The 62,344-nt window shown below is 44.5% G+C and overlaps 3 protein-coding genes and 4 pseudogenes across 7 annotated transcripts; 5 read left to right on the forward strand and 2 right to left on the reverse strand.

Moving 5' to 3' along the window:
* Positions 1 to 2,041: 2,041 nt before the first annotated feature.
* LOC124027027 lies at positions 2,042 to 8,426 on the forward strand (annotated as a pseudogene).
* A 368-nt stretch (positions 8,427 to 8,794) lies between these two features.
* Positions 8,795 to 11,216, reverse strand: LOC124027032 (annotated as a pseudogene).
* Positions 11,217 to 13,470: 2,254 nt separating this feature from the next.
* On the forward strand, positions 13,471 to 16,183 carry LOC124027025 (annotated as a pseudogene).
* A 3,913-nt stretch (positions 16,184 to 20,096) lies between these two features.
* Positions 20,097 to 22,839, forward strand: LOC124027028 (annotated as a pseudogene). The gene is made up of 4 exons (XR_006837329.1): positions 20,097 to 20,255; positions 20,948 to 21,056; positions 21,281 to 21,391; positions 21,495 to 22,839. The product of XR_006837329.1 is annotated as a tubulin beta-4B chain-like (transcript).
* Positions 22,840 to 23,809: 970 nt separating this feature from the next.
* LOC124027030 (protein crumbs homolog 3-like) lies at positions 23,810 to 28,231 on the reverse strand. 2 transcript variants are annotated; one of them, XM_046339589.1, is made up of 4 exons: positions 27,905 to 28,231; positions 26,823 to 27,048; positions 25,073 to 25,116; positions 23,810 to 24,958 (listed from the first exon to the last, which is right to left on the reverse strand). In XM_046339589.1, the coding sequence occupies exons 2-4, from the start codon at positions 26,920 to 26,922 to the stop codon at positions 24,749 to 24,751; spliced, it is 354 nt and encodes a 117-aa protein (XP_046195545.1). In that variant the 5' UTR covers positions 26,923 to 27,048; positions 27,905 to 28,231; the 3' UTR covers positions 23,810 to 24,748. The 2 variants fall into 2 exon arrangements, with proteins under 2 accessions (XP_046195545.1, XP_046195546.1); XM_046339590.1 differs by lacking the exon at positions 27,905 to 28,231 and adding an exon at positions 27,260 to 27,593.
* Positions 28,232 to 29,233: 1,002 nt separating this feature from the next.
* Positions 29,234 to 32,604, forward strand: LOC124027029 (histone chaperone asf1b-A-like). The gene is made up of 4 exons (XM_046339588.1): positions 29,234 to 29,805; positions 30,624 to 30,739; positions 31,166 to 31,342; positions 31,834 to 32,604. Exons 1-4 carry the CDS (start codon positions 29,697 to 29,699, stop codon positions 31,987 to 31,989), a joined length of 558 nt encoding a protein of 185 aa, XP_046195544.1. The 5' UTR covers positions 29,234 to 29,696; the 3' UTR covers positions 31,990 to 32,604.
* A 1,328-nt stretch (positions 32,605 to 33,932) lies between these two features.
* On the forward strand, positions 33,933 to 56,350 carry LOC124027026 (cAMP-dependent protein kinase catalytic subunit alpha). Of its 3 annotated transcripts, none has more exons than XM_046339587.1 (10): positions 33,933 to 34,591; positions 47,723 to 47,784; positions 48,493 to 48,621; positions 48,837 to 48,935; positions 51,303 to 51,385; positions 51,549 to 51,675; positions 53,238 to 53,333; positions 53,592 to 53,714; positions 55,581 to 55,745; positions 56,091 to 56,350. In XM_046339587.1, the coding sequence occupies exons 1-10, from the start codon at positions 34,546 to 34,548 to the stop codon at positions 56,214 to 56,216; spliced, it is 1,056 nt and encodes a 351-aa protein (XP_046195543.1). In that variant the 5' UTR covers positions 33,933 to 34,545; the 3' UTR covers positions 56,217 to 56,350. The 3 variants fall into 3 exon arrangements, with proteins under 3 accessions (XP_046195543.1, XP_046195542.1, XP_046195541.1); XM_046339586.1 differs by lacking the exon at positions 33,933 to 34,591 and adding an exon at positions 41,272 to 41,417; XM_046339585.1 differs by lacking the exon at positions 33,933 to 34,591 and adding an exon at positions 43,568 to 43,789.
* The last annotated feature ends 5,994 nt before the right edge of the window (positions 56,351 to 62,344 follow it).

Here is a 62,344-nt window from a genome sequence, read left to right on the forward strand (position 1 = left end):
GTCTGCTTATATACCCCTTTATTTATCCTACAGTTCTGACTTGGTGTACAGGGAGAATACTGTAAGAAAGGTCAATGTTCTGAATTCTGTTGCTGTACATTTCAAAAGTGCTGAGCACATAGTTATATTGTCTACGTCCATCCTACCTCGTTCATTAATGTCTTAATCAAATTAGAGATTGCCTCTTATTCGCTCGTCATCCACTTATGCCATAGTTTGTACATCTAAATGCCATAGTTTGTACATCTAAATACCATAGTTTGTACATCTCAATTGTCAGTAGAAACCACATTTGTTTAAGCAAGTCAGCCATATCAGCTATGTTGTTTTTAAAAGGCAGTAAATTAGGCTGAATTAACTGTTTCGCTGCCAGACAAGGCTCCGCTGATAGCCAGGTGTAGCAGTGGTAAGGTGTTGGGACTGCTGTTGGCACAGCTTTATGTAGGCCCTAACAATTTGTGGGCACCATTTGTAACTGTTTTAGTGCAATTAATGTATTGTTACATGCTAAAATCGCCATTGCACTGGACACAAACTGGTTGAACACTGTTGATTCAAAGTCAACACATTTCATTTTTTGTTGTTGAAATTATTCAACCAGTTTGTGCCTAATGGGCAAAAAAATTTCAATGACCGAAATATAATCCTCTGTGTACAGGTATGTCTGAGTGGATGTGTTGGGCTTTGAGTGGATGAGTAGTGTTGAGATATAGCGACTGAGAGTATTGAGTAGATATCTGGTAAATCAGTGGGAATAAATGTGCCTAAAGCCAATGCGTAGAATTCTAGATCTTTTTTTTTTATCTAGGCAAGTCAGTTAAGAACAAATTCTTATTTACAATGATGACCTACACCAGCCAAACCTGGATGACGCTGGGCCAATTGTGCACCAATCATTGTTAATGCTGCTTCTGCTCAGCCAGCATCTGGTTCGGTCTAATGCCCCAACTTGGTCTCAGTGCATTTCGTAATATTCTGTATGTAAATCCACACTCCATTTAGTATGATATATTTAATATGGTATGTATTCATTTGTGGATGTCCATGTTATGTTATATGTTTATTTGTTATGAATTTTCAAAACACACTATATGTTACGAATTTGCAAAACACAGTATATGTTACAAATTCTAGCTAGGTGGCTAACCTTATGGTTATTGAAGGGTTCGCTAAAATAGTTACGGTTAGGGTTAGGGAAGGGTTAGCTAACATGCTAAGCAGTTGCATAGCTAAAAAGTAGTAAGTCGTTGAACATTTGCTAATTAGCTAAAATGCTCAAGTTATCCCTGATGAGATTTGAACTTACAACCTTTGGGTTGGTAGACGTTTGCGTTATATGCCTACCCATCCACCCCAACCAACACCCTCATTTCATAACCATAATAATAACCATCTGTCTTATGTAACCATACCAAATAAAACATATAACTATACTTTGATCGTTACTAATTACGTTTACTATGTTATGTCTGGTCTATGAGACCAGGCTACAATGCCCAGGTTGAACCCATGCGCCATGTGGGGAGCCTGCTGGATGAACTGCTGGAAGAGACACACACTCAGAGCAGGACAAGTACATCATGAATGTTCATGATTTCACCACGTCTTGAATTGAGGTAAGCGCTGTCAATTATTCACTACTGCTTGAAAAAACATTCCCTACAATTTTATGTAACATTTATTTAACTAGGCAAGTCAGTTAAGAACAAATTCTTATTTACAATGACGGCCTACCCCAGACTATGCTGGGTCAATTGTGCGCCGCCCTATGGGACTCCCAATCACGACCGGATGTGATTCAGCCTGGATTCGAACCAGGGACTGTAGTGACGCCTTAGACAGCTGCGCCACTCGGGAGCCCAAATGCCGTGTCCAATGTTCTAATCCCTCCCCATAAATTTAGAGTGCAATATTAGAGTCGGATTGATAACGCTCAATCCAGATAGGCCGCGATGGCAAATGTGACATGTTCTGACGGAACTGTTCAATCAAATATGCCTATTGCTCCGCCACGGTAGGTTGCAGTAATGCACCATAGAAGACCACGGCGCTAGTACAGAAAGAAGAATCTACCATTCATTTCCGTAAATAAAATCGGTCACCATTCTCTCTTCCTGTTGTGAAGTTAGCGGCATGGAGAAGGCACGTTTAATTTGATCTGGATCGAAACAGCATTTTGCGTTGCAAATAGAATTGTAGCTATCTGAACACTATTTCATTTGATTTGTAAGACTGAAGCCTTTCAAATACGTTTCTATAAACGCATTACCATCAAACTGATAGTAGCTAGCACATTTATAGCAAGCTGTGCTAACTGTATTGTGTTGTCATGCTTTATGTTTCACAATACTTGCTTACCACTTTGTAGCTCAGTCAATTTACTCGCGCGCTATTGTTGCCATCATTCCCTCCCCAGCGCGTGTGTGTAAAGCATGGAGATTGAGGGGAGAGATTTCATGAACAGTCCCCCCTTGAAGACGGTGCGGTTTGGGGGCAATGTTGTTGCCACGTTAGCGAAATTCAAACAGGTGAGATTTCAATCCAGTGACACCAGACTTGGATGCCTTAGACACTTATGTGATTCACTCTGGAATGTAGTTATAACCTGGTAAACATATGACAGTATTTGCTGCTGGTTGGTTGTTTTTCAAGGAGACACCAGTGACTATGAGTTGTTGAAACATCGACTGGCAGATCCGAATATCAAGGTAAATGAGCACGACTAGCAGTTCTGCTACATGTACAGTGTAACAAGGACGTTTCCAGAGATCTTAATGAGATAATGGTATCTTGCCCTTGCGACCCAGGATGCCCAGATCATCAACTGGCTGCAGGAGTTCCGGGTGTGTGACACAACTCAGCAAAGACCATGAGCAGCTGATCTATGTGGCTCTGGTGAGGATGGAACACTTGAATCAGAGATGGACAGTACTGCCCAGTCCAGGAACAGTTTTCTAATGCTGTATCTACCCCTTGTGTCTCTGTGAACCAGAGGCTGCCGTGGCTGGGCCGAAGCCCTGCACGTAGTGGAGGAGTATCTGGCCTTCCTCGGTAACCTGGTATCTGCCCAGGCACGGTCTACCTCCGGGCCTGCCTCCAAGATGGTGGTCTCCAACTTCAAACCCAGTGAGTTCCTGTCTGTCTGCGTGGACATTCTGATAAGTCAATATGGCTACTTTAAAGACCTGTTGTTTTTCCTTCCTTTCCAGAGAGTGAATATCTGTGAGGGAGGAGTGGACATCTCTGACTCGGATGATGACGATGTGGCAGGTGTTACTGTTTCATTACTGTTTGCGATGGGAAGGTTGTTCAACAGACAGTCCCTGAAATGTTTCATTGAAATACACACTGCAGTAAATTCATAGTGACCTGAGACTGCAGTTGGTAAAAGGCTGCTCCACTCGTCCTTTTAGGGGGAAACTAGGCACACCTCTAAAGCCCTTGAAGAGTGAGGATGATAAGAGGGAGGTGAGGTGTAGATAAGATAATGCATGGAGACTCTAGCACTGGGGACTTTCACTGCAGGAGTCCCACCCCTTATGGTTACTGATTTGTCAGGCTGACAGACTTCCTCATAAATCTTAGTTTTACTTCAATGTTACAATTTTTTTTTTACTTCAAACGTTACAATTTTGTTTTACTTCAAACGTTACAGAATCAACGTTCCATTCCAATATAAAGGGTATAATGACACCCAGTTCACAGATCCAACTTGTTCAACGTTGGATGTTCGTTCAAAACGGCAAATACTTCATTCATTTCTGCAGTGTTAACCCTTTCTCTTCTTTCTTGATTTGAAGACCTTCCAAGAAGTTTTGACCAGTGTCACCAGGCCTGCAGCTGATTGGCAGATATGTCCCATCGTAAGTAGCCATAAGACAATCCTACAACATGTTGCTGGATCATTTTCAGACCCAGGTCTGATCTTGGGAACTGTTGACCCCCAATGCAAACTGGTAATAAACATGTTTTTTTGTCCTTCTCATTTCAGCACCAGCTGTTTCCTGATGCCCATTCTGATTGACAACTTTCCTTTTGTGCAGAAATCTTCCAGAACCCTGGTAAGCAGTGGCTGCGGTAGGTAGCCTCATGTTTCGTTCTTTTATTGTCAGATTGTTGTACAGTATGGTTGTCTTTCACTCTCCCCAGGAGTGTTATGTCCATAACCTTCTGTCAGATTGTTGTACAGTATGGTTGTCTTTCACTCTCCCCAGGAGTGTTATGTCCATAACATTCTGTCAGGTTGTTGTACAGTATGGTTGTCTTTCACTCTCCCCAGGAGTGTTATGTCCATAACCTTCTGTCAGGTTGTTCCCAGTGTTATGTCCCATAACCTTCGTCAGATTGTTGTACAATGTGGTTTCTTTCACTCTCTCCCCAGGAGTGTTATGTCCATAACCTTCTGTCAGATTGTTGTACAGTATGGTTGTCTTTCACTCTCCCCAGGAGTGTTATGTCCATAACCTTCTGTCAGGTTTGTTGTACAGTATGGTTGTCTTTCACTCTCCCCAGGAGTGTTATGTCCATAACCTTCTGTCAGATTGTTGTACAGTATGGTTGTCTCCCCAGGAGTGTTATGTCACTCTCCCAGGGTTGTCTCCTCTCTCCCCAAGTGTTATGTCCATAACCTTCTGGTGGCAGTATGGTTGTCTTACATCTCCCCTCTCTTCTGGGGTGACGAGACGTCCTGAACTCATCATCAGTAGGATGCTCAAACTGGACGTAAGTGTGTGTTAGTTAAGGCACAGTTGCTCTCGTGTGTGTGTGTGTGTGTGTGTGTGTGTGTGTGTGTGTGTGTGTGTGTGTGTGTGTGTGTGTGTGTGTGTGTGTGTGTGTGTGTGTGTGTGTGTGTGTGTGTGTGTGTGTGTGTGTGTGTGTGTTTTTGGCTTTCCAGTTCTTCACTGAAAAAGGTATTTTTTGTGTGCTAACACGGTGTGTTGTGTTCCAGGTGAGTGCTCCCGGGAGATAGAGGAGGTGGAGGAGAATGCTGTGCAGCAAGAGTTGAAGGAGAGCAGGAGGAGGAGGGTCTCTTTGACATGGTGGCTGACTAGATCTGCTATGTTTTACATACAACAGTCACAGGTGTGATAGTTCTCCATTTTGCGACTGAAGTGGTGACGCTCCTTCTCTCTCTCTCACACAGGATGAGGATGTCTGTTCAGTGAAGTCCAGTCCAACAGGGACCAATGTGTGGTCCACCCTGTTGCTGAGAGACTGGACACTCTCATGGTTGTGCTGCTGGCCTTCATCAAGGACATGTGCCAAATCCAACAGTGAGCACAGGGTCTTCACACACACTCACTAGACATATGACAAGACAGTGCTTACTCTGCTTCCTTTCTCTCTCCCCTCCTCTCTCTCTCTGGCAGGTTGTCTGGATGTGGAGCGGACTAAGGATCTGTACAAGGACCTGGTGTGTGTGTTTGATAAACTTATCCTACCTACACCGCCTCCTGTCACGCCCAATACGCCCTCTTCTACCTCTGCAGCCTTCAGACTGGTCAGTACTCGCAACAGTGTGCATCCGTGCGGCTTTATAGTAGTGGCATTTTATAGAACAGTTGAGTGGGTAACTCGATTGATTGGCTGTGTGTTTGACCCCTCTCTCAGGCTCTGGCAGAGGCGTTTCTGGAACACCTGTGGAGGTTACTGCAGAGCCCGTCTCACCCGGCAGTACTGCGCCAATCTGCCGCTGGCTACATGGGTAGCTTCCTGGCCCGTGCCAACTTCCTGCCCGTCGCGTGAGTCACACCCTACTTTTGCTGATCAGAAAGGGCTCCTTAGAGCATGTTAGGGTGTGGTTGGTTCTATGCAGCATACTCTGTGGTCCCTCTAACTCCCTAACTAAGATTCTCTGACTGTTCTCCGTCCTGCAGTACGGTGCGTGCGTGTCTGGACCTGCTGGTCCCCTGGCTCCACCTATACATAGACAGCCAGGACTCTGGCTCCCGGGCCTACTGTGACATCACACTACACGGGCCTTCTATAACGCCTGCCAGGCTGTCTTCTACACATTCATCTTCAGACACAGGAGCATCCTGGAGGGCAACATGAAGAAAGGTAGGGGATTACACATGCGTGTAAAAACACACAGATACTTACAATTTTGTTTTTGTATCAGTTGATATATCTCACTGGCCTGGCAATCTCTATGGGAGGGCTCTCTACCAGTTTCCAGTATTATATAACTGTGTCTGTAAGGGGGGCTCTCTACCAGTTTCAGTATTATATAACTGTGTGTCTGTAAGGGGGCTCTCTACCAGTTTCCAGTATTATATAACTGTGTGTCTGTAAGGGGGGGGCTCTCTACCAGTTTCCAGTATTATATAACTGTGTGTCTGTAAGGGGGGCTCTCTACCAGTTTCAGTATTATATAACTGTGTGTCTGTAAAGGGGGGGCTCTCTACCAGTTTCCAGTATTATATAACTGTGTGTCTGTAAGGCGGGGCTCTCTACCAGTTTCCAGTATTATATAACTGTATGTCTATGAGAAGTCTCTCTACCAGTTTCCAGTATTATATAACTGTGTGTCTGTAAGGGGGGTCTCTCACCAGTTTCCAGTATTATATAACTGTATGTCTGTAAGGGGGTCTCTCTACCAGTTTCCAGTATTATATAACTGTGTGTCTGTAAGGGGGGTCTCTCTACCAGTTTCAGTATTATATAACTGTGTGTCTGTATGGGGGTCTCTCTACCAGTTTCAGTATTATATAACTGTGTGTCTGTAAGGCGGGGCTCTCTACCAGTTTCCAGTATTATATAACTGTAAGGGGTCTCTCTACCAGTTTCAGTATTATATAACTGTGTGTCTGTAAGGGGGTCTCTCTACCAGTTTCCAGTATTATATAATATAACTGTATGTCTGTAAGGGGGTCTCTCTACCAGTTTCCAGTATTATATAACTGTGTGTCTGTAAGGGGGTCTCTCTACCAGTTTCCAGTATTATATAACTGTATGTCTGTAAGGGGGTCTCTCTACCAGTTTCCAGTATTATATAACTGTGTGTCTGTAAGGGGTCTCTCTACCAGTTTCCAGTATTATATAACTGTGTGTCTGTTTCCCTCCCAGGGCTGGCGTACCTGCAGAGTCTGAACCTAGAGAGGATAGTGATGTGTCAGCTCAGCCCTCTGAAGGTCTGCCTGCCTGCCGTCACCAACGTGTTTGCTGCCATCACCAGGTACAGTGGTACACCGACCAACCACCCTTTAAGCCAGTCGCATCAATTACACTCTGCTACAGCACTGTGTTAGTTTCTGTCTGCTTCTAAAATGTGAAGTGGTTGTTTGACCCAGACGTGTATCCATCCATCCACAGAAAGTACCAGTTGGTGTTCTGCTACACCATCATCGAGAGGAACAACCGCCATATTCTCCCCGTGGTCCGCAGCTCCGTGGGCGACTGTGTGTCCACCAACACCAACCCCCTGGACAGTTTCTTCCCCTTTGACCCCTACGTGCTCAAGAGGTAACCCATGAACCCTTCTCAGGGACCACATATCAGTGGGCACAAAACAGGAGAAATTGGTTGGAAATGGCAGTAGTGCAACCTGAACTCTAAGAAGAGAGTTAATTTTCCATTTCTGATCATGTTTTCTTCTCTCCTCTCCAGGTCAAGTAAACTAATCGAGCCCCTCTACCAGGTGTGGGAGGAGCCAGCAGACACTGAGGTGGACACCGTCACCACCAAGAGAGTCAGACCGGTAAAACACAGACAGTCTTGTATTCTCTCAGGGACACACATGATTGGATGCTGTGTGTCTCCCTATTGGTTGTTTTTGTGGTTTGATTGGCTGTTTTTCTCTCTGTCTTAGTGCTCGGATGCAGATGAGGATGACTTCCTGCGAGGGGAGACGCCGGAGACAAAGGGGGTGATGGGTATGACCCCTGGCTCGTATGAGTCACACCTCCACAGCCCCAGCAGTGTGGGCTCGCCGCCCATCTCCTTCCTACAGAGACCCTATCATCACTGAAGAGAAGTATCAGTCGGAACCATCTACAATCACCACCCCATCAAGAACCTACTCCAGGACGCAAAAGATTATGAACACAAAGTGTACAATGCGTGGCTAGAGCTATTCATTTTATAATAATTGTTCTATGTTATAGCAGTTAACATGTTATAACTGGTTAATAGTGAATAAGTTAATTTAACTCTACTATGGAAAGAAAATGTATTTGTTTTATCTAGGATGGGAAAATCGAAAGATTTGTGTTCTCAGCGCAGGTAACTGTATTTACAAAAAGATAATTCTGACACTTTCAATGGTTCATTGATTATGGATGTCTCTGATCTACAATTCGTGTCAAGTTCTGAACAACACATTTTAATGATTTATATAATTTTACAGATTGTAAACATTGTTCCCTTATTGAAATTCTTCTTGACCAGAACAGATACTTGTAAGAAAGGTCACCTGCAGTAGATGAAAAGGAAACATATCTGTAAACTTGTGCTTGTATGTATGGAGTATCAAATATATAGTTGACATGCACTGCCCTGTAAATAAAAGTCACACTATTTGTGGGTTGACAGAAATGAATATATTGTAAAAATGATCAGTCGGGAACTGTACAGGGATGTCCTGTCCCACTCTGTTGCACTGTAACACACATCCTCTCAGGTAGGATTCTCAGAGGGTGTTTGCTTTGCGTATAGAAATACGGAAACACTTTCTCTGTGAACGTGTGTGAGAAAGAGTAAAGAGGTGTATCATCATCAGCAGGGTCAAAGAAAGACACTTGGCCCTTGTCCCAGTCCAGCTGCACTCTGACCCTCTTGAGTTTCTCTGTGACTGTCACAGCTGTTGGGGGTGAGTCATCGCTCTGTACTCCCTGTCTCGCAGACACATGGTCCAAAACCCGTTCTCGGGCCGGGCCTGGACCTCCACATTCCTGGTGACAGACGTACAGGCCACGCCCAGAATCCAGTCGTTGTTACATCCTGTATCCACTACCCACCAGTGGCTTCCTGAGCTAAGCCCGGTCATGCCCAGGACCTCTGCACTCATGTGGAAGCGTTCAGGGTTGTCAGGGAGACGGTGGGGCTGGCTGGTGTACTGAAGGGATGTGAGGTCATGTGACAGGAAGAGGCAGGGGTGTGCTGTGTTTGGGTCCAAGGTCACAGGAGCTGAAGAGGAGGAAATGGGCCAGAGACTGGGTTAGAGACAGGAAAAGGGTTTGTGTCACTCACCACTGTTTTTTAGCTCTCTCCGCCAGGTTAAAATGCTGTGGGAGTTAACCTTCTTATCTCATCTCTGTTAACCATTGAAATTGACTTACTGTATTCAACATGCAGAAGCATTTTCTTCCAGACTCTGTACTTGAGGTTACAGAGGTGCTTGGCCACATCAATCAGCGCCCCTGAAATCCTCTCTGGGCCCTGCCCTGTGCACTGGGCTCTGAAATCACAAAATAATACAATTGTCCTGTTCAATATTCCAAAGCAGAAAGAGGGAGGAAAAAATAGAATGATTGACAGAGGTGGGGGATTTCAACATACCTCTCTATAGTGGCTTTAAAATTCTGAAAAGCAAAAGAAAGTGTAATATTGTGGCTGAATAAAATAAATCCCATCCTCTCCTCAAAAACAATTATTCTGTCTTTTTTTAAATTGTGTGTAATGTGTCAATTGTGCCAGTACAAACCTGGAGCAATGTCATGTCTTCAGCATCAGTCATCTCCTGTGTTATGACTGTTATAGTCTCTTTGAGGTATAACATCCCTGCTGCAGCCTTTGTCACCATACTCTTCATCAGCCCTATCTTCTCCTCTTCCTCCTCCTTCAGAGCAGCTAGCCTCGCTGCCTCTTCCTCATACAGGAACTGGTGGAGTTCCACAAACAGATCCTTTATCTGCCTCTCTGTCTCCAGGGCCTGATTCTGAGGGGCAGTTAGAGCACAACTTGATGGATTTGAGTTCATTTGAATGAAAAGGAAACTGAGATGACATCTGTAGAGATTACCTTAATGGATTCGAGCATCTCTTCAGAGGTTCCCTTCAGTCTAATGAGGGAGTCCAGTGTATGCTGTAAGATTTTCAGTGCTACGTTGAGCTCATCCTAGAAGTCAGAGGGTATTCTAACATGAGGCTTCTTATGAAAGCAGCAAGCTGTAACTCGATTAAACGTCTAGATTTAATTATGTTAAATAAATTAACAATAGGTTCAATGCCAGGCGTGTCGCTTGACTAAAATAACCCTTTCAATACCTGAGATAATTTACTATGTTTAAAGATGTTTTACTCTGCATACACACTGTATGTCCATCAACACCACTCACTGACGTATAACTAGCAGATCAGCTTTTATCCCATAGGAATGCAGATATAATACTTTACACACTTTTACATTTCTCTGCTATATTTCTCTGCTAATACTGTACACTCACATATACTGTCAGGATAGACCTGATTAACAGCATTCTACTGCCAGGGGCCACAGGCTCCTGACATGAGACAATGGCAACGTTAACTATGACAGTTAAGTTATTTAATGCATATACATACTAGAGTCATTTCAATTATGATTTCAATTATTATTCAGTCTCTCACCTTGCAATCCTGTGCTGCCTTCTCTGTGGGTATGCAGTCATGGTTCTTGTGTATTTTCGAGGCTTGGCACACTACACAGACAGGCTGCTTGTCCACCAGACAGAAGAATCTGAGTCTCTCTCCATGTAGACTACAAAGTACACGGTTCCCCCCGATTGAGCTCTGAATCCTGCTCTTTTGCAAAGCTTCACAGAGGTTCTTCAGAGCCAGATTGGAGGGAGGGGTGCGCTTGGAAGCTTTTTCTCCTGCAGACAGGGCACTGTCTGAGGGCTGAGGTGTTCCAGTAGCATTGTAGGCAGGTCTTACAAAAGCTGTGGCTACATGGTAGGAGGACAGGGTCCCTGAAGATGTCACAGCACACAGGACAGGAGAGATCCTCCTCTGGGAGACACACACTGGATGACATGTATGTCTTCACCTGATCAGGTACCGGGAGTCTGTGAAGAAGATATCCTCTGGCTTAAACAATACTACATTCCCATGTCAAGCATATAAACGTGGAGATTATTTACGTTGTCTTTCAGAAATCACCTCCCTTTTGATTTTCAAAACAGATATTCAAAGTGCCTATTCTTCCATTGTTCTTGTTGTAATGCCAGACCTTAAAAGTGCAGGCTGTTTTCCTGTCTGTTGAGTTGTGTTTGTGTGTGACTCCAGAGACACACAGTACTGCGTGACAGACAGCAATGTGAAACAGGAAGTCGAGCCCTATTGGTCACATGTGGAATAGCTGCAAACTGGTTTAGCCTAGAACCTGTTACACGTTTTGAATAGCAACATTGTTAAAGGTTGTGGATAGAGACACACAATCAATAACTTTAAAAGCCTTTAAAAGACTGAAAAGTGAAAGATGACTGTCAAGATATATCTCATGAAGCAGGATGAAAATATGATCAACCAAAATTATTGGTAAAATCATCATAAATAAAAGTGGCCTCACATTACATTGTGTTCCTAAAACATATGTATTTACATGCTTATAACAAAGGCAGGTACAATGTAGGCCTAACGTAAATACGTAAATACCATACACATCATTACCTATTGTATACAACTGTTATACCTGTTTGTACCTTGCACTATATTCATTATTTGCAAATAAAACTTACAATGGGGATAACTGTGTAATCTAAAGCAATAATTATATGCCAGTGCTTTTGACACCAATGAATGCTCATATAGAGCAAAGCTTCAAAAGGTATTCTGTAGGCCTAATCTTCCCCTTACACAACCTCAATGGCAAACCAAGTTTCTTCCCCAAAAGCCAGTGCAGCTTCATTGCATTTACATTAGGAAAGGGGATGAAGAGGGGTTCACAGGGGGAGAAAGGGGTTTGGAGGGGCCAGCCTGTGTTTCCCTTGAAAACTCAAGGTTTCAGGATATTGGCTAAAACAATTCAACCATCTGCCTCCACCTCCAGTGTGGTATTTTAAATATTTGTTATTGTTGCTTGGTGTCAATATCAGAGGAAATCAAACTTGATTTGTCAGATGCACCGAATACAACTGTGAAATGCTTACTTACAAACTCTCCAACATTGCAGTTCAAGAAGAATTAAGAAAATATTTACCAAGTAGACTAAAATAAAAAGTAATAATAGAAAGTAACACAAGTGACTATGCATAGATAATAAACAGCGAGTAGCAGCAGTGTAGAAAAGTGAGGAGTCAATGTAAATTGTCCGGTGGCAATTTTATTAATTGTTCAGCAGTCTTATGGCTTGGAGGTAGAAGCTGTTGCGGAGCCTTTTGGTCCTAGACTTGGCACTCCGGGACCATTTGCTGTGCGGTATCAGAGAAAACAGTCTATAACTTGGGTGACTGGAGTCTCTGACAATTTTATGGGCTTTCCTCTGACACTGCCTATTATATAGGTCCTGGATGGCAGGAAGTTTGGCCCCATTAATGTACTGGGCCGTTCGCACTACCCTCTGTAGCGCCTTACGGTCAGATGCCGAGCAGTTGACATACTAGGCGGTGATGCAACCGGTTAGGATGCTCTTGATGGTGCAGCTGTAGAACCTTTTGAGGATATGGGGACACATGCCAAATCTTTTCAGTCTCCTGAGGGGAAAAGGTTTTGTTCACGACGTCTTGGTATGTTTGGACCATGATAGTTCGTTGGTGATGTGGACACCAAGGAAATTGAAACTCTCAACATCAGCCCACAGTGTGTGGATTGTAGCAATCACTACATGTGATTGTGACCACTTTATATTATTGGGGAAAATCTATGAACATTCATTAGTGGCTTGATGACGATGATAATTTCAGGCTACTCACAAGAGATGTTTTTGTAGGATGCATGCAGCTATCACTACACCACTCAATGACTATAGTCGTGTAACTACACATCTCTGGAACAATCTCTTCATTCAAAGACTCAATCATGGACACTCATACTGACAGTTGTGGCTGCTTTGTGTGATGTATTATTGTCTCTACCTTCATGCCCTTCGTGCTGTTGTCTGTGCCCAATAATGTTTGTACCATGTTGTTATTATGTTGTGTTGCTACCATGCTATTTTGTCATGAGTTGCTGCCTTGCTATGTTGTTGTCTTAGGTCTCACTTTATGTAGTGTTGTGTTGACTCTCTTGTTGCGATGTGTTTTTTGCCCTTATTATAATTACTATTATTTAAAATAAAATAAAAAATAATCCCAGGCCCCGTTCTCGCAGGAGGCCTTTTGCCTTTGTTAGACCGTCATTGTAAATAAGAATTGGTTCTTAACTGACTTGCCTAGTTAAATAAAGGTTAAATAAAATAAAATAAATAAAATGGCGAGTTCCAAATCACAGCATCCTATCCGCTCTCTCCACGAGCCAAGGACGATGTATCCCCTTTTTCCTCCAGTCTTTCGTTACCATGGGGATGACGTCAGGTTGCACCACCGATTCGGCCCAGTAGTAGCAGGAGAGGCGGGTCCATCAGATAGTCAGCTGGGTAAGAAGACAAAGAGAGTCCTCCAAGCCCAGTACCTTCTCGTTCCACCGTCGAATCCTCACAGCTAACGCCCTTCCTTCCATCCAAAATGCGCGAAATAGTACATCTGCAAGCCGGACAGTGCGGAAACCAGATTGGAGCCAAGGTATTACTCTTCTCTTGTTTGTATATCAATAAAATAGATTGCTTCATTTGGGGATTGCATGCGACCTAGATAAACCTCGTTCTCTCTGCGTAGTGCGTAGCTAAATTAAGAATGGCCGCTTGTAATCCACCCATAAGACTGCATCCTCGATGGGCTATAATAGACCTATAGGCTACCATGGACGAAAAATGCATGATCATTCCGTGAACAAGATAAACTACATTTTAATCGATGTTGCATACGATATGCCATGTCCTGATTTATTTTTTTTTTTTCTTCCGCTGATTCATTCTCAATGGTTATTTGGGGTCCTTGTAAAATGGGCGTTGAAGGGAAAGATATGGTAGCCTACTAGAATACCTCCGTTCTCCCTCTTATAACATTACATATTCAACCTGATTCATATTTCGGTCTAAGTGGCATTTTAATGCTTCATTTGAAGCATTTAGACGATAAGATAATTATGTAAAGGGGATATTTAATGCAAGTCATGCTATTTGTGTTGCTCTTGAAAAGGTAAATGTCCATGCAACAGAAAATACACATTGCATTATCTATTTATTTATATTCTAATTTGCGCTTTAAATGGATGCTTCTGTGTATTGCTATTGCCTTGCATCTCTCTCCCCTGTACCCTCCCTCACTCACTCTCTCTCATTCTCTCGTCTCAGTTCTGGGAGGTGATCAGTGATGAGCATGGCATCGACCCGACTGGAACCTACCATGGAGACAGCGACCTGCAGCTAGACAGGATCAATGTGTACTACAATGAGGCCTCAGGTACAGTATGCACATTATATAGCATTGCATACATAAACCACATAATGTCACCAATTATTTAAACATGCACAATTAATTAAACATCTGTTTTAATTAGGAAAAATTTACCGATTACACAAGCATTTCGCTACATTCACATTAACATCTGCTAACCATGTGTATGTGACAAATAAAAATTGATTTGATTTTGATTTGTCAGGTGGGAAGTATGTCCCCCGTGCCATCCTGGTGGATCTGGAGCCGGGCACCATGGACTCTGTCAGGTCTGGCCCCTTCGGACAGATCTTCAGGCCAGACAACTTTGTCTTCGGTGAGTGGTTGGTTTGGTAGTCAGTGGAAATATGAGATTTGGTGGCAGACTACTAATGTAATCTTGTCCAGGAAATAATGGGTTATGACACTTCTGTCTGCAGGCCAGAGTGGAGCTGGAAACAACTGGGCCAAGGGCCACTACACAGAGGAGCAGAGCTGGTAGACTCTGTCATGGATGTAGTGAGGAAGGAGGCAGAGAGCTGTGACTGTCTCCAGGGCTTCCAGCTCACCCACTCCCTGGGTGGGGGTACTGGCTCTGGCATGGGCACCCTGCTCATCAGCAAGATCCGTGAGGAGTACCCTGACCGCATCATGAACACCTTCAGCGTGGTGCCCTCTCCCAAAGTGTCCGACACAGTGGTGGAGCCCTACAACGCCACCCTCTCTGTGCATCAGCTGGTGGAGAACACAGATGAGACCTTCTGCATCGACAACGAAGCCCTCTACGACATCTGCTTCCGCACTCTCAAGCTCACCACACCCACCTATGGAGACCTCAACCACCTGGTGTCAGCCACCATGAGTGGAGTGACCACCTGCCTTCGTTTCCCTGGCCAGCTCAATGCCGACCTCCGCAAACTGGCTGTCAACATGGTGCCCTTCCCCCGCCTGCACTTCTTCATGCCCGGCTTCGCCCCCTCACCAGCAGGGGAGCCAGCAGTACCGCGCCCTGTCCGTGCCTGAGCTCACCCAGCAGATGTTCGACTCCAAGAACATGATGGCGGCCTGCGACCCTCGTCACGGCCGTTACCTCACCGTGGCCGCCATCTTCCGTGGTCGCATGTCCATGAAGGAGGTGGACGAGCAGATGCTCAACGTCCAGAACAAGAACAGCAGCTACTTTGTGGAATGGATCCCCAACAATGTGAAGACCGCTGTCTGCGACATCCCACCCGCGGCCTCAAGATGTCTGCCACCTTCATCGGCAACAGCACAGCCATCCAGGAGCTGTTCAAGCGTATCTCTGAGCAGTTCACTGCCATGTTCCGCCGTAAGGCCTTCCTTCACTGGTACACCGGAGAGGGTATGGATGAGATGGAGTTCACTGAGGCTGAGAGCAACATGAATGACCTGGTGTCTGAGTACCAGCAGTACCAAGATGCCACCGCTGAGGAGGGCGAGTTTGAAGAGGAGGGAGAAGAGGAAGCCGCCTAAACCATCCAGTCACTCAACTGCCAAACAGTCGTATCACTCACCTCCGTCCTGTCCCCAAAGCACAACTTGATTGATTTAAATTAATGTTAAAGAAAAGGAAACTCTGATTTGTGATAATTAAATGAATGTGCTCAACCATCTCTTCAGCGGTTCCCTTCAGTCTAATTAGTATCCTGTAACGTTTTCAGGTCTCATCCTAGAAGTCAGAGGGTATTCTAACATGAGGTTTCTTATGAAAGCAGCAAGCTGTAACTCGATGTCTAAATTGAATTATGTGAATAAATTAACAATGTGTTCCAATGCTAGGTGTGTTGCTTTACTTAAATAACCTTTTCAATACCTGTAAAAACATCAGTCCCATCATTTGACCTGCTGGTTGTACGTCAGTAAGTGGCACTGACGTACAACCAGCAGGTCAGATAGAATACTTTACACACTTTGGACCATGGTAGGTCAATTATGGTGCATTGGGAAAATGTTGTGTGCCGGCAAAGAACTGCTGTATTTCGAATGGTGCTGTAATTCCTTTCCACAGAATACAGTACCGTACTGTATTTTTGGAGCGCCGAAACCTTTTTGTTTATGGCTCATTAATATATTTTGAGGCGTACCTTGTAAGAGACTATTTTTTTTCACCTGTAGGTGAGAATGCTGTACCAATCTAACTCCTATGGTTACAGTGCCCCATCAATTTAAAATATATAGGGGATAGATAAGAGTGGTATCAAGTCTTTGAGCATTTTGCCATGTCCCTTTGGCCTGTTTTGCCCTGTAGTCGCTGCCGTTTGGAAGCCTGTGTTAAGGCCTCTAGAAGTGCAAGTGATACAAAAACCAAATATTCATTGATATGCTGTATTAAAAAAAAAAGTTTTAACCAGGTAGGCCAGTTGAGAACAAGTTGTAATTTACAACTGCGACCTGGCCAAGATAAAGCAAAGCAGTGCGATAACAAACAACACAGAGTTACACACGGAATAAACAAATGTACAGTCAATAATACAATAGAAAAAAGTCTATATACAGTGTGTGCAAATGAGGTAAGATCAGGGCGATAAGGCAATAAATAGGCCGTAGTGGCAAAATAATGACAATTTAGCAAATAAACACTGGAGTGATAGATGTGCAGAAGATGAATGTGCAAGTAGAAATACTGGGGTGCAAAGGAGAATAAAATATATATATATATGGGGATGAGGTAGTTGGATGGGGGCTATGCACAGGTGCAATGATCTGTAAGCTGCTCTGACAGCTGATGCTTAAAGTTGGCGAGGGAGATGTGTGGGGGTGACCAGTGAAGTATACCTAAATTCTATGTTATTGTACCATGCGTCATTCATTACACAGTACTTATTTTGACACTATTTAAATTGCAGTAGTTCTACTGCAATATGAAATGCATTGACTTACCCCTAGCTGCCTGTAAATGACTGTTAATGTTACAGCAACACCTTTACAGTGCACACAACATCAATGCCAAACCAAGTTTCTGTGTAAATTGTTGGATTTACATAATGGGAGGGGGCTTCACAGGAGGGACTACCTGTTTGATCACACTTGCAGGGTGTTTATCTTGACCACAGTCTGTTTCAGAATATTGATTTAACAATAGCCTACTACCATCCGCCTCAATCTACAGTATGGTATTTTAAATATGTATTTTTTTGGTTGGTGCCAATATATCATCAGTCCACAGTGTGTGGTTTGTATCTTGTGCTTCACCACTCGTGATTGTGACCACTGTGTTACTGGGGAAAATCTCTCATGAACATCATTAGTGGGTTGATGACAATGATACCTTCAGCTCACTTACGATAGTCTATTTTACTATAGGATGCATGCAGCTATCACTACACCACTCAGTCAGTAGGGTCGGGAGACTGCGCATCACTACACCACTCAGTCAGTAGGGTCGGGTGACTGCGCATCACTACACCACTCAGTCAGTAGGGTCGGGAGACTGCGCATCACTACACCACTCAGTCAGTAGGGTCGGGAGACTGCGCATCACTACACCACTCAGTCAGTAGGGTCGGGAGACTGCGCATCACTACACCACTCAGTCAGTAGGGTCGGGAGACTGCGCATCACTACACCACTCAGTCAGTAGGGTCGGGAGACTGCGCATCACTACACCACTCAGTCAGTAGGGTCGGGAGACTGCGCATCACTACACCACTCAGTCAGTAGGGTCGGGAGACTGCGCATCACTACACCACTCAGTCAGTAGGGTCAGGTGACTGGGCATCACTACACCACTCAGTCAGTAGGGTCGGGAGACTGGGCATCACTACACCACTCAGTAGGGTTGGGAGACTGCGCATCACTACACCACTCAGTCAGTAGGGTCAGGTGACTGTGCATCACTACACCACTCAGTCAGTAGGGTCAGGTGACTGTGCATCACTACACCACTCAGTCAGTAGGGTCAGGTGACTGTGCATCACTACACCACTCAGTCAGTAGGGTCAGGTGACTGTGCATCACTACACCACTCAGTCAGTAGGGTCAGGTGACTGGGCATCACTACACCACTCAGTCAGTAGGGTCGGGAGACTGTGCATCACTACACCACTCAGTCAGTAGGGTCAGGTGACTGTGCATCACTACACCACTCAGTCAGTAGGGTCAGGTGACTGTGCATCACTACACCACTCAGTCAGTAGGGTCAGGTGACTGTGCATCACTACACCATTCAGTCAGTAGGGTCAGGTGACTGTGCATCACTACACCACTCAGTAAGTAGGGTCGGGAGACTGTGCATCACTACACCACTCAGTCAGTAGGGTCAGGTGACTGGGCATCACTACACCACTCAGTCAGTAGGGTCGGGAGACTGCATCACTACACCACTCAGTCAGTAGGGTCGGGAGACTGTGCATCACTACACCACTCAGTCAGTAGGGTCGGGAGACTGTGCATCACTACACCACTCAGTCAGTAGGGTCGTGTGACTGCGCATCACTACACCACTCAGTCAGTAGGGTCGGAGACTGTGCATCACTACACCACTCAGTCAGTAGGGTCGGGAGACTGCGCATCACTACACCACTCAGTCAGTAGGGTCGGGAGACTGCGCATCACTACACCACTCAGTCAGTAGGGTCGGGTGACTGCGCATCACTGCACCACTCAGTCAGTAGGGTCGGGAGACTGGGCATCACTACACCACTCAGTAGGGTTGGGAGACTGCGCATCACTACACCACTCAGTCAGTAGGGTTGAGTGACTGCGCATCACTACACCACTCAGTCAGTAGGGTCGGGAGACTGTGCATCACTACACCACTCAGTCAGTAGGGTCGGGAGACTGCGCATCACTACACCACTCAGTCAGTAGGGTCGGGAGACTGCGCATCACTACACCACTCAGTCAGTAGGGTCGGGTGACTGCGCATCACTGCACCACTCAGTCAGTAGGGTCGGGAGACTGGGCATCACTACACCACTCAGTAGGGTTGGGAGACTGCGCATCACTACACCACTCAGTCAGTAGGGTTGAGTGACTGCGCATCACTACACCACTCAGTCAGTAGGGTCGGGAGACTGGGCATCACTACACCACTCATTCAGTAGGGTCGGGAGACTGGGCATCACTACACCACTCAGTCAGTAGGGTCGGGAGACTGGGCATCACTACACCACTCAGTCAGTAGGGTCGGGTGACTGCCATCACTACACCACTCAGTCAGTAGGGTCGGGTGACTGGGCATCACTACACCACTCAATTAGTAGGGTCGGGTGACTGCCATCACTACACCACTCAGTCAGTAGGGTCGGGAGACTGGGCATCACTACACCACTCAGTCAGTAGGGTCGGGTGACTGCCATCACTACACCACTCAGTCAGTAGGGTCGGGTGACTGGGCATCACTACACCACTCAGTCAGTAGGTTTGGGTCACTGCGCATCACTACACCACTCAGTCAGTAGGGTCGGGAGACTGCGCATCACTACACCAGTCAGTAGGGTCGGGAGACTGCGCATCACTACACCACTCAGTCAGTAGGGTCGGGAGACTGGCATCACTGCATCACTACACCACTCAGTCAGTAGGTTCGGGTGACTGCGCATCTCTGGAACACTCATTGATGAAGAATCCAAATAACAGCATCCTATCCGCTCTCTCCACGAGCTTAGGATCCCTCCTCTCCTCCGGTCTTTGGTTACCATGGGGATGACACCCACCGATTCGGCCCAGTAGTTGAAGGAGAGGCGTGCCCATCAGACAGTCAGCTGGGGAAGAAGAGAAGAAGCGTCCTCCGGGCCAAATCTCGACTGCGGTTCCCTCACTGCCAACGCCCGTCCATCCAGCCGTAATGCGAGAAATAGTGCATCTGCAAGCCGGCCAGTGCGGTAACCAGATCGGAGCCAAGGTATCATTGTTGATTCATTTGTATTTTACCAAGAAAATAGATTGCTTCATGTGAATTATTGCAGGCGAGCTAGATAAGCCTCTTTTTTTTACCTCTGCATAGCAAAATGAAGAAAGGTAATCCACCCATAAGACTTGTAGAGGAAGCTGGTGCAGAACTGCATTATCGATTGGCTATAATATAACATGCATGAAAAATGCATGGTCATTCCGTGCACAAAATAAATATGTGTATAAGAGAAATAGGCGAAACAATAGCTATATCCGATTACTATCAGTTTGAATCACTGTTGCATATGAAATGGGCAGATTTGTTACTGTTGCTGCTGACTCATTCACAATAGTTATTTGGGTCTCTAAATGGACGTGCGGTGGAAGGGAGAGATAACGGTACTAGAATACCATCCTCTTCTCTCTTTTATGACACAACATATTTAACCTGATAAATATTTAGATCTAAATGGAATTTTAATGCATAGTTTAAATCATTTAGAGGCTTACATAATTATGTAAAGGGAATATTTAATGCAAATTATGCTAATGCAAATTAAGGTAAATGTCCCTGCAACAGAAAAGACATTGCATTATATTTAATTATTTGTATTTTATATTCTAACTGGCATTTTAAAAGGATGCTTCTGTGTATTGCTATTGACTTGCATCTCAACTCCTCTCTCTCTCTCACTGTCTCAGTTCTGGGAGGTGATCAGTGATGAGCATGGCATCGACCCGACTGGAACCTACCATGGAGACAGCGACCTGCAGCTAGACAGGATCAATGTGTACTACAATGAGGCCTCGGGTACAGTATGCACATTATATAGCATTGCATACATAAACCACATGTCACCAATTATTGAAACAAACAGAAACATGCTCAATTGATTAAATAGACTCTTATATCAACAATTAAAAAACAAACAATAGGTACCCTAAAATAAATAGGTACCCTATTATCACAAATACAGTGCAAATATGCACAGTAATAATTGGTTCAGTACGCCCAATATTTATTGTCTTTTTCAGGTGGGAAGTATGTCCCCCGTGCCATCCTGGTGGATCTGGAGCCGGGCACCATGGACTCTGTCAGGTCTGGCCCCTTCGGACAGATCTTCAGGCCAGACAACTTTGTCTTCGGTGAGTGGTTGGTTTGGTAGTCAGTGGAAATATGAGATTTGGTGGCAGACTACTAATGTAATCTTGTCCAGGAAATAATGGATTATGACACTTCTGTCTGCAGGCCAGAGTGGAGCTGGAAACAACTGGGCCAAGGGCCACTACACAGAGGGAGCAGAGCTGGTAGACTCTGTCATGGATGTAGTGAGGAAGGAGGCAGAGACCTGTGACTGTCTCCAGGGCTTCCAGCTCACCCACTCCCTGGGTGGGGGTACTGGCTCTGGCATGGGCACACTGCTCATCAGCAAGATCCGTGAGGAGTACCCTGACCGCATCATGAACACCTTCAGCGTGGTGCCCTCTCCCAAAGTGTCCGACACAGTGGTGGAGCCCTACAACGCCACCCTCTCTGTGCATCAGCTGGTGGAGAACACAGATGAGACCTTCTGCATCGACAACGAAGCCCTCTACGACATCTGCTTCCGCACTCTCAAGCTCACCACACCCACCTATGGAGACCTCAACCACCTGGTGTCAGCCACCATGAGTGGAGTGACCACCTGCCTTCGTTTCCTGGCCAGCTCAATGCCGACCTCCGCAAACTGGCTGTCAACATGGTGCCCTTCCCCGCCTGCACTTCTTCATGCCCGGCTTCGCCCCCCTCACCAGCAGGGGGAGCCAGCAGTACCGCGCCCTGTCCGTGCCTGAGCTCACCCAGCAGATGTTCGACTCCAAGAACATGATGGCGGCCTGCGACCCTCGTCACGGCCGTTACCTCACCGTGGCCGCCATCTTCCGTGGTCGCATGTCCATGAAGGAGGTGGACGAGCAGATGCTCAACGTCCAGAACAAGAACAGCAGCTACTTTGTGGAATGGATCCCCAACAACGTGAAGACCGCTGTCTGCGACATCCCACCCCGCGGCCTCAAGATGTCTGCCACCTTCATCGGCAACAGCACAGCCATCCAGGAGCTGTTCAAGCGTATCTCTGAGCAGTTCACTGCCATGTTCCGTCGTAAGGCCTTCCTTCACTGGTACACCGGAGAGGGTATGGATGAGATGGAGTTCACTGAGGCTGAGAGCAACATGAATGACCTGGTGTCTGAGTACCAGCAGTACCAAGATGCCACCGCTGAGGAGGGCGAGTTTGAAGAGGAGGGAGAAGAGGAAGCAGCCTAAACCATCCCGTCACTCAACTGCCAAACAGTCTATCACTCCCCTCCGTCCTGTCCCCAACTCCATCCCTTCATCCTTACCATCTGCTTTCTCTCAAGAAGGCAGATGTTCCTAAATGAATTGAATGTTTTTCCACATTAGACAGTGATCTTACCAGATAGTAGTAAACTTCTGTTGTTGTATGTTGGAAATCCACTGAATTGTTTCCATTTTCCTACATTCATCTCATCATTGCTTTGCGGAATTAAAAGAAAGTGATTTTAAAGTTCAAATTAAATTGGTACTTACTCTATGTTTTATTGTTTTTATTTGATGGGTGTTATAAATAATTAATATGGTCTTATATAGACTTGATTACTGTACAACATGAAATTGAAATGACACACTAGGTTAAAGTTAGCATGTACAATTACAGTATGTTCACATACTGTAAATTATATGCATTTGAAGCCATGAGCCCAAAATATCAAAGGTAAAAGCAGATTTACAAACCAGAAAAGGCCAACCACAGTTGGAAACTGGGTTTGTGAGGGAGCATTAACTACAGGCTGAAGACAAACTGCACTGCCCACTATGGGTTCATGCCAATGAGTTAGTAGCAATAAACTGCATTGGAATACATTCCTAGAATGTAACAACAGGTGAAATGAGACTGACGTATAGTGACTGTTAAAGACAGAAAGACTTGGATTCATTGTTTTCAGCAGTCATCACTTCCCAGCTCCTGCAGTCAGTTGCCGCTGGCTAATAATTCTGACTGAAGCTATTTTGTCAATCACAGCTTCACCGAAAGCTGACTAGTAAGGTCTGCATGCTGAGCAAGTGCGTTATTTCTCATATACTTCACACTCACCATTTTAGGGATGTCTGATACATGACGTCAGCTTATACGATGCTCTGTCTTCTGCTTTTGCCCTCTCGTTAATTCCTTATAGAAGTCTGGTTGTGTTTTCACAAGAGAGAGAGAGAGAAGCAAGTGTTGACATCATCTGATCAAAGTCCAGCACTGATTATGCAAAGAAAATCTACTGAGGTGGCCAATTCTAAAAATGACTATTGGTATTTATTTAAAATGTTGGCTACAAAAGATAAATAGGTCATGACATCGTATAACAACTCTACATGATGAGAATTGAATCCCATCATAGGCTTTTCAAAATACAAACAGCGTACTGGTAAGAACACACATAGAAGATATGATCTAATGTAGTATCACAGTTCAGCCAATGTTAAATTAATGCTAAATTCTGAATTCAAATACTACAATACAATTATTCAAATGTAAACAATCATTCATTTTGTGCTTAAATATGATTAATAATGACATAATTATTTGTTCTGCACACAGTATCCGCAAACAGAATATCCCACTGGGAGAAATGTTTTCCAGATAATATTAGCTTACAGTGTCATTATCTGTAAAGCTGTATACAGGACTGATACAGGACTGATTCAGTAGTGAGACATGTATTGAGGTAAGTAATCAGTGTAAAAATCTAGACAATTAAATGCTTTTCTGACAATCAGTAGTGGTTAAACAAATATTATTGCACGCTATATATTTAAGTAATCTATAAGGCATTTATACGAACATTTACATTACATTCCAATATAATTTTTTACATGTATCAAGGTATCACAGGTAACAGCAGTCTTTTTGTAGCTGTTGAGAGAACCAAATTGCCTAGACAGAGGACTGAAATACTCAGACTGAAATGTATTTATCAAAGACGAGTATGAGCAGGGACTGAATACTGGTCCTCTTCCATCTAGTGCAGGTGAAGGTTTGTTTCCTCTTCCAGTATGACCATTTGAATGATTGTGTACATGTCTATCCCATTCAAATATTCCAGTGCTATTAAATAACACACCATAGAGAAAGCAGTCAGAGCCTCATGAACCTTAGTTCTAGTTACAAGCTGTGGTATTTGCTGTAGCTATCCCAACGTCTGTGTCCAAGTCCTGTACTAGCACTATTCCATGTGCTTGCAGTACGTACAGTACACAGTGCCTGGGCCCTCCTCTTCCAGGGCTAGGTGCTGTGTACCTCTCGTCCCATCCTGTATCTGTCAACGTTGTGTCATGACCCTCTAATATCTAGGTAATCATCAGCTCTTTAGGTGGAGCTTCTACAGTCATCGGGATTTTGCTGTTGCTTGGATGTACAGGACAGGTGTTGAGAGACTTCTGAGAGACTAGGCTCAGATGAGTCTCTCCTCCTTGGGCAGTTTGAGTGTGTCTGGTCTCTCAACACTGCTGGCCCCCGTCTGCTCCTCAGCACTGGGCCGGTACGTCCCCTCCGTCTGCCTCTTCTTCCTCACCACGCAGAAAAGCCACACTAGCACAGCAGATGCTATGGCCAGCAGCCCCAGTATAACAGTCGGGGCCACAATAGCTGCAATGTTGGGTCCCTAGATGCAGAACAACACAGGGGTAGTAGTCATTCTCAGAAATAAAGCTCTGGATACTTCTGGTTTAAGTTCCTCTAACAAAAACAGAGATAAAGATAGCAGCAGTTTACTCACTGGGGCAGTTGTGTTAGAGGGTAGACTATTAGTTGTGTTGTCCCCTGTAGAAAACATTCAAGATTACCACTCAGGTCATTGTAATAGTTTGCTACAAGAATACAAATAGACCCTCGCTTTGATCAATGTAGCATAACACACTAGGATTGAACAATGTGGAAAAACAGGTCATTTTAAAATGACACACTGTATACCAAGTGCAGGTGATAGAAATGACACATGTGGTGCTCTGAGGCAACAACCTACATGTCCACACATGACCACATACCAGAACAACATGCAAATGTGAAAGCATGTATATGAATATTGTTTGTATAATTTTTTAGTTGTATTGTTTGTATTTCGTTGTATTTTAAATTTGTGACTGTTTCTGTGTTTTGTTACATTTCATGTTTTGTGGACCCCAGGAAGAGTAGCTGCAGCTTCTGTAAAAGCTAATTGGGATCATAATAAACAAATGAGCAAACGTTTTAACACGTTACTTAAATAGAGTTAAGAGTAATTTAATTACAGCCTAGGGGGAGGGGGAAACAAAACAGAAAGGTGGAAGTTGATGTCATTTTTAGATTGATAGATTGACAACATAATAGCCTGTTGCAATGCGATGGGATCACTGAGTTCCTCAAGTCCAGTGCTTTTTTTCAGGCACTTTCTCCATGGCAAGCCATGTGATTACTCTGTGACATCCCGCACAGTAACTACTTGAATGTAGGAGAGGGGGAGGAGAGGACTTGGAATGCGGCCTTTGCCCGTGGTCAGTGAAGCTCAGCCCCTAAACAGTTTTACTAGTTGAAGTATCTGGAAAAGCACTATTATATTTTGGTTACCATGTCAGTGCAGTGTCAAAGTGATTATTGACTATTAATTCACAGTAGATGTCTTGCTTAGAAAACTTCAACGCCCATTTAGGGATGTCAAACTAAGTTAATGATTGGCTAATGCAAATAGTGAAATAGTAAACTCTCCCAGGGGCAACAGTACACCTTGATAACAAAAAACAAGGGTAGGTTGTTTGGGGGAGGGGCACAACTTTTTCTCAAAATGAGACACTGAAAAACCTCCTGTAGCAGTGACAGCCTGATATGGGTATTGTAGAAAACTAACTACAGTTGATATTACAGCTTGGAGATGTCCGCACTCCTGTTCAGTGTTGTCCCATTACCAGAAAATCAGAAGAGCACTCAGAACGACCACTAAGGGCTGCTTTATCTATTGTTTCTTGCTGGGTAATATACAGCTATAATGCATTGTGAAAACGTTCTATAAGCACATACAACCCCCTTATAAGGTCTTACTATCATCTGATAATGATCCTGACTAACAGTTCAGTGGACTGACGAATAGCAGTGTAAAATAAAACATAGAAGGGCTCATACATACTTTAGAACCAGTAATAAAGATACAGATACAAGCATTAAGTATTACCATACTTCTATCAGAGAAATCACATGTCCGCATTAGGAAAAGTGGGTGTACCAGAGCTTTTCATACCAATGGTTCCTACCCAAAGCTCTCACGCATTACAAAATATTTGTACAACCTGTTGGCATGTTACTGCATGCTTTAGTTTTTTATTGAGTAATGGCTAGAATTGTGTGCACCCTGCTTTTGTGTTTTTATGCATATTTTTCCAAGTAAGGTACATATTGTTCCAAGTACAGAGACAATCTAGTGTGGTGGTGTTGGGGTTATTTCACAAGAAGGATGGGGGAGGGGGGGGGGGGGTTGTAGAGGCGGTGGCATGACTCACCCACAACCCAGGAAGGATTACTCCCCAAGACCAGGAGTAGGACACTCCCAGCCAGGAGACCAGGCCGGGCCGCGATGTCTGGGAGCAGTGCCATCTCCATTTAAACCAATGGGTTCTAAAGAGGATAGACCATCAGCAAGGGGACGCCTGGACATCAGGTCGGGGCCATTTCATCAGGAGTAGTGCTCAGCAGACAAGCACACCGGTGTCAGTCTCCAGGGCCGCTCTAGAGAGATGAAGGTGAGATGGTGTTAAAGAACAAAAGAACCGTTCATGAGGAGCCACACTGAGCCCGAGTCTCTATCGAAACCCCAATGTTATTGAGTCTGGTTCATAAAGTGACATAAAATGTAAGAGAAGATGAAATCACAACAGCTTTCTATACTTCATTCTGCATAGAATCATTGTAAGTCCCAGGAAAAACAATTATCCCATACCATGACAATACAATGGATCAAGTTATTATAAACATTTCAGACTGTCAGAAACTGTCCAACCGGAAATTGATAGGGCTGCAGGTAGCCTAGCGGATAAGAGCGTTGTGCCAGTAACTGAAAGGTCGCTGGTTAGAATCTCTGAGCCGACGAGATAAAAAAAATCTGACGATGTCCCCTTAAGCAGGGCACTTAACCCTAATGGCTCCTGGAAGTCGCTCTGGATAAGAGCATCAGCTAAATGTCTAAAATGTACATTTAACCATAGAGGCAAAATTACAATTGTGATTAATTCAGCACCATGTCGAAACATGACCACCCCCGTTTAAGGTTGGCTGATTTAGTAAAACTAGTGGTGTATGTGAACAATTGCACCTGTTCAGGGAGGTGGGGAGGGAGGGCATTGAGATAACAAATGACAATTCATGAGTCATATTCTTAGTAAATGTTGTAAAAGTAGCATCCTATCGAAATAAAATTATTGTAAAGTATAGGATTTATAGTGCCCCATAATTAATTTCCAATACTTCCAAGCCATTTTATGTAAAGATAAACTGCACTCCTGCTCCACAACAAATTAGTCGATCTAATAATACAAGAAGTATATAATTTTATTATAGACAGACCTGTACAGAACATTATACACACCTTTTCACCGAATAATGTTGATATCCGTTTTAGGCAACGGGGATCAATCCAACTCCTTGCGAAAAAAAACACCGTCTCGCTTCCGCCGCCTCACCTAAACGAGTGAGTGGGTGAACCGAAACTGGATCATATGTCAGGACGTGTTTATGAATAAACCGCTCCCAACAATGTCTGAAAAATAATCTGCAAACTAAATCCGATGGCAAAGCCGTTTTACTGGCTGAATGGGTTTATTTTGATATATATCATATTAGACTACCTGTATAGGTTTAACTATGTAAAACAGTTTTTTTAAATTCCCTCCTCACGTCGCCCCTATGGTCACATGGTTCACTTCAGTCTCATGTTACAGTACCTGAGCCTAGTATCAACCTGTGGTACAACAGACAGATACCCTTTGTATGATGAGGCACCGGACTAGTGGACAGAAATCTACCTGCTCAATGGAGCCTACTTCCTCCCATTGCTCTTCTCTCTCTCTCATTATGGATCCTTTACTATTATAGTTCTATGGGACCCTTTCTCAAGTTCTACACTGTTCTATTGATGTGTCTGAAGCCTTGAAAGTGTTCATCTACCTTTTTTTTCCATCTGCAAAAGAAAGATAAAAGGCTGTGGAATATGTTCAGGCCCAATGAGTAAACACTGAACATTTTGAGAAAATTTGGGCTGCATTTTTTAAATCCTGTATTTTAAGGAACACGTGTTTCATGTGAGTGCATGGTGAGAATTTGTTTGCAGTTTTAGGACCTCTAGTGGAGAGCAATTATATTTTTCTAGCTGACCCTATCCTCAAAGCAAGATAAAAAATAATCCTGAAATACCATAAACACAGCTAATCATGGTCCCTTAATCCTTGCCTAATCGCAGTTTCATCTAGGCCTATGCTATAATGTGACTGAAGACTGGCATAGAAAACACAATCTGATCCATGTATGATTCTATTTCCATGTTTGTATTTGGTGTGGTTGATTGTCAACCCATAACCACCCCAATATTGTATGTTATGTAGGCCTACATTCTGCAGTCTGCAAAAAGCACTGATTAGTCACATCATTATGTGTGCAGAAAGTATCCCTGCCACATAGGTCCTTCGGTTAATGGTCTCCCATGTATCGACACACATGTAGGCATGTTTCCATCTAAAAGAGTGGCTGAATTTGGTACAGTGGTTGTGTTTTTTGCTTTGGTCAAAGCAATGGGTACATGCGGGAGTAGGGTCGTGTCAATTGAATTCCTACCTGAAACGTTATTGCATGCGGCTTGTGGCGTTGTTCGAGCACTACATGCTTGTTGCTTGCCAATCATAGCTTTACTGTTGTTCTATCCAGTGAATCATCGTTTAGAACAGAAAAACCACCCGCCCCATTTCCTTCGACATTTTGGTGGCTTTGTGAAATTTACTGGCGGGTGGTTTTTGAAATAGTTGTTTTGAACAAAACTAGTCAGGGGAATATTCCAGATAACAGTAAATACTTAAAACATTAATGGCACTTTCTTTAAAAAAAATACAATTTCTGTTGAAATGATTGTCTCATATAGCAGGCTATCATAACAATAAGATATATCTACCAAGTAATTTCAAAATTACACTAAAGCGTAGCTGTCAACCTGCGAAATCAGATGCATTTTTAAATGCAACAACCGAATTTCTTCAGTGATATAATTTATCTTTGTGTACGCTGCGTGAACACATTGCTTGCTAGTTGCTACATTGTTGAGGCCTGAAACCTTCCCCAGGAAAATTTGCTCTCAGCCAGAGTGTCCGTCACTCGCAGCAGGAGCCGCAATAATGGCGAAGGTTCAAGTACTAAATGTCGCTGTCCTCGATAACCCGAGTCGATTCGGAAACCCATTTCAATTCGAAATAACATTTGAGTGCATGGAAGACCTGCCAGAAGGTAAGTGTTGTGCTCATCTGTCGAAAAATTACTTTGTTTATTCTCATCTAACGATTTATGGCTAGCTTGCTAACGTTAGCTCGCTAGCTAAATCTCAGACGATTTATGGCTAGTTTTCTAAGGTTGCCTCGCTAGTTAGCTAACTGAGATTCTCAACTAGGCTAGCTACTTCATGTTCAAACTGGCAATTTAGCTAGCGAACTAACGTTAGCAAACTTGCCATAAATTGTCAGATGAGAATTAAAGTAATTATTCGACCGGTGGCAAACAATGGTTAATTGATCCCTTATGTCTACTGAACAAAGAGGTGGCTCGTTTATTTGTATTTTTTTAAACATATAAATACATAAAACACATTGTACTTTGTGATATTGCTTAGCTACACGATGGCGTTAGTTGATATTTCTAGTTAGTTGGCTACTTTGCTTATAGCTGGCTAGCTTAGCCAGAATGGTGTCCAACTTTTGTTTGTATTTTGTTGGCTGCGGCGGGGAATTCTGACGGAGGAACACGCATTGACATGTCCACTTGCCTTTCGCGTTATCTACCCAAACAATCAAATAAATAATAATAAATAATATGCCATTTAGCAGACGCTTTTATCCAAAGCGACTTACAGTCATGTGTGCATACATTCTACGTATGGGTGGTCCCGGGAATCGAACCCACTACCCTCAATTCACAGGTGTCATTGATAACAGCATTCTGACCAGAGCAGTCTTCACAGTCCAGCAATTTCCTTGCTTTCTCCAACATTTCGAACTGAGTTTGTGGGTCCGGAAGACAGTGATTTGATTTGATACTTTTTTGTGTTGCAGATCTTGAGTGGAAGATAATATATGTGGGTTCAGCAGAGAGTGAAGAGTATGACCAGACCCTTGACTCTGTTCTGGTTGGCCCAGTACCAGCCGGGAGGCACATGTTTGTGTTCCAGGTGAGTTTTGTATAGATGGCAGTAACTAACAATGTTATTTCAGCAGTAGTCTGGCTGCAGTAGTCTGGCTGCAGCTTTCCTTGGCCCTCTTAATTTCTCTCTCTCCCAGTGGGCCTGCTCTGACTTGGGCCAAAGCCAGGCCACTAGTACTTTTAAGATATAATTTACATAACAATGGCCAACTGTGAACATTTGTTAACACCTTCACAAAGCAACTGATTTGATGATGCAGAGATTGATTCTGACCTTAGTGACAGCCCTAGCGATGGAAACCTTTCCCAAACAATAACAATGAGCTTATAACATAATCACAACACTGGTGCTGTATTGGAGAAATCAGAAATAGAAACTACACCCTCTCTCTTACCCATCTCTTCTCCTGCCTTCCTCCTTGCACCTCATCTACTGTATGTTATCCTTCAACAGGCGGATGCCCCAAACACGGGTCTGATTCCAGAAAGTGATGCTGTCGGCGTAACTGTGGCGCTAATCACCTGTACATACCGCGGACAGGAGTTCATTCGTATCGGCTACTACGTCAACAACGAGTACACCGACCCTGAGCTGCGGGAAAACCCACCAATAAAACCTGACTATGGACAGGTAAAGGAGGAAACTCAATTTGTGTGCTTGACTGTGTTTCCTTCCAGGAAGATGTTCAAGTTGTGTTAGTTGTATGTATAGGATACATAAGGTATACACTGTCCAACGAAATGCTTACTTGCACTTTACTTGTTCTCTCCCGTCTGCCATAGGTCCCATTCACATATCTGACAGGGCTGTTACATTAATATTGTGTAAACTAGGTGGAGCTATTGCTTACACCTACCACTTTTATCAGATCTATGAAGGCAATGAATGATGGTAGAGGAGAGGGGACAACTTTTTGGAATTATATTAAACCTTTGCGTTGTGGAAGGGCGAAATATCCATTAATACATTGGTCTTAAAGTGCAAACTCCGCTCAATCATCAGGGGCACGTGTGCCACAGTACTGCTCAGGCTTTAGTATAATGTAAAAATGGAACATGTCTTACTGCAAATATAAGGACATCTACTGAATAATTTCCCTCTTGATGCTGTTTGTTTTCTAGCTTCAGAGAAATATTTTGGCTTCAAACCCACGTGTAACAAGATTCCATATCAACTGGGAAGGGTGTGCAGAAAGGATGGAAGACTCAGAGAATGTGGATCCTGCCCCCAACTCTATGTTGCCCCCATCTTGCCTCCGGGCAAGGCCCCACCCATAGGGTTGCTACCTGACAACTCTATGGACTGCTTGTAGAGGGAAAAATACATATACACATAATCTTCGATCAACCCAAGCACTATAAGCAGAAGAATGGACATGGACATTCTGACTTGGATGTACAGCCAGCTTTGCCTTACAGCTGCCCTTATTTCCCAGAAACTGTCAACAACACACTCCCACCTTGGACTACAGTGTCTTGCATCCAAGACAATCTTTCTGGAGTAATCTTTATTATCTATTTGACATTTTTCACTTTCATGTCTATAACATGCTGAAAAACTAATTCATCCTTTCATTTTTAATACTATCAACAGGGCAACAGCTGAAGTATCCAAGTTTCCATAGATGGTTAGCAGCTAATTGGCAGAAATACTGATTCACACCAACTAGTCAGCTGTTAATTATGTGGTGTAAATACCAACAGAGGATTATGACACTAGTGAAGCAAAATGGAGGAAGAAATTACTCAAGTTGCAGGAAGGAAAATAATGGTGGTATTTTTTTGTACTTTCTGAGCCATTGTGTTTCAGTGGTAATGGTCCTTATAGCATTTGAGTTACACTTTTCCCTGTTGGTGTTTTGGGATACTTTTGGATGGGGGAGGGGGGGGGGTTGCTAATAATGGTATGTACATATGTTTATTTTCCTGTGTGCCATTTTGTTTTTGAAATAAAAAATCTTTTTGTTATGTGATGTGTGATTGTCCCTGACAAGCTTTGAGATGTGATAAAAATGGCAGATGTTGAACTCTAGGAGAATCACCTTTTTCCAACTTTGAAGGGTTTTGCATTGAAAATAATGGGTGGGGCTTCCTCGAATTTTTGTTGCATTCATAAATATCTGTAGTGAAGTATGCTCACCTGTAGTGCACATTTTGAAATTGGTAGCCTGTTTTACTTGTTGCCATGCAATTTGAATTACAGTTATAATATAATAATAATATATGCCATTTAGCAGACGCTTTTATCCAAAGCGACTTACAGTCATGTGTGCATACATTCTACGTATGGGTTGTGTTCAAGACAAATATTAACATGCAAATCTCCCTTTTTCACTGAATCATGTTCTCTTGTCATTGACTTCAGAGTTCACTGAATGTAATTGTAATCCTTTAGTGAACGGTTTGCTGAAAAAACATGCATGTATGGATGCTTGCAATTATGGACAGCTATGAAATGTATGGCTGTCATTTTCTGCATAAGAGTTAATGGCAAAAGCAGTATCTGAATGTGGGCTGTCTGGTGGTAAAATATGATACCTAGGACGATTCATGCAATATGAAATATTAACTAAATGACATTGGTTTCCTTACCAGTCATACTAACACCATTTACATTTTTGTCCAATTTAGCTGTTTTAAGATGCATGTAATTCGCTCTGGATAAAAGCGTCGACCTGCTAAATTACTCAATCTAAATGTACATTTAGCGATATAACTTGGAATGTATCAAGTGGTTTACTCCGAGATAATTTATTTGAGATATTCTGAAAATCTAGTCTCCGCGTGCGTTACATTCTAACCAATTTTCTAAAAATAGCCCGTCTTGACGTCACACAACCAATCACGGATTAGTCGGGCGGGAGGGGTCGGTATAGGCCAGTTTGCTACAGGCCTTGCATTTCGATAATACTTTATTATGCACGAATAAGACGAACATTTGGAAGCGGTGAATCATACCTGAATTTCTCGACCATTGAGTTAACCAAAATCAGCAAGGAAAACTCAACCATTTGGCAAACTAAAGGAAAATAATAGATGACGTTATTAGCTGGTCTGAGAAGGCGGGCTAAAAAGAGAATTTGACAGATACCAATAGACAAATCATAACATCACAACGATTTGATTTACTGATGCATATCCAATCAACAGTTGTCTCGTACTGTCTGTCACATAAGTATTGGCCAATGAGGTATTTTCAGGGGGTGGATCTCTGAAGCAAGAGTTCGTCTCGCTGTAGTCTGAGGATTAATGGACGGCTGTTGATTTTGGCAAGTAAGCCACAGCTGATCGGATCTGAAACCTGAGAAATCATCGGACCTTAGCTCAAGGAAAGGGAGGGGCTGCTATCGATTTGCAATAATAATTACTTGGAAAAGTGGATATATAAGATTTTTGTGTTGGAATACATTGGAAAGTAAAGGGCCTTTAGTGGTGTCTGCAAGTGACTGACTGAATGATAGATAGATAGCTAGCTAGGAAGGGGACGATAGCTAGCGAACTAGCCAGGCGCGCCGAACCGGTTCGACGTTCTTGATTGTTCCAGGTAGAGCTAAGCAACATTCGCTACCGAAATAGAGGGAAAACCGGCTAGCTAGCTAGGTCGTTGGCTAGCCGTTGGCTGGCCAGCTAGCTAGCCTGTGCAGCTAGCTAGTTTACCCCCCCCCCAACCCCGGATAAAGGAAAAGTAGTAGCGGAGTACAATTGACCTCACTGTTGGCTAGTTAGCCATGATAACAGCCAGCTAGTAGCCAGCTTCCTCAAATACAGAACTAAAAGGGCTCGTGAAAACTTAAAAGTATCCCAGATCCAAGGGATCCCTATCGGCCTGCAATCATGGGCAACGCGCCCACCGCCAAGAAGGGCAACGAGATGGAAAGTGGTGAGTTTACCTTGCTTCCTACTAGTAACTTAGTACTGACAACTGCTTGACAACTAACAGTAACTAAGGTTTGTTACATGTCTGCATTGCTACACGGGAGGGATGAAAGTAATATGAATTCAAGATCCTCTTGTGGCCTAGTCATTACATGTATGTATTCTTTAGAATCTCCAGCCTTGTAAGCTTGTAAGCTTGTATGGTCAATTATACCGCCCCCCTCTTTACTTTGGCCTCTTGTTGATCAGATTGTGCGCTCTATATATGATTATATAGCTATTGAATATTGACAAAAGTAAAGCCTTTTATCTTGAATTTACAAAAGGTTAGTCTGGTTTTGAGGAAGTTTCCTGGCAAAACCAGACGGGCAACTTGACACACGCCCATGTCAGCCAATTACCACTACACATATCTACCTACTGCATCCTATTTTCACAACAAATGCTAGGTCTAGGCTTCCACCTGTCATACCTGGGGGTCATGTAAAACAGTTGATAGTTCTCTGCAGGACTGTCAATACTGAGTTTGATGTGAAACTCCAACTGAATTGACTACTAGTCAAAACTGCTCTTTGGGGACCCTGTATGTTTGGTAGTACTTTTGGGGACCCATCTTTATCTAGGCCAGGGATGGGCAACTTTGATGGGGGTGGGAGCCTTTTGGGGACCCAACAAATCTGAACTCTTCATTTGGGGCTGCAGTGGCTCAAGGGTCTGTAACCTTTTGGGGACCCATCTAAAGCCTTTTGGGGACCCTAACTAAACTTTTGGGGACCCAGTCAGGGGCCCTAGGCTCCAAAGAAAGTATTTTGGGGGCCCTAAGCTAAATGTATGTTGAGTTCATTTCCAGCAGTTCAACACATTTTTCCATAAGGTCTAAATTTAAGTTATAAGAAATTTTTTTATATATTTTGACATTGTAGAGAAACTGTGACTCGAGAACAAATTTGATTGGAGTGACTAACAAAATCGATGGGTCGGTAATTCAACAATGATTACAACCAGTTTAGCTAGTTTACCGCTAGGCTAATTTACCAACCTAAAAAATGTTAACTGACATAACAAGAGAAACTGCTGATGAACAACCACATTTTGCAATTGCACCTTGTGTATTCTACTATTGTGCTAAAGGCTACAGTTGTGGCTTTCAAGGAGCGGGACACTAATCCGGACGCTTATGAGATATCCACTATGACCTCTGACGAGGCATCAAACAGGCAAAGCGTCAATACATGACTAAAATCAAATCATATTACGCTGGCTCTGATTCTCGTCGGATGTGGCAGAGCTTGCAAACTATCACAGATTACAAAGGGTAACTCAGCCACACTATCCCAGTGTCGCGAGCCTACCAGACCAGCTAAATGCCTTCTATGCTTGCTTTGAGGCAAACACCATTGAAACATGCATGAGAGCACCAGCAGTTCTGGATGACTGTGTGATCTCACTCTCTGTAATAGTGACGTTTCAAACAGACCACCATAGTCTCTCTACCCGAGAACGCCAAGGTAATCTATCCCTGCAGCACTAGCATCTGTAGCCATGAAATGCTTTGAATGGCTTGGTGCACAGCAACACCCATCCCAGACACCCTGGACCCACTCCAGTTCGCATATTTCCTCAACAGATCCACAGATAATGCAATCTCTATTGCACTTAACACTGCCCTTTCCCACCTGGATAAGAGGAACACTAATGTGAGAATGCTTTTCATTGACTACAGCTCATTGTTGAACATCAGAGTGCCCTCCAAGCTCATCACTAAGCACAGGAACCTGGGACTGAACAACTCTATCGTCAACTGGATCCTGGACTTCCTGATAGACTGCCCCCAGATGGTGAGGTTAGACAACACCACACACAAACCCATACAAACCCTCTACATGGGGGCCCCTCTGTGTGTGTGCTTACTACCATCCCGTACTCCCTGTTGACCCACGACTGTGGCCGTGCATGACTCCCAACATCTTCATTACGTTTTCTGATGAGACAATGGTGGTAGTAGACCTGATCGCAGTCAACGATGAGACTGCTGTTAGAGAGGTCAGTGGCCTGGCAGTGTGGTTCCAGGACAACAACCTCTCCCGTAGTGCCAGAAAGACAAAGGAGCTGATTGTGGACCACAGGAAACGAAGGGCCGAACACTCCCCCATCCACATCTGTAGTGGAGCAGGTCAAGCACTTCAAGTTCCTGGTGTCCACATCACTAAGGAATTAACATGGTCCACACTAGAGGTAGACCGATTAATCGGAATGGCCGATTTAATTGGGGTTGATTTCAAGTTTTCATAACAATTGGAAATCGGTATTTTTGGGCGCCTATTTGCTTTTATTTTTATACCTTTTTTATTTAACTAGGCAAGTCAGTTAAGAACACATTCTTATTTTCAATGACTGCCTAGGAACAGTGTGTTAACTGCCTCGTTCAGGGGCAGAACGACAGATCTTTACCTTGTCGGCTTAGGGGATCCAATCTTGCCACCTTACAGTTTACTAGTCCAACGCAATAACGACCTGCCTCTCTCTTGTTGCACTCCACAAGGAGACAGCCTGTTAGGCGATTGCAGTAAGCCAAGGTAAGTTGCTAGCTGGCATTAAACTTATCTTATAAAAAGCAATCAATCATAATCACAAGTTAACTACACATTGTTGATGATATTACTAGATATTATCTAGCGTGTCCTGCGTTATATATATATATATATATATATATCTGACTAAGCATACAAGTATAATCTGACTAAGCATACAAGTATCTGACTGAGCGGTGGTAGGCAGAAGCAGGCACGTAAACATTCATTCAAACAGCACTTTCATGTGTTTTGCCAGCAGCTCGTCGTTGTGCGTCAAGCATTGCGCTGTTTATGACTTCAAGCCTATCAACTCCCGAGATGAGGCTGGTGTAACCGAAGTGAAATGGCTGGCTAGTTAGCATGCGCTAATAGCGTTTCAAACGTCACTCGCTCTGAGCCTTGCAGTGGTTGTTTACCTTGCTCTGCATGGGTAACGCTGCTTCGAGGGTGGCCGTTGTCATTGTGTCCCTGGTTCGAGCCCAGGGAGGAGCGAGGAGAGGGACGGAAGCTATACTGTTACACTGGCAATACTAAAGTGCCTATAAGAACATCCAATAGTCAAAGGTATATGAAATACAAATGGTATAGAGGGAAATAGTCCTATAATTCCTATAATAACTACAACCTAAAACTTCTTACCTGGGAATATTGAAGACTCGTTTTAAAAGGAACCACCAGCTTTCATATGTTCTCATGTTCTGAGCAAGGAACTGAAACATTAGCTTTCTTACATAGCACATATTGCACTTTTACTTTTTTTGCGTTATTTAAACAATTGAACATGTTTCATTATTTATTTGAGGCTAAATTGATTTTATTGATGTATTATATTAAGTTAAAATAAGTGTTCATTCAGTATTGTTGTAATTGTCATTATTACAAATTTAAAAATCGGTCGATTTAATCGGTATCGGCTTTTTTGGTCCTCCAATAATCGGTTGACCTCTAGTCCACACACACCAACATGTTGTTGAGAATCACAACAAAGCCTCTTCCCCTTACAGGAGGCAGAAAAGGTTTGGCATGCACCCTCAGATCCTAAAAAAGTTATACAGCTGCACCATTGAGAGCATGGCTGCATCACTGCTTAGTATGTTAACCCCTTGGCATCCAACCGCAAGGCGATACAGAGGGTAGTGCGTATGGCCCAGTAAGTACATCACTGGGGCCGAGCTTCTGACATCAAGGCCCGCTATACCAGTTGCTGTCAGAAGGAGGCCGTAAATGGTCAGACTCCAGCCACCCAAGTCAGACTGTTCTCTCTGCTACTGCACGGCAAGCGGTACCGATGCACAAAGTCTGGAACCAACCGGACCCTGAACAGCTTCTACACCCCCCCCCTAAGCCATAACACTACTAAATAGTTAGTCCAGGTAGCTATTTGCTTATCTGCATTGACCCTCTTTGCACTAACTCTTTTGCCTCATCTCACATGCTGCTACTTTTTATCTATCCTGTTGCCTAGTCACTTTTATTTTACCTTTTAACTAGGCAAGTCCGTTTTAGAAAAATATCATTTACTATGACAGCCTAGGAACAGTGGGTTAAATGCCTTGTTCAGGGGCAGAACGACAGATTTCTACCTTGTCAGCTCGGGGATTCGATCTAGCAACCTTTCAGTTACTGGCCCAGCACTCTTAACCACTAGGCTACCTGGCTACTTTACCCCTGCCTATATGTATACATACATCTCAATTACCTTGTGCCCCAGCACATTGTCTCATTGTCTGCCAAGTTATCCTTACTCATTGTGTATTTATTCCTTGTGTATTTATTCCTTGTGTATTTATTCCTTGTGTATTTATTCCTTGTTGTTGTCTATATTTGTCTATTTTTCACTGTATTGTTGGAAAGGGCCTGTAAGTAAGCATTTCACTGTTAAGGCGCCAGCATGCTTCTGTTCGGCTGGCGCCTAGCCGAACGAGGATGCTTGCATATTCCCTTAAGACCTTCGCTTGAATAATGAGAAATGTGGCAATTGTACTATTTTTTTCCTTTTTGAGACACCGTAGCCAGTATACACTTCCTCAATTATAATTAATCTAACTCAAGAATTCTGTCAAATGTTGAGTTCTTAGTCACGCAATTTTACATCTAAGATGTGGTGCAGTGATTTGTAATTAAAAAATGTGCATGAAAATGAGTTTATTTCGTTGAATGAAAAATACTTTATTGAAGAGTCCCTACTGTTGACCAATCACCAACGGGGCTCTGAACTCTGCTTGCTTCCAGAAAAAAAGTGTGGGCCCAAACAGTCGGAAAAACCTTCTCCGATGTTCAAAGACAACGTCGTCGTCATATATGGACAAACTCTTCCAAACTGTTTCGGCTGGGAAGCATGCAGACCCTTTAGTCTACACCGTTTGTTTATGAAGCATGTGACAGAATCAAATGTTATAACGCTCAAATGTAAGTTCAGACTCTGAGTCCCTCCTCCCCAAAATATTATTTTAAAAAATTGTTTGGTGGAAATTGATCCAGGGGGTGGCCACAGGCTGCCAGTTGCCCTTCCCTGGTCTAGACCAATCGGTGCCACTACAGAGGCACACCTGTCAGGTAGCAGGGGGAAGATCCTCTACTTTCAGTGTAAATCACTATGTATAGGACATCCAAAAAGGATTTCAGGAGAAATAGTCAGCCTAGTTTGGAATAGAGGATAGACTGGTCCTTGTTATGTTCCTCTTTTTTGGGACTTCAGTGTTTATCCCTGCCCCAGCCTATACAACTTTATGAAGCCAAACTTTGCCAGATGTCTGACTGTTTATTTATATAATGGATGTTACTCTGGGGAACCCCAATGTAAACACAGTAGTGGTCATCAGCCTTGATTCCCACACTGTACTTGACTGAAGGAGAGAGGAGGGTGTGGTGGGACACTGAAGGCACAGGGGCGGGGTCATATGATGCGGGTGGCGTGATCCTCTCCAGGCTAAACCGTGATGCTGAGGAGTCTCTTGAACATCATGTGATGAACAGCATTTAGAACAAGAACACTCTGTGTGCCCTCCTGCCCATCTCTGGGTCGCGGCTCCCTCTCAAGTTGCTCTGCACAGCTTTTATCCGGTGCCATCCATTTTTTTCCCTGCTGCTTCCCTTTTCCTCCACTATCTCTCTGCTTCCCTATAAGTGGTGACTGTCTCTCCCTCATTGATATCCTGGTCTTTTTAACCCTCTGTAACTGAAGTCCCGGAGTGGCAGTCCGGAGTGGCAGTCCCGGAGCAGGTTTGGAAAAACAGTGTTGTGTAGGCTATGCATCCATAACATTAGTTGTTATATTGGCGTGCGCTTGGCTGGAACGGGTGTCTGTGAAATGAGCCTCGGCTGCTTGTGGAGCATACATGTGAAGAGCGGACCAGCCTGGTAACATTAACCCTTGTCTTTGGGTCTATGTCCCACTGAAACTAGGCCGCCCAGAGATCACTGCTCCACCGCTTCTCAGTTGTCTAAGCACACAGCTTTGTTTTTAATGGTATTGATGTTGTATTAATGGAGGGATTAGCGGAGAGCTGCACACTGCTAAGATCCGACCCCTGGGCGGGGGCAGAGGAGGTCCCAGAGCCGTCAGAGGTTTGTCCACATGCCATGCTTGACATCCTTATCGGCCTGGATGGCTCGCTATGGGCCCGCCCTGATCCCCAGAGACAGGTGCAGACCGGGGGTTCAGACGCTTACGCCCACCACGGCAGGGCAGCTATTTTCAAATGGACAACCAGAGGAAAAGGACAACATGCAGCCCGCTCTGAGAGACGTGACTATATAGGACAGTGAGGCTTAAGGTCCGGTTCAGGTGGACCCTGTCTCTCAGCCCGGCCTGCCCTCTCTTCCCTGATACAGACAGACATAGCGGAGGCGTTGCTGTGGAGAGCTGAGCCAGGGCCCACAGGAAGGAGCAGGGTGGACTGTGTATGAGCTCAGGCAGGAAGTGGAAGAGCCTCTGGATTCATTGCTGCAGAGTGTCAGGCTTTGTCTCTACCTACATAACATGGCAGGACAGCTTCAAGTCTAGTCAGATATCCAACCTCCTATACAGAATCCTCTAAGGGTTGGTGGTGCTCCACTTGTCTCGAAGTTCAGGGCTCCTCTCTGAAGGACACTTTTTCCTTGCTAGTTGCTACAGGTCCTAGGCTGGTGCCATGTCGATGCTGCACAGGCTGGCGGGGAGGCTGTTCCTGCACGCTGGGCCCTGTCTGGGAAACACCAGCGGTGGGGAGGGCAGACACTGCCAGCCACAGGAGGAGCCAGAAGCCCACTGCTGGAGTGAGTGACTGACTTGACTGGAGCAAGAGGGCGGAGCCTGTTCCCACGACACTCACGAGGGAGGGGAGTGATTGGTTGGAGTGGCTCGAGGGGGGCAGGGGGATGTGACTGGGTGTGTCAGCCGTCCGTACACACAATCGCACTGTTTTCCAGTTCTCTTGTCGATTCTGTGCTCTCCGTGTGCGTTTTACTATACTTGTGAGTACCAAAAGTTCTCACAAATGCTAAACCAACTAAAATTCTGAAGTGTGGACATTTTGCTGATTCACACTTGTAAAAAGGCAATGTTGGGGTTAGTTAGGTTTAGGGAAAATAGGATTTGGAATGTGAATTAAAAAAATTGTCCCTAAAAAGTTGTCACGTATAGTAAGACATAGCTGTGTGTGTTGTGCAGGATGACTATGCTTTGGTTCGGGTTCTACGGAAGTAGACTCAATTTGATTAGCTTTGTTTTTTGGCTAGGTTAGTTGTTTTTGTACTGATGTTGTGTGGCCAACACACACACATACAAAGCTCTTTTTGATTCAGCACCTCGTGTTTTGTTCTGTTGCCTGGTGTCGGCTGCGTCACAAAGTTCCAGGGAAGCCGTTTGTCTGTCTCCCGGGAAACCTGTCTGTGTCTGTCCAGCGGGGTTCCCTCTATGTGCTCCGGGCCACATGTGTCTGTCTCGGGGACAAGATGTCTGACTCACCCAAGCTTCCTTCAATCTGGCTTTGCATATCTGAACATGTCATTCCAGTGTTGTCTACAGTCCCTCTGTGTGGGTACTGCTCAGTAGTCAGTCCCTCTGTGTGGGTACTGCTCAGTAGTCAGTCCCTCTGTATGAAATGACATGCATTTGGCCCTGTGACGCTACACTGTCAAGGTGGAGCTTTCACTGTGGCTATAAATGTGTGGGTGGCTGGCGGGGTGGTTTACACTGGCTTGCATAACAGGGCCAGGCTAGCATTTGTATAGCACAGCACTTCTTGACTCTTTTAAAGGCACTTTGTTCTTCTGGGCATGCTCAGATACTCTTGTAAGAATGCCCAGTCACTCTCACCTCTTGTAACTCCAAGTGCTGACTGAACCTAAGTACCTGACAGTACAGTGGCCAGAAGCAAACCAGGACTGAGGTCTGTGAAGTGGCTGGGTTGTGGATTTATCACTCATTTCCTCTGGACTCTCACACACACCCAACGGATGTCTCTCTGCAGCCTCTCTCTCTTTCGCTTCCTCTCTCACCATCTCCCCCTCGCACTTCACTATATATATCACCCCCACACCCCCCCACAACAGTGTGGCTTTCTGTATCCCCCCCACGTCTCTGTCCAGCTCCACTCGTCCACTGTGTAATGTGTTGCCTGCGGGCTGTGTGCTCTATAAATTAGGTCTGATGTGGACTGGATGTGGTTTGGTGGGCTCCAGAGTGAAATCTCGGTCAGCGCGCCCCAATCTAACCCCCTGTGCCTGCGTCACAGGGTCCCAGGGGAGAGATGGGATTGATCGGGACATCGATCCTGGACGCAGGGGCACAGTGGTGTGTTGCATTGGGCACTAGAGGGGATGTGTTTTAGCTGTTTGACTGCTGTGGTTTTTCTTTAGAAAAGCTCTTTCGAAAACATCTGAAATGGTTTCACACCGTCCTGCTGTGGCATCTCACATGGGTACTTACATAGACACAGGAGGTTTTCCTGATCACATGATCTGAGCAGAAAAACCCCTTGGTTTACTGATGGGTTGTGTTGATGAGAGTAATATATCGATGGTGCCAGGAATTCAGGTTGATCTCCTGGTTTGACGGAGCAGAGGACTGTCATGACTTTTTCCATAGGAGAGATCCTCTCTGGGCTTCATAAATATAACCCCTGGCTGTGGTGATGCCCCTCCCCCTGGTGACCAGGCCCCTGCTGTGTGTTTAAAGGATAGGGAGCAGGAGGTAGAACTGTGTGCAGAATAAATATAGATACAAACTGAGCACAGGTCCAATTGATCTATGTGAGTTGTTGTAACGAGAGCACAGCACTGTGGGCTTTATTTGGCTCTGGACTACCAGGGGCTCTGGCTTCTGAATGAGCTCTGCTCTTTGCCAGGACACAAGACAGACAGATGAAACTGGAAAGTGAATGTAGAAGGTGAGAGAAGAAACCAAGGAAGTTGAAGGTTGTCTGTGTTTCTGGACGTAATGGGAGAAGGGGCGATGAGCCAACCACTGTGAGGAAGAGGAGGCAGGTCGCGACGTAGAAGGGCAGAGCTGATGTCAGGCTCAGACAGCCACAGGAAGAGCTCCAGGAGGCATGGTAGCAGGAAGAGGGAGTCTGGGTCCACCTCTGGCTCCGGGGCTGCAGAGGCTGCGGTTGCAGCACCAGAGATGCCCATAGTGATCCCTGAAGGTAAGGGAGGGTGGCAGATGAGAGGAAGGCTAGGAATCATCTTCCACCCGTCAGATGGTATTCGTGGCAGCCAAGCCTCACAAATCTAACAAAGTCTGCACTAGATCAAGTCAATTCCACTTGGGCCATTGTTGGTTTAACTGTTGAGCTGTTTGATAGCTAGATGTAACTTCCCCCCTCAGTTGTGGTTGTAGGCCTACAATATGGAAGGAGTGTCCTCTATGGGAGACTATGTTGGGGTTTACTTAGCTGGGAATAAAGGAACAAACTGACTGAGAAATGTACTCTCCCAGGAGACTAGTCTGCTTTTCTTCTCAATGGCTCTGGCATGGGAGCAACATGGTTGTAGTCATGTTTATATGAACTTTGGTCAGTGCTGCTCTCTGGTCTTCCTCTTCTGTTGGAGTTCTCCAGAGAGAGCTGCTAGAGGGGTGGGTAAGTGTGTGTTTATAGCCCCTTTGTGAATGGAGAAAAGCAGAACCACTGAGGAGATATTAGTGCTGATCACAAGGGTCTGTATGGCTTTGAGGTTTTGACTGTTAGTGATGCTCCAGAGGTTTTGTATAATTTCATCCAGTTGTTTTCACGAGCCAAAATGGTTCCCCAACAATTGTGTACAACGTCATCCATTTTGTATGATGTGTTACGAATTCCAATTCTTACAATATATTACGAATTAAGTGTTTATACTATGAAAGGGACAAGCACGCAGCTCGCCAGAACAAAAATGTTTATGGAATGCAAAGATTTGTGTGGCGTTCTCCAGATTACAGATGGTGTATTAGGCTATCCATGTGTGAGCCATAAATTTACACCGAAGATTTTCGAGATCTGTTTAATCTCTTAATTTAAAGAAAATTGCATACTGGTTTAAGAGGGTGACCGATTTTTAAATGTTCAGCTTTCCTCTGACAAACCCATGGATTTACTGTAGTGTACGTATTCTCCCCTCAGCCCTCTGTATCCTATAGTAGTATTAATAGTACTGCTTACTAGTAGCAGCCTGCCAGCTAGCCACTGTCCCCAGTGTTGAGTGGTAGTGATGTAGACTTACTAGTAGCAGCCTGCCAGCCAGCCACTGTCCCCAGTGTTGAGTGGTAGTGATGTAGACTTACTAGTAGCAGCCTGCCAGCCAGCCACTGTCCCCAGTGTTGAGTGGTAGTGATGTAGACTTACTAGTAGCAGCCTGCCAGCCAGCCACTGTCCCCAGTGTTGAGTGGTAGTGATGTACTTACTAGTAGCAGCCTGCCAGCCAGCCACTGTCCCCAGTGTTGAGTGGTAGTGATGTAGCAGCCTGCCAGCCAGCCACTGTCCCCAGTGTTGAGTGGTAGTGATGTAGACTTACTAGTAGCAGCCTGCCAGCCAGCCACTGTCCCCAGTGTTGAGTGGTAGTGATGTACTTACTAGTAGCAGCCTGCCAGCCAGCCACTGTCCCCAGTGTTGAGTGGTAGTGATGTAGCAGCCTGCCAGCCAGCCACTGTCCCCAGTGTTGAGTGGTAGTGATGTAGCAGCCTGCCAGCCAGCCACTGTCCCCAGTGTTGAGTGGTAGTGATGTAGCAGCCTGCCAGCCAGCCACTGTCCCCAGTGTTGAGTGGTAGTGATGTAGCAGCCTGCCAGCCAGCCACTGTCCCCAGTGTTGAGTGGTAGTGATGTAGACTTACTAGTAGCAGCCTGCCAGCCAGCCACTGTCCCCAGTGTTGAGTGGTAGTGATGTAAACTTACTAGTAGCAGCCTGCCAGCCGGCCACTGTCCCCAGTGTTGAGTGGTAGTGATGTAGCAGCCTGCCAGCCAGCCACTGTCCCCAGTGTTGAGTGGTAGTGATGTAGCAGCCTGCCAGCCACTGTCCCCAGTGTTGAGTGGTAGTGATGTAGACTTACTAGTAGCAGCCTGCCAGCCAGCCACTGTCCCCAGTGTTGAGTGGTAGTGATGTAGCAGCCTGCCAGCCAGCCACTGTCCCCAGTGTTGAGTGGTAGTGATGTAGCAGCCTGCCAGCCGGCCACTGTCCCCAGTGTTGAGTGGTAGTGATGTAGACTTACTAGTAGCAGCCTGCCAGCCAGCCACTGTCCCCAGTGTTGAGTGGTAGTGATGTAAACTTACTAGTAGCAGCCTGCCAGCCAGCCACTGTCCCCAGTGTTGAGTGGTAGTGATGTAGACTTACTAGTAGCAGCCTGCCAGCCAGCCACTGTCCCCAGTGTTGAGTGGTAGTGATGTAGCAGCCTGCCAGCCAGCCACTGTCCCCAGTGTTGAGTGGTAGTGATGTACTTACTAGTAGCAGCCTGCCAGCCGGCCACTGTCCCCAGTGTTGAGTGGTAGTGATGTAGACTTACTAGTAGCAGCCTGCCAGCCAGCCACTGTCCCCAGTGTTGAGTGGTAGTGATGTAGACTTACTAGTAGCAGCCTGCCAGCCGGCCACTGTCCCCAGTGTTGAGTGGTAGTGATGTAAACTTACTAGTAGCAGCCTGCCAGCCGGCCACTGTCCCCAGTGTTGAGTGGTAGTGATGTAGCAGCCTGCCAGCCAGCCACTGTCCCCAGTGTTGAGTGGTAGTGATGTAGACTTACTAGTAGCAGCCTGCCAGCCGGCCACTGTCCCCAGTGTTGAGTGGTAGTGATGTAGCAGCCTGCCAGCCAGCCACTGTCCCCAGTGTTGAGTGGTAGTGATGTAGACTTACTAGTAGCAGCCTGCCAGCCAGCCACTGTCCCCAGTGTTGAGTGGTAGTGATGTAGCAGCCTGCCAGCCAGCCACTGTCCCCAGTGTTGAGTGGTAGTGATGTACTTACTAGTAGCAGCCTGCCAGCCAGCCACTGTCCCCAGTGTTGAGTGGTAGTGATGTAGCAGCCTGCCAGCCAGCCACTGTCCCCAGTGTTGAGTGGTAGTGATGTAGACTTACTAGTAGCAGCCTGCCAGCCGGCCACTGTCCCCAGTGTTGAGTGGTAGTGATGTAGACTTACTAGTAGCAGCCTGCCAGCCGGCCACTGTCCCCAGTGTTGAGTGGTAGTGATGTAGACTTACTAGTAGCAGCCTGCCAGCCGGCCACTGTCCCCAGTGTTGAGTGGTAGTGATGTAGACTTACTAGTAGCAGCCTGCCAGCCGGCCACTGTCCCCAGTGTTGAGTGGTAGTGATGTAGACTTACTAGTAGAAGCCTGCCAGCCGGCCACTGTCCCCAGTGTTGAGTGGTAGTGATGTAGACTTACTAGTAGCAGCCAGCCAGTGTTGAGTGGTACTGGTACTCATACAAGTAGCAGCCAGTCACTGTCCTCAGTGTTGAGGCATAGATAGATATGAGCAGGGATTCATGAGGAAGGGCTGGTATCTACATGTTCCCACAAAGCACAGTGATCAGCCCAATAAAGATAAGAGGAAGAGATGTGCTGCACTTCTGCATGTGATGCCGTGTCTGTGTGCATTAGAGCTAGAGTGTGTGACTGTATAAAGGTTATGACAAGTCACTTTGGAGTGGATCAAATCTCTCACACACTCACTGGCACAGAGACCATAATGTGTTCACACACAATACATTCACATAGATGCCTGTATCGATTGGCTCTCTGCTCTCGTTCTGACATGGCTGGAGGAGGAAGTATTAGATAACATGAGCTCAGTTGATTTGGCTTCAACATCAGTGGAAATAAGCCCTGTCTGTGTGGCCAGGGTGAGGGAGATGGGCAGCCTTGGGCTAGGCTACACATGGGATATACTTGTGCCACCGGTAAGGTACACAAGACTCATTCTATCACACGCTCAAGTTAATCTCCAAAATATCACTATTTAGCCTTAGGGAGAAGTCTTTATATTATAGATCTGGTCAATGGTTATAGACGTGAACCTCTGCTGTACTGTATCACAACATCCTCGTTCTCATCTAAATGTGTCTAATGGAATCAATGTGTCGTGAAGTAGGGTAGGTGCTAAACCATCTGTTTGCTCTGTTACAGTGAAGGAGTTTCTTGCCAAAGCCAAAGAGGATTTCCTCAAGAAATGGGAGAATCCAGCACAGGTGAGTTAGAAAAGAGGGAAGTGTGGTAATGAATGACAGGCCTGCACACGCTCAAGACTCCAGCAGCCCAGCCCAGTGTCAGTCACGCCTGGGTGAGAGAAGGGAAGTGGGCCCTCTGCTGGATCTAACTACAATCACATTGGTTGGAACTTCATTTTTTAATGCTTTGGGGCATACACTATAAATGAGCCTGGTCTACATAGAATGATTATGTGCAGCATTTAGCATAACACTTTCCCACCTTTTTCTTTTAGCTTCACACATTTAATTTGCTATTGTAGTAATGTAAGAATGGGGCGGCAGCGTAGCCTAGTGGTTAGAGCTTTGGACTCGTAACCAGAAGGTTTCGAGTTCAAACCCCCGAGCTGACAAGGTACAAATCTGTCGTTCTGCCCCTGAACAGGCAGTTAACCCACTGTTCCCAGGCTGTCATTGAAAATAAGAATATGTTCTTAACTGACTTGCCTGGTTAAATAAAGGTAAAAAAAAAAAAAAAAAATACCTTTGCTGCAATATGTGTGCACTGGCAGGACTAACCGTTGCACTTCTTGAATGTCTCAGAATCTGTATCACATCCTGCTTTTGCCTGTTTTTTTGACAGGACTGTGAAGTTTGATGGGTAGTTTGAGTCCAGTGTTGCTACTCAATCGGACTCTGGCCGGTGTTGGGCTTGTTTCTCTGTTCTAACTGACATGCTCTCCTCTCCAGAACACCGCGGCCTTGGATGGCTTTGACCGTCTGAAGACCCTGGGCACGGGCTCGTTTGGTCGAGTCATGCTGGTCAAGCACAAAGAGTCGGGCCAGCATTTTGCCATGAAGATACTTGACAAACAGAAGGTATGTGATTTCATTCAAATTCAGTTAGTGAATTGACTCAAAGTCCTCTTTTACAGTACATGTAGATATTTTTATATTAATAAATACACATTTGTATTAATCTTTTGATTTATGTGAAATGGATCTGACCCCCCCCCCCCTGTCTCTCAGCCCATTAGTCAGAGATGTAGGGGGCTCTCCTTGCTTAACAAGGTGTCCTGGTTTGTTCCCCTCAGGTGGTGAAGCTGAAGCAGATAGAACACACGCTGAATGAGAAACGCATCCTGCAGGCCGTCAGCTTCCCCTTCCTGGTGCGGTTGGAGCACTCTTTCAAGGTACTGCTGGACGTGCGTGTGGGTGCATGCGTTCCTGTGTGTGTGTGTCATGGTTACCATTAGCTGGTAATAGCCAACTTTTGGCTGCGTTATTTTCTTTTTGTATTTTCTTAAGGTGCGAAGTAAAATTGGCACTGGCCCATGGTCCGGGAGAAGGAAAAAAATACCCTTTGCAAATATATATATATTTTTGCCTATTCATTGATGGACGTACCAGTTGATGTAAATACGTTTGACCGATTATCGGTATGTGTTAATTTGCATCGTTTTTTGGAATTAAATTGGCACGTGTGTGTATTCATTATGTCTCTTTTCACAAGTGCACAGCATACTGATACAGAACCTTTGAGAGGAAAATCTGTCATACAGCACTTTTATAAGCCCAATCATTGTGCAATAATTCTAAATTGTGTGTTAAAAATAGTTAATGGGCCATGATTAAAAATAACTCATATTTTTGTTAACTGGTAATTGAAGTGTGCTTCCTGTTCACCATTCAAATACATAGGCAACAAAGGCAGGCTTCAGCAGTGCGTTTAAAATGTAGTTTGCATTTTGAGAACCTATAGGTACTTTATTATTTGTTTTAGTACATATTATGAGGCATGTTTTACCTTGCTTCAAAGTAGCCTAGGCAAAATCTAACCATATCCGTGGAGGCAGTTATTTAATAAAGACTTCCATATAGCATTGAAACCAGTATACTATTTCTCTCATGATCTATTGGTTTTCAACTAGTTTTTTATTGTCCGGTAGCCAATTACCCGTTCTCATGTCGCCTTGGTGCATTGCTGCGCTAATAATGTTAACAGTTGATCAACACTAAAGCTGAAGTTCTGATCTGTTGCATCACATTCATTTCTGTTTTTATGTAGCCAGGCCTACTGGTTATATGAATTTGGGCTCTATCGTCCCACAACTGTCGCAGAGTCTATTTGAGCTTTTCTTTCTCGACAAGCTCACCAATAGAGTAGGCCAACGTTTCTACAATCGGGGATAGTAGATTGACATGGGCTCATAGGGGTTTGTCCAAAAGGCTCTCCCAAAGTAAATTGAGTTAAATTGCCAAAATGATTATAGCCTAATTGGCCTAATTGGCCTACTCCTGTCTATACAGAAATAAATAAATACAGTAATTCAAATGAGGCTACTAAAGCATGAATTGGCCACAGAGGAACATTAGCTTCCCCTAGCCTTAAAAAAATAATAAGTTGTGGATTGTTTTAAATTGCATTTCCTGCAGTCAGAAGGAAAGGCAGCGTGCGCAATTTGGGTTGCCACTGTCATTGAAAAGTAGAGGCCCATCTAGGCATATTGCAATATTTCCAAACTCAATTGTGGGGAAAACACAGTTTGCGAAGCATATGGCTATTTCTGTAAAGCGAATACAATGAAAAGACTCAACTGTCTTTTAGTTATCAAAATTCAACTTAGGTTTACTGTTTATCTTATTGGCAACAGCGGAGAGCATCGGCCAGATCACCGGTGACTGTGCACTGCTCATATTCACTCTATCATTGTTGGGTCAGTGCCACTTACGTTTTTTTTTTTGGACAATCATTTCCTCCTCCAGTTTAGATTGTCCTCCTATTTGTCTCCCCTTCTCATAGGCCTATTCTATGGACAACATTGTTTTTGTTGATCTGTTTGTCAATGGCAGCAGAGTAGGCTACCCTGTCATTTGTGGTGTTAAAGATTCTGCTAATGTCTCCAGTCACACAAGGTGTAGTAGAATTGAATGAGATGTGTTTTTCCCATGCAAAGAAGGGTGTCTGCTGTAGCCCAGGCATCTACGCTATATGCACACAGCCATTCATACAACTCTTTATACAAACATTTGATTGAGTTGTATTATTAGTCTAAATGATGACTATCCGATATGCTCATCACATTACAAATAGCCTACTATCTTACATAAGTCTGCAAATGTGATGATGCATGGAATATTTTATTATAAAGGTGCAATTTGTTATGGTGAATATGTGCTTCCCCAAAGTTTAAACTCACGCTCCGCCTGTGCATAGGCTAGAGGTTTTACTATTTGTTACTGGTCTTGTTGGCTGAGGGAAAGTACATGTGGACAGTTATTCTAACATCTGCAAAGTGTGCAGTAAGGGGACACGTCATTGCATCCTGGGCTTGCATGCTCTGTTATGATTAAGTACCATAATCTAAATGTGATTCCTGTCATTCTGAGCACCGTGGGTGGACCCCCTAATCAGGTTACGCTCCCAATGCGAATGTGTCTGGTCAATTTTAAATGTGGTCAAATGTCCGGCGCCACATTTTCCTAACGGAACATACTTCCACGTTTGTGTGTGAAGGTGAGGTTCACAACTCAACTGTGTGAAATATTTCTCTCTGTAGGACAACACTAACCTGTATATGGTGATGGAGTATGTCCCTGGCGGTGAGATGTTCTCACATTTAAGGAGAATTGGCAGGTTCAGGTGAGTCTGTTTACTGGTCTCCTACTGTTGGAAATATAACCAAATACCTACAGTAGTTAACCCTCCCCATTTTCCATAGACCATGACTCCACAACAGCCTCCTAGTAAATATATGGTGGTGTCCACGTTACCCTCTGACCTCTCTCTCTCTCTCTGCCTGCAGTGAGCCCCACGCCCGCTTCTACGCCGCCCAAATTGTTCTGACCTTTGAATACCTTCACTCACTGGACCTCATCTACCGAGATCTGAAACCAGAGAACCTGCTCATTGACAACCAGGGATACATACAGGTGAGAACACACATAGTCAAATGGCTGTCTAGCTATACAGGTGGGACTAATGGAGAACAAGCATGGGTGTGCTGTACATACGACACATGAAATGCATTATACGTGCCCTGATTTCGTAGATGCTCTTAAATAAATAAACCTTCATACACAATTTCATTTAAATTCGGCCAAACTGAATGATAAGGAGGGTGAAGAGGTTGATTTTAATTTAAAAAGACAATAGTGTAATGATGAGTTTTATGTCTCAGAAGCAAATCATTTAACTGCGCTCCTTGCTGGTTGATACCATTCTCTTTTATGTTTTACTTTGTAAAAGATGCCGTTATGGAACTGATTTATTTACTATAACTCTATTACTAATGTATTGTAAGGGAAAGGAAAACATGCTGTGTTGCAGTAGGTCTTTAGAAAAATGCCAAACATATCCTTGACTCTATCCAAGGAAGCAAACGATGCCAATCCACTAAATGGATGGAATGGGTGAGAATTGTGCAAGTTACTTCACAATCTAATTGAAATTAGGCATAACTGAATGATACGGGTGAAGAAGTTAATTTAATCTAGAACAACAATGGTGTATTGAGTTTTATGCTTATTTATCAGCATCGACGCCCATGTTAATAATTTGACAGTGCCTTTCAGATTGCTACAATTCTCTTTTACGTTTTACTTTGCTTATGTTTGCTACACCTTGGGGGTTGATCTGCGTCTGATACATATGCTGAAGGGAATGCACGGCAACGGTCTCTAGTGGCTGCTGGTAGGCTGAAGGGAATGCACGGCAACGGTCTCTAGTGGCTGCTGGTAGGCTGAAGTTCAAGTGTTAAAGGGATCACCTGCTAGCTGATACCATAGACTTCCAGTGATTATGCTAAAGCTAGTTAACTTTGGCTCACAGGCCTCCCGGGTGGTTAAGGGTGCTGTACTGCAGCGCCAGCTGTGCCATCAGAGTCCCTGGGTTCGCGCCCAGGCTCTGTCGTAACCGGCCGCGACCGGGAGGTCCGTGGGGCGACGCACAATTGGCCTAGCGTCGTCCGGGTTAGGGAGGGCTTGGTCGGTGGGGATGTCCTTGTCTCATCGCGCACCAGCGACTCCTGTGGCGGGCCGGGCGCAGTGCGCGCTAACCAACGCTGCCAGGTGCACGGTGTTTCCTCTGACACATTGGTGCGGCTGGCTTCCGGGTTGGATGTGCGCTGTGTTAAGAAGGCTGGTTGGGTTGTGTATCGGAGGACGCATGACTTTCAACCTTCGTCTCTTCCGAGCCTGTATGGGAGCTGTAGCGATGAGACGAGATAGTAGCTACTACAACAATTGGATACCACGAAATTGGGGAGAAAAAGGGGTAAAATTTAAAATAAAATGTAAAATACATTGGCTCGCAAAACTACCTGTAACTTCCTTCATACTGGACACAGAAACATAAAAATGGTATCCACAAGTTCATCTGACTCTGGGGAAGTAGATGAAGGGCATCATTGCCAAAATCCTGAAAGTATAACTTTAAGCGAATGTCAGAACTGAACTGTTGATTGTCATTGCTGAGACATCTGTGTTCCTCCCAGGTAACAGATTTTGGTTTTGCAAAGCGAGTGAAGGGCCGGACCTGGACGCTGTGTGGCACTCCGGAGTACCTGGCCCCTGAAATCATCCTTAGCAAAGTGAGCGGTCACCACCAAACCCCCGGCCTGCTGTCGCACCTCGTATCTATAACAACACTGGGGTTTTTACCATAACATAGGGGTCATTATCATGACACAGCAAAGATCATGTCACTACAGCCACTCACAAACAGCTCATGATTACAACCGCTGACTAGAGAAGAGCTTATGTATGACACGTTCCATTCTTCCTTTTTGTGCTTAGTTCTGCCTCTTTCCCTGGGAATCTAACACTCCTCTTTCTCTCTACCCCCCCAGGGTTATAATAAGGCGGTGGACTGGTGGGCTCTGGGCGTGCTGATTTATGAGATGGCTGCTGGCTATCCTCCCTTCTTTGCTGACCAGCCCATTCAGATCTATGAGAAGATTGTATCAGGGAAGGTGCGTACAGAGTACATCAGACAGAAACCCAGGTTACACTCTTCCTTTAAGACCTGCTTTCAGTACCAGTCAGATAAGGCAGTTCATTGTCATTTACCTCCAAACTAATTAGCTGTCTGTAGCCAGGTTTCCATCCAATTTGAAACAGATTTTCATGTGAGTGTTCTAAAATATGCATAAAACAATATGCACATTTTCCCACCAGAGATGGTTCTATCAAATAGACTTGTGGTGAATAAAAGGCTGTGTGTGATGACGTGCTGCACATAGTAACTTTTGAGGTCAATTTCCATGTTCCGAAATGGAAAGATCCATGTTAAATGGGTTTCCATCGAAATGATCAACTCTACTGATGGTTTCGTCACAAACTGTTGTTTATATAGCGAATGTGTCCATTCTGGTCTGGGCATGTGTGCTCTAGCCAACATCTCGCAGATACAGTGCAGGTAGGCTACCTATATTGTGAGATTATTATGGATTAGAGCAATATTATTTGGGGGTCAAGTGGCAGCCAAGCATCGATCATCATGTCACCAGAATAAGACCCTCAATATTTATAGGAAAGGAGCATCAAGCTCATCACTTCTACTTTCACCACCCTGTGAAGTTCAGGACTGATTTAATGTGTATCTTATAAACTGCTTTTCTGAGTCGAAGTGAGAGGATCACACATATAACACTGCGTGACTCCAAGTTTACTTCGGTATGATGGTCATTATATCAATATTTACTCATAAAGGTGTTTCCACTGCCATTTCTCACATTAATTTTAGAGACACAAAAAGATTCCAACATGGGCCTCCCGGGTGGCGCAGTGGTTAAGGGCGCTGTACTGCAGCACCAGCTGTGCCACCAGAGACTCTGGGTTCGCACCCAGGCTCTGTCGTAACCGGCCGCGACCGGGAGGTCCGTGGGGCGATGCACAATTGGCCTAGCGTCGTGCGGGTTAGGGAGGGTTTGGCCAGTAGAGAAATCCTTGTCTCATCGCGCACTAGCGACTCCTGTGGCGGGGCGGGCGCAGTGCGCGCTAACCAAGGTTGCCAGGTGCACGGTGTTTCCTCCGACACATTGGTGCGGCTGGCTTCTGGGTTGGATGGCGCTGTGTTAAGAAGCAGTGCGGCTGGTTGGGTTGTGTATCGGAGGACGCATGACTTTGATGAGACCAGATAGTAGCTACTACAACAATTGGATACCACGAAATTGGGGAGAAAAAGGGGTTAAAAAAAAAAAAAGATTCCAACATGTCTAACAAACATATTGTCTGTTTGCATTTCTAAAATTGTACTGGCATTTCCTGTTTCCATCATCCCGGTTGTGACTTTTTTCATGTCAGGTAATTCATCTGCATTAAATGGTTGGATGGAAACTTTGTAATTGTCCTACTGTGCCATTCCTGCTTTTGTTGCTATATTCACATTAGCATTACTCTCTTCTGACCCCTGACCTTGGTGTCTTCATACATACACAGCACTTTGTTAGGCTGAGTTCTAGCTCACTTCTCCTGACCTGTTTTCCAATCCCCTCTACATAGATCATCATGACTCCACAGCCCCACTGTAAATGTATTGTGGTGTCCACATGACCCACTGACCTCTCAGCAGTGAGTCACATACCTGTTAAAAAATGTATCATAGGCTCAGATCTAGGAACAGCTTATCTAGCCCCAATCTTAACCTTAATCATTAGGGGGAAAGAATAAACAGACCCTGTCAGTCTATGGGCAATCTCTGGTCTTCTGTAACTGAGTCATATTTGTTAGGGGAAATTAATATTTCTGTAATGGATGACTAGACAGTTCCTCCCTCCTTTTTTTCTGTTTTGGAAAGTTTTCTACTGAACACAACCTTGACGTGTCTCTGTCCCCAGGTGCGCTTTCCCTCCCACTTCAGCTCGGACCTGAAGGACCTGCTGAGGAACCTGCTCCAGGTGGACCTGACCAAGCGCTTCGGCAACCTGCGCAACGGCGTCAACGACATCAAGGGACACAAGTGGTTCGCCACCACTGACTGGATTGCCATTTACCAGAGGAAGGTGAGAAGGCCTGCTTCCATGGCTCTTCTATTGTTCACTGTATAGCCACTGGAGAGAGAGGCAGGTTTGGTTGGGACAGAGAGAATGGGTTGGGGAAAGGGAGAGATTATTTAAGGGGTATGATTCAGAGCTAATGCCATTTGGCTTGGTCTTGTTTGGAGACATGTTACACATGCATTACTCACATAGTCTTACATAGTCGGAATGGGGTCCACTTGACTAATAACATGTTGTCCGTAACCGGTGAATGACCAGTGACTGTCAAACCGCATATGTCAGAAACTGAGGAGGAATGATACTGTGAAAGCTACAGTAGCAAGAATCTGAGTATTCTCTGTGTTTCAGGTGGAGGCACCGTTTATTCCCAAGTGCAAAGGCCCCGGTGACACCAGCAACTTTGACGACTATGAGGAAGAGGAAATCCGAGTCTCCTTCACAGAGAAATGTGGCAAGGAGTTTGCTGAGTTCTAGGCCCAACCAGGAGTAGCGGAAAGAGCCAGGGATGTAGAGAGAAGGCAGGAACAGAAGGAAATGGGAGGAGAGGTGATAAGCTGGACTGCTAACTTGCATTTTGTAATTACGACATCAACAATGTAACAACCCCACCCCCCAAATGAAGAGCGAGTGAAAAAGAACGAGAGAAAAGACCTGAAAGAGCCAGCAGTGTTGCCTTTTCTGATTGTTTCTCACCTTGTTACTTATCCATGTCCTGTTTTCCCTCTTGTGTTTGTGGCGAGGGTAGAAGGGGCAGGGGCTAACCACCTCTCTCTTCAGTTGGTTTGTATCTTGGCAGAGGTGTAGCGACACATTTTGAGTCATTGCAGGCAGGTTGAGGCATTGATGTTCTGGTACTGAATCGATGCTCCTGAGTGGGTCCTCTCTACAAGCTTCTCAATGAATGAGGGCATCTCATTCTTGTTTTGTAATTGTCCACCCACTCCTATCTTGCCCCCCTCTGTCTCTCCATCCTGAATCTGTCCAAGCAATACCAAGTCCAACAGACGTGCCTATCATAATGCCAACTGGTTTCAAAACCATGTGGAAAGCATTGGTGCAGAGCTTTGGCTATTGGTGGCATCAGCCCTTGTGCCCTTTCTAGTTGAAAGCTTGACACTCTCTGCACACGCCTTCTGTCCGCTCGTTGTGGCATGATTATTGGTTTCAGAGGATTCTCTCATCGCTTGCAGTTCAAGCAGTGCTGACCACTTTTTGATCAGAGAAACAATGATTTATCTCTTCATTTAGGTCTCACTACTTTTTTTTCGGGACCTGTGAAATTGTGTACATGAGCATTTCTAATGTTAATTAAGTCTGTCTTTTCCTCTTCAACTGAATTTATTAGAGCATTTTAAAACCCTTTGAGGATCATTGTGTCCTCAAGTCAATCTGTGCTTTTGTGTTAGTGTTGAAGGGTGGGTTAAAAAGCAGTGACTAACATAATGATCACACACTCTTCTCTGACTAGTGTTTATTTAATTCATAGCACATTTATACATGTTGATATATTATAGAAAAACGTGAATATCCATTTTTTTTTTCCAAAGTTGTCTCTTAGCTGTGAAACCGAAATGAAGATTTCAGAAATAAACAAACAAGTATGAATTCTGCCAAATTCGCAAAGGTAATGACATTGCTTACGCAGACATGTTTGTCAGTTAACTATGAAGGTGGTGGTTTTTAATGCGCAGGGAAAAGTAGCAAAATGATGCATGTTATTTTTGTACAATATCACTTTTAAAAGAGAAGATGTGAAAGGAGTAAAGCTGGTCGTGGTGAGGGATCTGACATGTTCAAACTGACTCTCACCTGCCCCTTTTGTATGATGGGTCCACGCTTTTTATCTGACAGAAATCATGTCATTTCATTCGGTGTTGAGTTAGATGTGAACGGTTAATGCTGATTTAATCATGTTAATTCACCAGCTCTGTTCAACCTGCTGCTGGCCGGTTTACTCCTACATCCCCTGAATTCATCTTCAAATGGACACTTTCACAATGTATGACTGTTGGAAGTCAGGATGTAAATTTGTCAAATTACTTTTCCTCATGAGATAAAATGTATAACAATCTGATTTATGGATTTTGAAAAGCTATCCTGTGATTTTATTTGCAATGTCATATTTTTGGATGCAAGACAATCGCAACCCAAATCTCACCCAAACACTAAATGTTGAGTGATTCGGACCCCCACCAGCCTTCATTAGGCACCACACCTTGTGCACCTCTCGCAAATGCATTTCTTGTGTTTAATATACAGTATTTATCCTTCAATCAGTTGTCATTAAGTATGGCTTATTTCTACCGAATGTTCACAATCAACTTTTGAAAATGATTATTTGGCAGTCCTAGAGGTTGCATCTGAATGTCTGGAGCGGTGGGCTAAGAAGGCTACTTTACAGAATGAAAATAAACGTATCGAGTGGAGATAGACTTCCAAACTTATGCTCTTTGAAGAAGAAATGTTATGTATTTTTAAAAAATCACAGTTCTTGCACGTGACGAAAAACAAATGCAAGATGTCCAAGACCTATGACATGTTTGAATGACTATTTGAGATTTGCAACCATTCATATACCACAACCAACTGATATTTTGCTTGTTTCATTGTTTTGCATCCCTCTGGTCTTTCTAAGCATCGTTAGTAGTAAGGGAGGATCAGTACCAGCTACAGGTATCCAGTCACCTCCACTGCCTTGCTAGGACCCTTTGAAGCACACCTCACTTCTCCAATCATGTCTCTATTTCAAATGTTTTTTTGTTTTTTTTAAGAAATGTGATACTGTAAGCCTAAGTTGTGACTAGAAAGTTGGTCAATTGGTGTTCAGAAAAATATTTTTACCATTTGGTCCTGCAAACATTTACGGTTGTGCTGGAAATGTCACTCAGTGATTAGAGGCAGGATAGGCTTCATGAACCACTGATGTGACTGCTTTTAAAAATGTCATTTGGCTTTCCTGACCCATGACCTCATGTCTATGAAATGTTTGTTCCTGTTTCTACTGACCGCCTCCCACTCCCATCATTATAACCCTATCAGCTTTTCTGTGTTCATCTTTTCACTCTGTTTGATTGCCTTTGTTAGCATTCTACTTTGACATATACTTCATATTGAACGTCTCCATTTTTTTTTTTACATCCTGGAGAAAACGTTGCTTTAATTTTCATATTTTCTAAGTGTATTTTCAATAAACATTTGAATCCTTTTCCTTCCCGATTTGGGTACGGTGATGGTGTAGTCTATTGTACCCCTGGGAAACAATACTGTATGTCTGCCTTTGACAGTCTTAATTATCTTACCTTCTGGAGAACTTGACGGATACCCTTAGGACACAACGAATATGTTTAAAAAAAAGAAAGTCATATTTTGCAACATGTATCATTCCAATAAAGTTTTACTTGTTAAAATTAAAATTGTATGAGTACATTTTGTAGATCATACTGACCGTTTTGTTAACAGAATGTGTGTTTGTGTTGGCAGAATGTATTGCCATTTGTACAGTACATTTGGTAGTTTGTAGGAACATCTTGGTGGAGGGGATGCCATGATGAACAAATAATGCAAGGAGCTGATTTCAACCTGTGTGGGGGGGGGGGGGGGGGGGGCTACACCTCCTATACAAATCTGTATGTCAATCTGTCTATTCCTCAGGGGCTTTCCAGATGAGTGTTCAGCCTCTGGCCATCTATCCAGAAAATGCCAGTTGGGATGAAGATGAAAGAGAATAGCTTCACTGATAAGATGGCTTCTGGCTGTGTGTCTGGACTGGCCCAGCTACCGCCATGGTAATAACAGCAGGTCCCCCATATGCATCTGCATCGTGTAGCCTACAGTGCTATTATCACATACAATAACACACCCTAGGGGAAAAAGTGAGTTTATCCTTAGACTCACCGATTGTATATTATATGAAACATATTTTTTTTTTACCCAAATGTATTATACGTATTAAATGTTTTGTTTTTAAAGTGATGATAAATGAACACTTGGGCGCCTCGTTAGTCCTAACTTCGAAATACCACCTTAAATATATCCTGTAGAATCAAGCTCTATCTCCAGTGGGTCACCTTAAAAGCGCACAACAACGCAAGCGTACAGCGAGGTTTCAATTTTTTCTCTAAAGCCGGACTCGGGCCGCAACAAGGTTGACGCACTGAGGCAAAAACGAACGAACGACCCCAACCAGGAGAATGTCTGAACCCATGTACCGCGATTGGATTTTGGACACTATTGACTCACTGCGGTCGCGAAAAGCCAGACCAGACCTTGAAAGAATTTGTCGAATGGTCCGGAGACGACATGGATCAGCGCCAGAACAAACCAGCGAGGAACTCGAGAAACTGATCCAAGAGCAAACAGTCTTGAAAGTTAACTACAAGGGCTCGATTTCCTATCGAAATGCAGCCAAAGTAGTCAGAAGAAGCAGGAAAAAGGATGATCACACGACCAAAAGAACTGCGGTGGAAGAAGCTAACCACTCCGATTTGAGCAACGGGGACAGCGCGCTAGGTCCCCTTGACCAGGATGAGACCGAGCATTTGGAGGTAACGCAAGGCAGCCTGTTTCAGTGACCCCGTGCCGTGACACACCGTCCATCTTCCCCAGAGAAGATAACAGACCCACGTCCTCACTATTATAATGAGTGGGCAGGCATATGGTGTAGCTGGGGAAATGGTGGTGTAGAGCGGGATTCTCTATTCAGGGAGGGGTGGCGTGATGAATGCAAGTGCACCGAAACAAACTGCCGCAGACGGGGAGCGGCTGTAGCTACCTCGCGCGACCGAGGTGAAAAATAGCCTACCAATAACAATGGAAGCAGCGCTTGCAATAATACAAAAAAAGAGGTTGTGCGTAGAAGTGAGTTTGTCCGGGTGCTGTTTGCTATACAGTTTTAATCGACACAAAAACTCGCACGATTGACAGAATTGGCAACAACCACAGCCTAAAGCCGAAGGCTCTTTTCAAGCCCAAACTCAGTTTTTCAGTGAAGGGGAGGGGGCCGAAGCGAAAGTCATACCTCGGATGTGCGTGACCGATTGGGGGACATTGTGCTCGGGTTATTTCACTAAGGGGGTGACGGTCGATGTATTCAAAAGCCACGTTATTTAATGGGTTTCACGAGCGTCTGTCGCAGGAAAAATGACCCAAAGTCAAAGTAGCCCCACTGAAGGTATTGCTGCTATAGAGGGAGCTTTGGTTAGAATTGGTCACATCCGACTAGGTTCGGGAGCGCTCTATCTGACTGAAGTGGGAAGTCTTTCGTGCGACTCCTCCATTGCGCACTTTTGTATTAAAATTGGAGAAAAGGGTGACGTTGTCCACGCTCTGTTGTAGCGTATTATATATTCACAAGAAAAAGTAGCAGATTGCGTCAAGTATTATCCTTTGTGCCAATATATCTAATTAAAACTATTATTGACAGATCCAAATAGCATATTCTGCATATCTCAATAATGGATCTCATGATTAACCGTCAAAATATGTGATTGGTAGTTTGGCCTATTCTTCAATAAAATAACTTTAATGTCTGACTCAAGCGCCTCTGAGGTGCGGGGCGGGCTCTGCTGAGTTGAGCGCTCGTACTCGCGCCTGCGCTAGTTGTGGCTTTGGACACGCACACAGGCTGAAGAAGCTCATTTCTGCGTTTATATACAGTCATCGACGACAAAAGCGAGTGCAATAAACCGTGCGCATATGTGAATAACACTTATAAACTTATATGCGGCCCATATTAAGCTATATTGGAATGAATAATTGTGGTTGGAATACCGAACACAATGTGTCGAATAGCGCAGCTGTAGTTCCGAACAGAGTGAACATCCTGTGTGCTCTACGGGGACAAGGCCTCCAGTGGCAATTATTGTCGACAGCGGTCATATGAAGACTGGTTATTGCGACATCTGTATGAGCGTGGCTTTATGTCATGTCTCCTATAATCAGGAGTCGACTCGCGCTAATGCACACTATGTGCGCTCTAACACATTTTCAACCCGCTGATTACAGTTTATGGCACGCTCGCGAGTTTCTCCTTTCAGGTGTGGGCCTAGTTGTGTTAACAATCGGCCAATGAATGAATGTTTGTCTGACTGCGGCTCAAGCGAAAGGTCAGAAGTAAATGTGTAGGTATCATGACTCATTTGACCTGATACTCAGTTTAAATGAAATCATTTGAATAATGTTTATTTAAGTTATGTAAAGAATGCCATGATACACTTCTATCCAATCATTAACTTACACTACAAAGGGGAGCCACTCTCTCCCCAATAGTTCCCTCCCCCTCCAGTAGCCTGCTGTCCCTTCCCCCTCCCTTGCCTGAGTAGGCTATGTTGTTTCTCCTGCTGTACTTATCACTACCAGCAGAGCTGTTGTTGTCCTAGTTGATCTAAACGGGTCAATACTTAAGGATGTAGACTAGCCTATAGCCATTGTGCTGCCAATCAGATTGACACTCCCACTGTATTGTTAATTTATGAAAAATGATCTGAATTAATATTCTCTGTGGGTATTGAGAATATCAATTGTCCTTCTGTTATTCTCAAGCATGTCATTAGTAGATGAGGCACCTGATTAATGGCACTGATGTAGTAACCAACTGATCTTTC

The sequence above is a fragment of the Oncorhynchus gorbuscha genome, unplaced genomic scaffold (assembly GCF_021184085.1).
Source record: "Oncorhynchus gorbuscha isolate QuinsamMale2020 ecotype Even-year unplaced genomic scaffold, OgorEven_v1.0 Un_scaffold_2897, whole genome shotgun sequence".
NCBI classification, from domain to species: domain Eukaryota; kingdom Metazoa; phylum Chordata; class Actinopteri; order Salmoniformes; family Salmonidae; genus Oncorhynchus; species Oncorhynchus gorbuscha.

What these genes read in the sequence shown, in the direction of transcription:
- LOC124027030 (XM_046339589.1), bottom strand. Translation starts at nt 26,922, where the DNA reads ATGGAGATGGCACTGCTCCCAGACATCGCGGCCCGGCCTGGTCTCCTG. An exon ending in TAATCCTTCCTGGGTTGTGG is followed by an intron (nt 25,117 to 26,822) that starts GTGAGTCATGCC and finishes TGTTTTCTACAG; the next exon opens with GGGACAACACAACTAATAGT. An exon ending in CCTCTAACACAACTGCCCCA is followed by an intron (nt 24,959 to 25,072) that starts GTGAGTAAACTG and finishes TTCTGCATCTAG; the next exon opens with GGACCCAACATTGCAGCTAT.
- LOC124027029 (XM_046339588.1), top strand. Translation starts at nt 29,697, where the DNA reads ATGGCGAAGGTTCAAGTACTAAATGTCGCTGTCCTCGATAACCCGAGT. An exon ending in GGCACATGTTTGTGTTCCAG is followed by an intron (nt 30,740 to 31,165) that starts GTGAGTTTTGTA and finishes ATCCTTCAACAG; the next exon opens with GCGGATGCCCCAAACACGGG. An exon ending in TAAAACCTGACTATGGACAG is followed by an intron (nt 31,343 to 31,833) that starts GTAAAGGAGGAA and finishes TTTGTTTTCTAG; the next exon opens with CTTCAGAGAAATATTTTGGC.
- LOC124027026 (XM_046339585.1), top strand. Translation starts at nt 43,654, where the DNA reads ATGTCAGGCTCAGACAGCCACAGGAAGAGCTCCAGGAGGCATGGTAGC. An exon ending in AGGAGAATTGGCAGGTTCAG is followed by an intron (nt 51,386 to 51,548) that starts GTGAGTCTGTTT and finishes CTCTGCCTGCAG; the next exon opens with TGAGCCCCACGCCCGCTTCT. An exon ending in CTGAAATCATCCTTAGCAAA is followed by an intron (nt 53,334 to 53,591) that starts GTGAGCGGTCAC and finishes CTACCCCCCCAG; the next exon opens with GGTTATAATAAGGCGGTGGA.